The sequence below is a fragment of the Sciurus carolinensis genome, chromosome 1 (genome assembly GCF_902686445.1).
Source record: "Sciurus carolinensis chromosome 1, mSciCar1.2, whole genome shotgun sequence".
Classification (NCBI taxonomy): Eukaryota; Metazoa; Chordata; class Mammalia; order Rodentia; family Sciuridae; genus Sciurus; species Sciurus carolinensis.
This window is the reverse complement of record NC_062213.1, coordinates 165,218,046-165,290,134: the sequence shown is the minus strand read 5'-3', so window position 1 is coordinate 165,290,134 and position 72,089 is coordinate 165,218,046. Positions and strand designations below refer to the sequence as shown.

The window sequence follows — 72,089 nt, the reverse complement described above, 5'->3', positions numbered from 1 at the left end:
TTTGAGGAGCTGGACGCAGGATGAAGACCAACAGAGGCAGGTGAGGCAGGAGTGCCGGGTTGGTGAGGGGGTGGAGGAGGGTATCTTTTAGGTAAACATCTTTGCGCTGAGCTTGGGCAGCAAGGAAGGAACAGAAAGGGGGTTGCTAACTCAGGAGTAATGGGGGAATCAAAGGCAAAGGGTGTATGGGTAGGCCCATATCCCCACTCCCCTGGGTCAAAATGCCCTGCAGGGGCAGTACTGCTGTGCCACTTGGCCTTGAATAAGTAATCTCACCTTTCTGGGCTGTGATTCCCCCTCCCCTTACTCCTATAAGATTATATAACCACTGTGGTACTCTCCAGTTCCAACCATGTATGGCTGCAAACCAGCATATCCCAGCCTCTCAGGCCTCTGGGTGAAGCACTTTCTGTACCTTCTATGCTGGAGCTGCCGAACCAGTGTGAATCATTTTCTGCTCTGAAGGAATCAACCGTGGAGAACAAGATGTGAGATCTCAGTTCATAAACGCCAGGTGCCAAGCCACAGATTCAACTGACCTGGCCAAAAGTTCACATTCATATTACTTTGCCTCAGGGGTCTCAGTAAACATTAACCAACACCTCAGATGACCCTGGACAAGCTTCAAAAACAATCTATCACTTGCTTTACTCAACTGCCAAATGGTTACATGCACAGAGTAGCCATGAATTGGAACCAGAATGGACGTGGGAATAAAGGTACCAACAGAAATGTTTATTCCTGGAAAGGCCATAGCCCCAGGCTGAGTTTCCCAGAAACAGAACCTGAGATCGGGAGTCCTGTTCTTGGGATTTATTGGGAGAATAAATCAGGAGAAGGGAGAGAGTCAGGCAGAATAAGGCAGGGGAGAAGAGCTGAGCAGGAGTCCAGGGGAAGATCTGGAGCACAAACTGTGCAGTTAGTCTCACCTGGACTAAGGCAGTGAGTCTTTCATGGTCAGATTAAAATCGGTCCTTGGCCAAGGTCTGTGGGCAAGTGAAATAGGGGTCAAAGTGGTGAGAGTGGACTTGTTTGACTCAGGGCAACTTTGTGCAGAAGAGGGCAGCAGGATTTTACCAGTAATACTCACTGGTGGTGGGTGGAAAGAAGGCACCCACAGGATGTGCTGTAGCTATCTCACAAATAGTCAGCAGAAGTTGTATCTCTACACTTGTAGTTAAAAGGAAATGACATATAGATAGAAATGAAACAAAAGGTAATTTTGGTCCTATCATCCATACAGATTTAAAAGCAGTTTGAAAGTCATACTTTAATGCACATTTATTAAAGTATGGTTCCTGTGGGTCAGGAGTCCAGGCATGTCTGTCTGTCTCTTTCTTCCTTCTTTTCTTTCTTTTTTTCCTGTCAGTACTGGAGATTGAACCCAGGGCTTTTCACATGATAGGCAGGCCCTCTACCACTGAACTTCATCCCCAACCCTCTGAAATCATTATTTAATCAACTCATAAACATTATTCACCATCCCAGTGATCAACAATAGAACTGCTTCCATCCCTTTCTACACACAGTTAATTTCACACATCAACCAAGAATTAATATCCTTAGTATATAAAGAGTTCCCACAAATCAATAAAAAACAAGTTCCATATGGTTACATAGATGGAAGAAATACAAATATCTATCAGGAATTTGGAAAAGAAAACCATTATGTCTTACTGAAAAAGAAATGCAAAAGAAGGAATATACACATTTTTGCCTATTAAATTATAAATACTTTAAAATTAGAGCACATAAAGCTAAAAAGCGTCAGGAGAAATGGGTGCTCTCTAAATATCCAGTGGCAATATTGATTGGTCTAAATATTCTTGAAAAATCATTTTTTAGTATGTTCATGAAATTCAAAAATGTTTAAACTCTCTGATTTCTACTTTTGCTCTCAAGACTCTGTCCTAAGAAAATAGTTTGACTGTCTGATTATCATTATATAATGGAACTGAGAAGTTGCCATGTGCTAGGCTTTGTGCTGAGTGTATTTACAGGCATTACTGTACTTCATTAACCCACCCAGTTGCTTATGAGCTGGGTACTTTCATGAAGTCTCTTGCAGGAAAAGAAACTGAGGCTTAAGAAAGTTGTAAAAGTTATGTATATTGTGAAAAAGTGGGGAAGTCTGGATTATCTGACTCAAGTTTGTGGGTCCTAAATAAATTTACTTATTCTATGGGATCATTAATAAATGGGTCCAAGAAGAGGTGAAAGCTATTTTTTTTTTTTTTTTACAAAATAATTAAATGAGGCTAACTGTTCTTTGCTCCATTGATCAGAGAACCCCAGCAGTGTTTGGATTTCTAATTAAGTCAGGTGGATTTAATTAGGAGTCCTAGGATTTTCATGTAGTCCTTCAGAACATTTTGTGTTAAGTTCCACATAAAAATATAAAACAGTACCTGCTCGTCTGTGCAAACGCTGAGTTTGACACCTTTTTTTTTTGTCATTTCATTCACAAATGAAATGACAGGATTTATATCAATAATCCATTACCAAAGTAATCAATTGCATATACTTGTTTACTTGTCTATCTCTTCTCCAAAACTATAAGCTATACCGTAGCAGGGATTGTGCCTGTATAATTTATTAAAATAACCTTAGACAGTGAGGATGGATCATGGGCGGGCACTAGGTCATGTCCGCCAAATTCTCACATGTGGAAAAGAAGACATGCCACAAGAATGGTCATACGAGTGGCATCATTGGTATTTATAAAGTATTTGAAAGGACGTCTGAATTGTTTCTAGTGTTTGATCATTACTAAAAAATTTGTGTATAGGTTTTTACCTGAACATAGATTTTCATTTGCCTGGAATAAATGCCCAGAAATGATATTGCTGGTTTGTATGGTAGTTGCATGTTGATTTTTTAAAAAGAAACCGTCAAACTGTTTCCCAGAGTGGATGTACTATTTTATAGTCTGATCAGCAACGTGTAAGTGATCCTCAATAGCACTTGCTGTTATCCCTGTTCTTTTTATTTTAGTCATTCTGATAGATGTGTATCTGTATTCTATTGTGATTTGCATTTGCATCTCCCTAGTAGCTAACAATGTTAAACATCTTCTAAGCTTATTTACCACCTGTATTCTTCTTTGGTGAATTGTATCTGCATGCCAGTTTCTCATTTTCTAAATGGATTGTTTTTTTAAACTTTTGGAGTTTTGAGTGGTGGTTATTAGCCTACCTCTTTGCCTGACATGTGGTTTGTAAATGTTTTTGTTCTCTTGACAGAGTTTTTCACATGGCAGACTTTTAAAATATTGGCGACATCCCTCTTATCCATTTTTTTAAATGGATGCTGAAGGTTTTCTCCTATTTTTCCCTGCAAAAGTGCTATAGTTTTACATTAAAGTCCACAATCCATTTTGAGTCAATTTATGTTTAAGATGTGAGTCTTAGGTTGAAGTTCATTTTTACCCCTCTAGATATTCAATTATTCCAGTGCCATTCTTCCTCCACTGAATGGCTTGTGCATTTTGGCATATGTGGGTGAGTCCATTCCCAAGTTCTTTAATTCTGTTTCACTGATCTGTTTATCTGCCCCTCCACCCATACTACAGTCTTGATTATTGTACCTTTAGAATAGATCCGGCTGGCACAATGGTACACACTTCTAATCCCAGTGACTTGGGAGGCTGAAGCAGGAGAAAAGCAGGAGAACTGCAAGTTTCAGGCCAGCCTGGGCAATTTACCTAGTCCCTGTCTCAAAATAAAAAAAAATAGAAAGGGTTAAGTGTAGTTCAGTGTTAGAGCACCCCTGGATTCAATCCCCAGTACCAAAATAATAATAATAATAATAATAATAATAATAATAATGATAATAAGTCTTAAAAGATGTAGTATGATTCTTCCCATTTTATTTTTCCTCAAAATTGTTTTAGCTATTCTTGGTCCTTTGCTTTTCCACATGAATTTTACCCTCTAGGGGCTGGGGCGTGTAGCTCAGTGATAGAGTGCATGCTTAGCATGCATGAGGCCATGGCAAATCTATACATCAATGTGGAGAGAACTGACATCTTTATTCTGTTGAGTCTTAATCTACGAATACTGTACATCTCTCATTAATTTAGATCTTTGATTTCTTCTATTAGCATTTTTTAGTTTTTAGCATACAAATGTTATCCATGTTTTGTTAGATTTACACCTAAGCATCTCATTTTTTGAATGATTGTAAATAATATTTTATTTTAAATTTGTTTATATAAATATAATTGATTGTTGTGTGCTTATCTTATGTCTTAGTGCTTTTCTGAATTCTCTTATTCCAGGATTTTTTTGTCTTTTTTTTGCATATTTGCTGAGATATTTTACATAGAAAATTATGCCATCTGGAAATAGGAACAGTCTTACTTCTTCCTTTTCTATCCACACAACTTTTATTTCCTTTTCTTGCCTTTTTTTTATAGTTGCAAAAATTTGCAGCACTGTGTTGATTAAAAGTAGTAGGAGTGTACATTCTTGTTTTGATTCTGATTTTAGGGAGAAAGCTTTATCTTTCACCATTAAACATAATGTTAACTGTAGGGGTTTTGTAGGTTCTCTATCACATCAAGAAGTTTCCCTTTGTTCATATTTTTCTGAGAGTTTTTGTTATGAATGAGTAATGAGTTTTGTCAAAAGATTTTTTTCATGATTTGATATAATCATGTGACTTTTCCAATATAAGCTGTTTACATGTTAAGTTTTTGAATACTGAACCAACCCTGTATCTGTGGAATAATTCTCATTTGGTCATGGTATATTATTTTTTTAAAAGTTTGATGAATCCTATTTACTAATATTTTGTTAAATATTTTTACACTTATACTCATGCAGGATATTGTACTGTGAATTTCATTGTTTTCTTTTTTGTATTCTTTGTGTGGTTTTGGTATCAGGGTAATATTAGCTTCATAAACCAACTGGGAGGTATTTCTTACTCCTTTATTTTTTGAGCTAGATTGTAGAACTAGTGTTAATTCTAGAACTAGTGATAATTCTTCTTTAGAAATTTAATACCATTGTACAATGAAAACATCTGAGCCTGGAGATTTCTTTCTGGAGAGTTTTAAAATGATGAATCCAATTTCATTCATAGTTATAGGGCTGGTCAAATGATCATTTTATATGGTGAAAGTGAGAGAATTTGTACTTTTCTTTTTTCTAGCTTTTGATTTTATTTATTACTATTTGTTGGTGCATATTGATTATGCAGAAAGGGGGGTTTCATTGTGGCATATTTGTGCACATATGAAAACATAATTGAATTAATTTCACTCCCAATACCTCCCCCACCCTTCCCTTTTCCCTTCCTGTGACCCCTTTTCCCTGCTGATTTCTTTCTAATTTCATAGAGTCCCTTTTTCATTTGTTTGCTTTTTCCTGCTAGTTTCCACTTAAGAGAGAAAACATGGCATTTTTCTCACCATGTTTGACTTATTTCACTCAAATTACAGTCTGCAGTTCCATTTTCCTGTAGACGATGTAGTTTTATTCTTCTGGATGACTGAATAAAACTCTGTTGTGTATATACACCACTTTTTCTTTATTCATCTGTCCACTGACCCTTAGGCTGATTCCATAACGTGGCAATTGTGAATACTATGTTTACTGTGCAGCAATCAACATGGTATATATGTGTCTCTAAAACAGGCTGAATTTGATTTTTTTGGATAGATACCAAGGAGTGGATCATCTGGTAGATCTATTTTTAACCTTTCGGAGAACCGCTACACTGATTTCTATAGTGACTGTACTGCTTTACATTCATGTGAATAGTGTAGAAGTGTTCTTTTTGCCCCTCATCCTTGCAAGCATTTATTGTTATTTGTATTTTTGGTGCTTGCCATTCTAACTAGAGAGAGATGGAATCAATCTCAGTGTAGTTTTGATTTGCATTTCCACGATGTCTAAAAATGCTGAACTTTTTTTCATTTAATCGTTGACCATTTGTACTTCTTTTGAGATGTATCTGTTTAGTTCATTTGACCATTTGTTGATTAGGTTATTTTAAAAATGTCCTGAATGGGACCTCTATCATCCAGGAAATTAAAAAAAATATCAGTAAATGGGATGATATCAGATTAAAAAGCTTCTGCCCAGCAAAGGAAAAAATAGAGTGAACAGAAAACCAAAAGAATGGGGAAATCTTTGCCAGCTACTCCTTTAACAGGCTTGTACTTTTCAAGGAATTAAACCATTTAGTCTAAGTTGTTAAATTTACGTGTGTACTCCACACTTAGATTTCTTATTATTGCTTTAACAACCATAGAATCTGCAGTGATATCTTCTGTTTCATTCCTGGTATTTGATAATTTATGTCTTCTCATGTTTTCTTTCTTAGCATTGCTAAAGTTTTGTCATTTTATTCATCTTTTCAAAGAAACAGCCCTTCATTTCATTAATATGCTCTATTTTCGGTTTTGAACGCATCGATTTCTGCCCTTATATTATTGACTTAGTATTTTTCTCCATGTATTATTATTTCCTTTGTTCATTTGCTTTGGCTTAATTTTTCTCTTCTTTTTATAGATTTTTGAGGTGGTAGCTAAGATTATTGATTCAAAACTTTCCTTTTTTCTAAATAGTCATTTAATGTCATACATTTTCATCTCAGTACTGCTATCTATGGGTCCCACAAATTCTTATTTATTTTCATTTTTTCAGCTTAATATATTTTAAAAATTTCCTTTAAGACTTCTCTTTGACCCATAGTTTAGAGGTGTGCTGTTCAGTTTGTAAGTGTTTGGGCATTTTTCTTATTAACTCTCTGTTGTTGATTTCTGGTTTGATTCTATTATGGTTAGAGAGAACACTATGATTTCTAAGCCTTTTAAATTGGTTTGTTTTTTGAATGACCTAGGATGTGGTCTGTCTCAGTATGTGTTCCATGGGCCCTTGAAAAGAATGTGTATTCTGTTGCTGTTTGGTGTATTCTCCTTATGTTGAGTGAATCGTCTTGGTTGATGGTGGCGGTATTAAGTTCTGTATTTTTTTTTTTTTTATAAATTTATTTAAGGACATCCAAGATGGTGGACTGGAGGGAAGTTGCATTCCTTGTCACTCCGTGACTTGGGATTCAAGCAGAGGAAATACTATTTCTCTGCGAGGCAGTTATTGCTGCACATTAATCCTCTGCAGATTACCCCCCATTAGTCTGCCGCAATTCCATGCTGTCTGCCAGCATATCACCTGCCTTTTTAGTGCAGATCGCTTGCTGACCGCTGCCTATCATCTGCCATTTGCCTGTTTGCCTGCCTCTTGCCTGTCCATCATCTGCCTTTCACCTACCCATTGCCCACCACCCAATGTCCACCTGCTGATCATCTGCCGTTAGTCCACAGACCACCATCAGGTTGCCTCCTGCCTGCTGTTGCCTGGAAGTCCATTGGCATAGTTCCCGCAGGTTTGGTTACACATGGTTGCTGCCATCTTGAGACACTGGCCAGGGCCTGCAGTTTGCTGCTGCCACCACTACCACTTTGGTCTGGGGACACAGGCCAGAGCCTAGAGATACAGTGGGGTTGCACCTGAGGTCTTTCTTCTCGGTGTGACAGTGGCTGCCATCTGGCTGCCTCTCTGTGGGGTCACTCCTTTGTGTGAGCGCATCCCTGATGGTCTCTCTGCAAGTTGAAAGGGCACTGAGATCTTGGGACTGCAGCAGGGCAGGGCATAGGGAAGCTGAAGCCCAGGTCCATTAGATTGCAGCTGGGTTTGCCTGGGCCAGTCTGGATCGGGCAAGCCTGTGGAAAGTCGGAGACTAGGAGCAGTTCCTTGGGCGAGCAGAGGTTGGAGAAACTGGAGAAAACTGGGCTTCCTCCAGCTCAGTGAGTCGTGAAGTGTGCAGGGTTGGAAGGAGCCAGCTACAATGGGTGGGAAGGCTGGAAGAGGGTGTGAGGACTTCTTGCTATCAGCCTGCCCACCCAACTGTTCCGGCACCCTCTGGACTGCAGCTAGCATCAAACTTCAGACAATCCCACCTATTGGCAGAGAAGGGAAGCTGAGAAAATTTGTGAAAGCCAACAGAAGCAATCATTCAATTTTCCATTGCGACTTTTTTTAGGCCCCCTCTCTCACACCTTTACCATCTTTGAATCCAAATATTTTTCACGTATCAATTTATTGAGGAATGGGATGTCTGAATAGTATATTATAGTTTTGTTGTATATTCTTATATTTTACTTTTAAAAAAATTTGTATATATTTTTTCTCTCACCTATCTGTCTCCCTGGATTCTCTTTCTCACTTCTCTCATACTAATAGCCAACCTCTATTAATTTCTCCCTGTGGCGGGTGAGACCTGGGGCCCAGGGTTACACCACATGCATCCAAAGATGGCGACTGGCAGAGAGCCAAATGGCGTGCTGAATGCGCCTTGAGAAGAACAGGAAGCCTTTACCATTGGCTGTATGATAATAGTTCAGCCGCCTAGTGCGTGGACAGATATATCTTACATGTATGCTTGAGCTCATGATCGCTTGACCTTTAATAGGATTGGATGGACATATCTGGTTACAATTGCATATGCATGAGACTGCTTATATATTGAGGGTGTTATCCGAATAAAGGGGAAGCTGCTTCATGAACTTCTGAAGAGTACGTGTCGTTTGTCCCACTGGTCGGCAGCAAGCGACACTCCCTTGCTCTTACTATAAACTTTTACCTCTATCTTCTCTCCTTCTCCCTCATAAACTCCACATCTTACACTACTTCTGTTCCCTCATTGTCCATCATTTGAAAAGGTAAACGTTTATAGCAAACTTATTGTTTATATTGTAGATAATAACTGAACACTTCATTTCTGTCTAATATGACAAAACTATAAATGCCTTAATATGAGCCACTTGGTTTAAGGTGGTATATTGTTTGCATTGGGTGGTGTTAATATTGGTCTCCCCCTTAAAGGTGAGGTACTGGAAGTTTTCAGGGACACTATAAAACTACAGGGTAGAATCTGTACTGCCTCAGATCCATACCACTAGATGAGAAGATGCACAAACAAGATGAAAAAACAAGGGAACAAAGTGCCTCAAACAAACCAAGATGTTCCAACAATAGAATCCATAGGCAACACAGTAGAAGAAATGTCAGAGAAGGAGTTTAGGAAACACATAGATTGATCTTTGAAATAAGGTATGGTTTTAGAAAATATAGGAAGTGAAAGATCACTTCAATAAAGAGACAGAGATTATAAAAAAGAATCAAGCAGAAATCCTCCAAATGAAGGAAACGATAAACCAAATTAAATTAAAAATTCAATGGCAAGTATCACCAACAGAGTAGACTGCTTGGAAGACAGAACCTCAGACAATGAAAACAAAATATATACTCTTGAAAATAAAGTTGACCACCCAGAGAAAATGGTAAGAAACCATGAACAGAACTTCCAAGAAATATGGGATAACATGAAAAGACCAAATTTAAGATTTATTGGAATTGACAAAGGTGTGGAGATACAAACCAAAGGAATGCACAATCTTTTCAATAACATACTATCAGAACACATTCCAAATCTAAAGAATGAAATGGAAAAGCGACTACAAGAGGTTTACAGGACCCCAAAAGTACAAAACTATAGCAGATCCACACCAAGGCACATTATAATGAGAATGAATAACATACAGAATAAGGATAGAATTTTAAAGGCTGTGAGAGAAAAAAGAAATCAAACTACATATAGGGGGAAACTGATTTGAATTTCAGTTGATTTCTCAACCCAGACCCTCAACACCAGGGGTCCTGGAAAAACATATATCAAGCACTGAAAGAAAATGGAAGCCAACTGAGAATTTTACATTCAACAAAATTAAACTTCAGATTTGAAGATGAAATAAAAACTTTCCATGGAAGTTAAAAAAATTCATAACTAGAAAACCTGAACATTCAGAACATTCTCAGAAAAATATTCCATGAAGAGGAAATAAAAAAATCCAAAAAACAAAAAACAAGGAAAACCAGCAAAGGGAGGAACTACGCTAAAGGAAAGGTTAAGGAGAAACTAAGTTGAGTTAAAAACCCAAAATAGGCAATACAAATCATATATCAATAATATCCCTGAATACTAATGGCCTAAACTCATCTATCAAAAGACAAAGACTGGCAGATTGGATTTAAAAATAGACCCAACAATAGGCTGTCTTCAAGAGATTCACCTCCTAGGAAAAGACATCCACAGACTGAAGGTGAAAGGTTGGGAAAAAACATAGACTCAAAAGGACTGCATAAACAAGCAGGGATTTCCATCCTCATATCAGAAAAAGTGGACTTCAAACCAAAGTTAGTCAGAAGGGATAAAGAAGGACATTTCATACTGCTTAAGGGAATCTTACACCAATAAGACATAACAATCGTAAATATGTATGCCCCAAACAATGAAGCATCTACGTACATCAAACAAACCCTTCTCAATTTCAAGAAACAAAGACGACAGCACAATAATACTGTGTGACTTTAACACACCTCTCTCACCACTGGATAGATCTTCCAAACAAAAAGTAAACAAAGAAACTATAGAATTAAATGATACGATCAATGATTTAGACTTAACTGACATATAGAGTATTTCCTCCATCATTGAGCAAATACACTTTCTTCTCAGCAGCACATGGATCCTTCCCAAAAATAGACCATATGTTATGCCACAAAGCAACTCTCAGCAAATACAAAAAAATAGAAATCCTTCCCTGCATTCTATTAGATCATAATTAATGAAACTAGAAATCAATGATAAAATAAAAAATAAAGCTAATCCAACACCTGGAGACTAAATAGCATGCTATTGAATGATAAAAGAAGAAATCAAGGAGGAAATTAAAAAATACTTAGAGGTAAATGAGAACACCGATACCACATACCAAAATCTCTTGGACACTATGAAGGCAATGCTAAGAGGAAAAGTTCATTGCATTGAGCTTATACATTAAAAGAAAAAGTCAACAAATAAGTGACCTAACATTACATCTCAAAGCCCTAGAAAAAGAAGGACAAATCAACACCAAAAGCAGTGGAAGACAGGAAATAATTAAAATCACAGTGAAATCAATGAAATTGAAACAAAAGAAACAATTCAAAAAATTGACAAAACAAGAAATTGGTTCTTTGAAAAAAAAATTGATAAACCCTTATCTACACTAGCAAAGAGAGAGAGAGTTCAAATTACTAAAATTCGTGATGAAAAAGGAAATATGATAGATACTACTGAAATACAGAAGATAATTAGAAACTATTTTGAAAATTTATGCTCAAAATAGAAAATATTGAAGACATTGACAAATTTCCAGAGACAAACTGATGCAGGAGGACATACATAATTTAAGCAGATCAATTTCAAGCAAAGAAATAGAAGATGCAATCAAAAACCTACCAACCAAGAAAAGCCCAGGACCAGACAGATTCTCAGCTGAGTTCTACAAGACCTTCAAAGAAGAACTAATAAATACTAATATTCCTCAAATTATTCCATGAAATAGAAAAGGAGGGAAACCTTTCAAACTCATTCTATGAAGCTAGTGTCACACTTATACCAAAACTAGACAAAGACACATCAAGGAAAGAAAACTTCACACAATATCCCTTGTGAACATAGATGCAAAAATTCTCAATAAAATTCTGACAAATCACATACAAAAATATGTTAAAAGAATAGTGCACCACAATCAAGTGAGGTTCATCCCTGGAATGCAAGATTGGTTCAATATATGGAAATAAATAAATGCAATTTATCATATCAATAAACTTAAAGACAATCATATGATTATCTCAATAGACACAAAATATTTGACAAAATATTGCACCTCTTTATGTTCAAAATACTAGAAAAACTAGGAATGGTAGGAACATACCTCAAAATTGTAAAAGGTATTTATGCTAAGCCCATGGCCAACATCATTCTAAATGGAAAAAAACTGAAAGCATTCCACCTAAAAAACTGGAACAAGCTAGGGAGACCCTCTTCTATTCAACATTGTCCTTGAAATTCTAGCCAGAGAAATCAGACAGATGAAAGAAATTAAAGGGATATTAATAGGAAAATAACTCAAACTATCACTATTTGCCAATGACATGATTCTATATTTAAAGGATTAAAAAAATTCCACCAGAAAACTTCTAGAACTCATAAATAAATTCAGCAAAGCAGAACTTGAAATCAATATCCATAAGTCAAATGCATTTCATAAGTGATGAGTCCACTGTAAGAGAAATTAGGAAAATTATTCCATCCACAGTAATCTCAAAAAAAAAAAACAACACCTTGGGAATCGATCTAATGAAAGAGGTGAAAGACCTCTACAGTGAAAACTACAGAATATTAAAGAAAGAAATTAAAGAAGACCTTAGAAGATGGAAAGAGCTCCTTTGTTCTTGGATAGGCAGAATTAATATTGTCAAAATGGCATGCTACCAAAAGTGTTATACAGATTCAATGCAATTTTTATTAAAATCCCAATGATATTCTTCATGGGACTAGAAAAAGCAATCATGAAATTCCTTTGGAAAAATAAGAGACCCTGAATAGCCAAAGTAATCCTTAGCAAGAACAGTGAAGCAGGAGGCATCACAATACCAGATCTTAAACTATACTACAGAACAATAGTAACAAAAACAGCATGGCATTGGCACCAAAATAGACATGTAGACCAATGGTACAGAATAGAAGACACAGAGACAAACAACATACAGTTATCGCATACTAGACAAAAGTGACAAAAACATACATTGGCAAAAAGATAGCCTATTGAACAAATGGTGCGGGGAAAACTGGAAATCCATATGTATAAAATGAAATTAAACATCTATCTCTTACCTGTAAAAAATCAACTCAAAGTGGATTAAAGACTTAGGCACTAGAACAGAGACCCTGTGTCCCACAGAAGAAAAAGTAGGCTTAAATCTTCATCATATTAGTTTAGGACCTGACTTTCTTAATAAGACTCCTAAAGTGCAAGAAGTAAAATTAAGAATCAATAAATGGGATGGTTTCAAACTAAAAAGCTTCTTCTCAGCAAAGGAAACAATCAATAATGTGAAGAGAGAGCCTACAGAATGGTAGAAAATCTTTACCATATGCACCTTAGATAGAGCACTAATCTCCAGGGTTTATAAAGAACTCAAAAAACTTAACAAAACACAAATAACTCAGTCAATAAGTGGGCTAAGGAACTGAACAGACACTTCAATGAAGAAGAAATACAATCAATCAACAAATGTATGAAAAAATGTTCATCATCTCTTGCAATTAGAGAAATGCAAATCAAAACTACTCTTAAGATTTCATCTCATTCCAATCAGAATGGCGATTATGAAGAATACAAGCAATAAAAACTGTTGGCGAGGATGTGGGGAGAAAGGTACACTCATACATTGCTGGTGGGACTGCAGATTGGTACAACCACTATGGAAAGCAGTATGGAGATTCCTCAGAAAACTTGTAATGGACCCACCATTTGACCCAGTTATCCCACTCCTCGGCCTATACCCAAAGGACTTAAAATCAGCATACTACAGTGATGCAGCCACATCAATGTTCATAGCAGCTCAATTCACAATAGCTAAACTATGGAACCAAACTAGATGCCCTTCAACAGATGAATGGATAAATAAAATGTGGTACACATATAGAATGGAATATTACTCAGCCTTAAAGAAGAATGAAATTGGGCTGGGGGTGTCTGCGCAGACAAATAGAGTTGGGGGTGACAGCCCGAGACCTTGCTGTCAAGCTTGGAACCTGAAAGATGGTTGAGATTGACCCCAAAACAGTGCAGGACCTCACTTCAGTGCTGCAGACACTCCTGCAGCAGATGCAAGATAAATTTCAGACCATGTTTGACCAGTTCATTGGAAGAATTGATGATATGAGTAGTTACACTGATGATCTGGAGAAAAACATCACAGACCTCATGACACATGCTGGGTGGAAGAATTGGAAGGTGAAAACAAGATACCTGCCACACAAAAGAGTTGAAGGTTTCTAAGTACCCTGAAATCTGGAACACCATTTTTCCAAACCAAGAGAAGACTGAATGACTTTTTGCAACTAGCTATTGTTGACAGATCTTATTTTATAGTGAATTCTTATCACCTACTATATAGTGAGTTTTTAGAGTGATTTTTCTCCCCAGTCTCTTGTTACTTTTCTTGTAGTGGGCTAGCTTGGACACGGGGTAAGTGGCGCGGAATCAAGACTCAGACTCCAGGAGTTGGGTGGAAGTAGGCATGTGGCAAGCAGCCTGCAAACTCGTTTATTGTGGAAGTACACAAGACTTTTATAGTTCTCTTGACCAATCATCATTTGCCATGGTTATACCTTTGAAAATCATCATTTGTCACGGTTACACCTTTGTCCTATCTGAATTGACATCCTTTTCTTACGTCTCTCAAGCCCTGCCCTTTGGTTCCCTTGGTACACTGACATCAATTTGGGGAAGTTGTGTACTTTCCTAGATGGCCAAAGCGGAATGCTCCTTCCGGCAGGTTTCCCTGTCAGGCCTGTATGTGCGAAGGTTTTCCTTACACACTTGAGATGTTCACTGCTGCCAGTCAAGAACTAGGATTTCTCCCAACAGTCTCTCAAACATGGTATCTTCACATCTTGGAACTTGGTCAGTTGTACTCTTAATTATTAAACACTAAAATTTTGGTGGTTCCTGCATAAAATTGCCAAATTTTTTAGTGGAAAACAAAAAACAAAAAACAAAAGAATGCAATTATGGCATTTGAAGGTAAATTAATGGAACTAGAGAATATCATGCTAAGTGAAATAAGCCAATCCCCCCAAAACCAAAGGCCAAATGTTTTCTTGATAAGTTGGTGATGATCCATAGTGGTGGGTGGGTAGGGAAGAATGAAGGAACATTGGATTATGCAGAGGGAAGTGAGAGTAGGGTTTGGACGGTAGGGATGGGAAGAACGGTAGGATGAAATAGACATTATTACCCTTTATACGTGTATGATTACTCTACTGGTGTGATTCAGCACCATATACAGCCAGAGGAATGAAAAGTTGTGCTCTATTTGTGTACAATGTGTTAACATGCATTCTATTGTCATGTATAACCAATTAGAACAAATTTAAAAAATTTAAAAAAATCAAATGCAAAAAAAGAAATTTACTAGGTTATAAATGCATTATTACAAAACACCAATCAAACCAAAGAGCTGGAGTAACAGAATTAAATCTAAAAACTACAATTGTATGTAATCTACAGGGGACTCTAAATCTAAGGACACAAGTAGATTGAAAGCAAAATGACAAGAAGAATGTTACATATAAATGTCAGCAAAAGAAAGCTGGGGTCTTTCCCAGGCGGCTGCGGAGGGGCAGGTCCTGGTGCTGGATGACCGAGACCATCTCCTGGGCCGACTCGCAGCCATTGTGGCCAAACAGGTATTGCTGGACCACAAGGTGGTGGTTGTGCACTGTGAGGGCATCAACATTTCTGGAAATTTCTACAGAAACAAGTTGAAGTACCTGGCTTTCCTCCGCAAGCGAATGAACACCAACCCATGGTGGGGCCCATACCACTTCCGGGCCCCTAGTCGCATCTTCTGGCGGACTGTGCGAGGCATGCTGCCCCACAAGACAAGCAAGGCCAGGCTGCCCTGCACCGCCTCAAGGTGTTTGATGGGATTCCTCCACCCTACGACAAGAAAAAGCGGATGCTGGTTCCTGCTGCCCTGAAGGTTGTGCGGCTGAAACCTACACGAAAGTTTGCCTACCTGGGGCGCCTGGCTCATGAGGTTGACTGGAAGTACCAGGCAGTGACAGCCACCCCAAGGAGAAAAGGAAGGAGAAGGCCAAGGTCCATTACTGGAAGAAAAAACAGCTTATGAGGCTATGGAAACAGGCAGAAAAGAACATGGAAAAGAAAATTAACAAGTTCACAGAGGTCCTCAGGACACATGGACTCCTGGTCTGAGCCCAGTAAAGACTGTTTATGCCTCATGTTTGGCCTGGCCTGCCCTTCCTCCATCACCACCTGGGATATGGGGGACCCAGGACAGCTCTCCAGGTACCACAGGCAGCCTGGGACCGGGAAAGCTGAGGCAGAGGAGGGTCCAGCCTTAGTCTCTGCTCCTGTTTCAGAAGGTCTTTCTGTGAGGTTTCTCAGAGTTGTATGGTCAGAACTTATGACCTGCTCATACATGAATTTTAGGTAATTGATAGAACCACCAGTTACTTGCAGTATTTAAAAAAAAAAATGAGCTGGAACACTAAGGAGCATCCATCCTTCCCATGTGGCCATCCTATACTCTGTAGCTGACAGAATAGAAGAACACAGCTGCTGAAGTGAGCCAAGTTTTAGAGGTGCAGAGACTGGAAGATGTGACCAAGGGGTACAGCATTGTCCCTGCTCTTCCTTCTGTTTTGTGATCAAAATCAAATAAATTATTTTTGATGAAAAAAAAAAAAAGAAAGAAAGCTGGGGTGGCAAAATTACGCAACGTAAAGCATTTTAAACCAAAAGTTATGTGAGTTAAAATATATTTTAAATTTAAAGAAAACTTTGAAAAGAGGAAAAAGAATATTACATAAAGATAAAGATACTGCAGTAAGAGTAGATACACTTGCAACTCACATTGTACTTCCAAAATTTAAAAAGTTAAGATGGAGCAAATTGAATAAAGAATAGAAAGCAACACTTTAATACTAAGAGACACCAATCCCCACTTACTATAAAGAAAATTAGAGTCACACAGAATGGCAATCTCAAAAGGGAAGACTTTGAAAAATATTTTAAACCAATTAGATTTCTATAGTCAATGATATGAATAGCAAAGGGAAAATTATGCTAGATAGACCAACTTGTAGAGAATGAACAAAGGTTAATATATACATGCATATATATATATATAAATATTAAAATTATTTAATAAACATCATAGAATAAAATTAGAAATTGAAAGTGGAAGGGAAGTTCAAAAATCCACAAATATATGGCAATTGATTGGACACTCTTGAACATGGTCTTTTTCAAGAATTGAAAGATAAAACTAAAAGATGTTTGGATTTTTTTGTTTCAATTTCATTAATTTCATTTCTGATTTTAATTATTTCCTGTCTTCTACTGCTTTTAGTCTTAGTTTGTTCTTTTTCTAGGGCTCTGAGATGTAATGTTAGGTTATTTATTTGGTGAGTTTTTATCCTTTTAATGAATAAGCTCAATGCAATCAACTTTCTTCTTAGAACTGCCTTCACAGTGTCCCAGAGATTTTGGTATGTTGTATGGCTCTTCTCATTTACCTGTAAGTATTTTTTAAATTTTATCCCTGATTTCTTCTGCTATCCATTGGTCGTTCAATAGCATATTATTTAGTCTTCATGTCTTAAAGTAGCTTCTGTTTCTTAATTTTATCATTGATTTCTAATTTCATTCCTTTATGATCTGATAGGATGCAAGATATTATGTCTACTTTTTTCTTTGTATTTACTTAGAGTTGCTTTGTGGCCTAAGACATGGTTTATTTTAGAGAAGAATCTGTATGCTTCTGAGAAGAAAGTGTGTTCAGTCATTTATGAATGAAATAGTCTCTATATGTCTGTTAAGTCTAAATTACTAATTGTATTTTTTTTTTTTTTAGTTCTGTTAGCTTCTTTATTTAGTTTTTGTTTGGAGGACACATCCAATGGTGAGAGAGATGTGTTAAAGTCACTCAGTATTATTGTGCTGTGGTCTATTTGATTCTTGAAATTGTGAAGGGTTTGTTTGATGTACATAGATGTGCCATCGCTTAAGGCATAAATATTTACAATTGTTATGTCTTGTTGATGTATAAGTCCCTTAAGCAGTATGAAATGTTCTTCTTTGTCCTTTCTGATTAACTTTGCCTTGAAGTCCACTTTATTGATAAGAGGATAGATACCATTGCTTGTTTACAAGATTCACATTACAAGATGTGAATGATATGGTTTTTCCCATCCTTTTACCTTTAGTCTGTAGAATGTCTTTACCTATGAGGTGAGTCTTTTGAAGATAGCATATTGTTGAGTTTTGTTTTTAAATCCAATCTGCCAGTCTATGTCTTTCAGTTGATGAGTTCAGGTCATTTACAGTCAATGTTATTACTGAGAAATGACTTTTATTTCCTGTCATTTTGGTTTATTTATGGTTTTTAATTTGAATTAGGTTCTCCTTTGATTGACTATTTTTCTAGTGTAGTTCCTACCTTTGCTCTTTTTTAGTTTTATTTTTCATTTCTTCATGAAATATTTTACTGAGTATGTTTTGTAGTGCTTTTTAGTTGTGAATTCTTTTAACTTTTATTTTTCATGGAAGGTTTTTATTTCATTGCCAATTCTGAAGCTTTATTTTGTGGGTATAGTATTCTTGGATGGCAACCATTTTCTTTCAGAGCTTGATATATAATATTCCAAGACCTTCTAGCTTTGGGTGTCTGGGTTGAGAAATCAGCTGAGATTCAGTTTGGTTTCCCTCTATGTGTGATCTGTTGTTTATCTCTGGTGGCCTTTAAAATAATTCTATCTTTATTTTTTGTGTTAGGCATTTTCATAATAATGAGTCTTGGTGTGGGTCTGCTGTAATTTTGTGTATTTGGAGTCCTGTAAGCCTCCTCTATCTGATTCTTCATTTCATTTTTTAGGTTTGGGAATTTTTCTGATATTTCATTGAAAAGATTGTGCATTCCTTTAGTTTGTATATTTGGACCTTCATTTATCCCAATAAACCTTAAATTTGGTCTTTTCAGATTATCCCATATTTCAAGGAAGTTCTGTTCATGGGCTCTTAACATCTTTTCTTCATGGTCAACTTTATTTTCAAGATTATATGTTTGGTTTTCATCATCTAAAACTGTCTTCCAAGTGGTCTAGTCTGTTGGTGATGATTTCCATGGAATTCCTTCAATAATTTTGAGGATTTCTACTTGATTTTTTTCAGAATCTCTACCTCTTTATTGAAGTGATCATTCACTTCTTGTATTTTCTTGCTGATGTCACTCCTTACATCATCCTTTACCTTGTAAATTATTTAACTATGTACATTCTTTGACATTTCTTCCACTGTGATGTCAACAGATTCTGTTATTGAAGAACCTTGGTTTGCTTGGGCAATTTATTCCCTCGCTTTTTCATGTTGTTTTTGTGTCTACCCATCTAACAGTGTGAATCTGGCAGTAACATTTCTATCCTGACTTAGACTTAGAGTGTCCCTGAAGATTTCCAGTACCTCTCTGTTTAGAGGGAGACAAATAATAACAACCAATGCAAACAATATACAGCATTAAACCAAATAGTTCCTGCTATGACATCTACAATATTGTCATAATAAACCGAAATGATATAATCAGTTATTGCCTACAATAAAAACAGTAAACTTGCAAAAGTGTTTACAATTTTGAATGGTGGACAAGGGAGAGAACAGAAGTGATGTAAGATGTGATGATTATGAGGGAGGAGGAGAGAAGATAGAAGTAAAAAATTAAAGGAAGAGTGAAAAAGACAAAAATAGAAATTGGATGTTAGTGGAAGAAAAGAGAGAAAGAGAAGGGAAACAAGTGAAAGAGAAAATATTTAAAGTAAAAATTTTAAAAATAAAAAATAAAAAAATAAAAATAAAAGAATACAGTACAAAACTGAAATATACTAATTGAGCATCCTAGTCCTCAAAAAACTGATTCATGAAAAATAACTGGTTTAAAAAAATGTTAGAAATTAGAAAAAAACAAATATGAATATGTATAAATGTCCAGGAGCCATTAAGTTCACGATTAAACAGAGAAAAGAAAAAAGGAAAAACAAAAAAAATCTCCAAAAAAAGTTAAAGAATTGTTTCCATTGGAGTTCAGAAGATTCTCATCAGTGTTAGGTGAGATGGTCTGGAATATAATGCTTGCTCTACCCTCAGGGTGGGGTTGCTAGAGTGAGAGAGTTAATCCTGTAGACAGGACTCTGGGAGGCCGAGTTTAGGTTTAAGTAGGCTCCAGGCTCTTTGCTGAATGCCGGTTCATCTGGAGGTTTCAATTCAGTGCACCTCCAGGGCCCAGCAATTACCAGTTCATGCTGGAAGACTGCACCCCAGGGGTCTCTCCTGGTTTCCATTCACATGGTGGAGGAGTCAATTCTTTGTCCACTGTGTCACCAGTGGACTGCATGTTTCCTGGTCTCAGGTTCGATCTCCAAACTCAATCTCTCCTACCCCCACCCTTTTGAATGTCCAGCCAGATATACTTCTCCCAGCCAGTCCTGAAAGCAGCAGGATTGGAGTGGGAGAGGGATAGTTGGGTAGGTTTCTGTGACCAGTTGTCCCATCTCAACCTGTCTCTGTATTTGATTTTCTCCTGGTCACTTAGGCATACCCTATGTTGTACAGTGGGGGTTTGCCAGGTCTGTATTTTGGGCTAGACTGGGGTTTACCATAAATCAGCTCCTTTAGCTGCCAGTTTCTGAGCTGCAGCTGCAAAATGTTTCCTTCCTCTATCCTCTGCACACTGCCAGGAGAGCTGCAGTTTCTTTCTTAGACAGGATATTGTGCAGTGTGAATTTTAGTTGAGTTGGGCAGTGTCTTTGATCTCTAAACTCTCTGTACTCAGACATGCCTCAGTCTCCTAAACATATGGGTTTCTTTAATTCCCTTATCCTTCTTCTGTGCTTATGGAGGGATTGCTCTGGCTAATGCCTCTGGCCATAGCAGTGGCTGTGGAGCTGGGAATTTCTTCCTTTTTTATTACATCCAACCTCCTGAGTCCCTGATCTGCTTTGAGTGTCCAGTATTAAATTTCAGTTAAGTTCTCCCCCACTTTTTTTTTTTTTTTCATTCACCCACCTTGCTAAGAAGCTGCCTTTTGCTTTCTTGGTTTCGTGCCATGGAGCAGCCAGGAAAGTCACCTCCTGTCTTCTGCCATCTTGACAACCACAGTTGAGTTCTATATACTTGCTGATTTTCTGACTAGTTGTTCTTTCAAGAGTTGAGAGAAATGGTTTAAATCTCTAAGTAAAATTGCTGCTAGGGGCTGGGAGTGTAGCTCAGTGGTACAGTGCTTGCCTAGCATATGTGAGGCCCAGGGTTCCACCCCCAATCCTGTTTAAAAAAGAGTTAAAGAAGATTTGTTTCTTTTTTTGTTTCTATGAATTTTTCCCATTTTTACAACTTTGTTGTTTGGTACATACAGATTTAGGGCAGCTACTTTGTTTTGATTAATGTTTACATGATACTTACATCTTTCCCTATCCTTTTACTTCCCATCTGTCTATATCATTAAACTCGAAGTTAGTTTGTTGCAGACAGCATGGAGTATGGAGTTAGCCTTTGGGGGTTTTTAGTTGTTTTTTTTTTTTTTTTTTTTTTTTTTTAAAGCAGTGCTGGGGGATTGAACCCAGTGCCTCACTCATGCAAGTCAAATGTTCTACCACTGAGCCACACCCTCAGGCATGGTTCATCTTTTTAAATTCATTGTCAATTTCTGTCTTAGACAATTTGCATTTAATATTATTGATATAGTAAATTTGACATTTTTTATTTTCTGTGTGTGCTTTTTTCTTTTTTTGCTTTTCTGTTTCTTTTCTCTTCCTCAATATGACTTACTTAAACTTAGTTTTAGACTTCTACCTTGATTTATTAAAAGTGCTTAAAATTATACAACTTGAGTATCTTTAATATAAAAATTCAAAATCTGAAATGTTCCAAAATTCAAAACTTTTTGAGTGCTGACATGACATTACAAGTAGAGAATTTCTTAATACCTCACCTCATGTGAGAGGCTAGAGTCACAGTGCAGGTGCCCTAAAGATACTGTACAAAATCACCTCAGGCTGTGTATATAACATGAGAAATAAAACATGAGTGAATTTTGTGTTTAGACATGTGTCCCATACCCAAGATATCTCATTGCGTAAGATCCAAAATATGAAACACTTTCTGGTCCCAAGCATTTTGGGTAAGAACATTCAACTTGTATCACCTTTTATAGTTTTTTATGGTTGCCATAGGTATTGTGTTATATGTACATAACTTGTTACAGTCTACTGGTGTCCTCATTCCATCAATAATCTTTTTGTGCCTTTACCTTACTCATTTATAATATAATTGCCTTTTTAAATATTTCCTCTACCTACACCTAAAACCACATCAGACAGTGTTATAATGTTTGTCTCACCCCTCAAACAATTTAAGGAAATGCCAGAGGTGAAGGAAAGTATGTTGCATTTACCCATATTTTTGTTTATTGTGTTCTTTTTTCCTTCCTAGTGTTCTAAGATTTCTTATTTCCCTCCCCCCCCCCCTTTTTTTTTTTAAAAAAGAATCTGTTCAGAGAACTTCATTAGTTATTCTTTTAGGAGAGATATGCTGGAGAGAATTTCTCTTATTTTTCTTTCATCCGAGAATATCTTGATTCCCAAAGGATATTTTCACTGAATATACAATGGGATTTGATAGTTCTTTTCTTTCAGCACTTGAAAAATGTTATGCCATTTTCTCCTGACTTTCATGGTATCTGATGAGAAATCTGCTGTCATTTGAATTGCTCTTCCTCTGTGGCAAGGTATCCTAACCACTTTCTGTTGCTTTTAAGATTTTTGCCTTTAGTTTTCACAAGTTTGACTACAGTGTGTCTTGTGTATTTATTTGGTTTTGTCCTGATTGGGTTTTTGCTCAGCTTTCTGAATCTTCAGGCTTTTTACCAAATCTAAGAGTTTTTCATCTATTAGTTCTTTTTGGTCCTGACCCTATTCTCCTTTTCCTCCAGAACTCTGGTGACATGATTAATGAGTTGCTTATTATAGTCCCAAATGCCCCTGCTATGAACAGAATGTTTGTGTTTCCCCCAATTCATATTTAGTACTTACCCCCAAGGTGATGGTATGAGGATGTACAACATTTGGGAAGAAATTGGATCATGAGGGCTTTTCCCCTGTAAAAGGGTTCCAGGAGAACCACCTTGTCCCTTCTTCCACATGAGAACGCAGTGGGAAGGGCTGCTCTATGAACCAAGAGGTGGACCCCCAAATCTGCTGGCACCTTGATCTTAGATTCCCAGCCTCCAGAAACTAAACTGAGTAAGACAGTCCCTAAGGCCCTATTCTTTCTTCCTTTCTTTTGAGTGCACACTTTTCCATTGTTCAGATTGTGTAATTTCTATTGTTCTCTCTCTGCTTATACTTTACTGATCTCTTCTGTGCCCTTCATTCTACTGTTGCCAGTCCACTGATTGATTTTTAAATTAAGTTTTGGTTAGTGCACATTTTTAAAAGTAGACTTTAGTTTTTAGAGCTGTTTTAGGTTCACAGCAAGACTAAGTAAAAAATGCAGAGTTAATATGTACTTCCCACATACCCTGATCCTCCGCCACCGTTGGCATCCTGCTTCGGAATGGGTGCATCTGATAAAACCAATGGACATACCCTGACACTTCACCACCAACCAAAGTCCATTATTTTAGGGTTCATCTTGATGTGAGTGCTCTATCTTTCAGATCACATCTCCACAGTTCCTTTGCATATCTTGCATATCTTTCCTTGGCAAGTCTTTCTACTTGCTGAGACTATTTTTCATTTGTTTCAAGTGTGACTTTGATTGTTGAAGCACTTTCATCATGTTTGTCTTTAACAGATTATTCTAACATACTGGCTTCTTGGTGTTGGCATCTATTGATTGTCTTTTTCCATTTGATCTGTGATCTTCCAGGTTGTTGGTAAAGTGAGTGATTTTCAGTTGAAACCTGGACATTTGGGGTATTACAAGATTCTGGATTCTTTTGTTTCAACTGGTTTCCTCTGATACTGCTTTGGCTGCCTTGTTACTGCCAGAAGGGTGGCAGAAGTGGAGGTTCCCCAACTGGCCTCTGTTGTCACTTGGGCAGGGCTCCTTTATTTTTGGACAGAGGTGGGAATTCTGGCTCTCCCTAGGCAGGGACTCCTTTACTACCTCTGTGACTGGGAAAGGCAGGAGTGACTGCTTAGTGCTCCCCACGTGGGTCACTGATACTTCAAGGGGAGGTGATAGACTCCTGGGCCTTCACCAAAACCGTTCCAGAGGAAGTGGAAGTCCAAGCTCCTCATGGTGTCTCTTGGTAATGTGATGTTGGGGTGCTTGCTATCACCTAACAGGGATGAAATTCCCAGATCCTGACTTGGCCTGCTTGGCACTATCCTGGTAGGAGTTTAAGATGTCTCATTACAGTCTGGTGAAAGGTGGAAATGTAGGCTCCTCATTCCACCTTTAGCGTGGGAGTAGGCCCATGGTTTTTCCTGTGGCCTTTGTCTGGAGTGGAGTGGCTTTTGCTCAAAAGTGTTCTGTCTTTCTATGTTGTTCCCTTCCTGGTTCTTTGGTTGGAGAGAGGGGCTTTTGATGGGGCTTTTTTGATCTGTACCCATTTGAGATTTCTAGGTCAAAGTCTTCTTTAACTCCACATCTGGGGCATATGAGGCAAAAAGGAAACCCAGCGAACTCGCCATTGTGTTGTTCTTTGAGTTCTGTGGTTCCCAGTTGGTCTACCTTCTTCATTATACATTTGTCCATACCCAGTGTGGTAACACCAAGATTGAATCCTGATGTATACTGCGGGCTTTGGTGGTACTAGTGTATCTATGGTGTTTCTTCTTTTGCAACAAAGCTAGCTCTCTGGTGAGATATCCTGAGTTTGGGGTGGGGACAGGCTGTGTGTGTGTGTGTTTTGACGGGGGCATGTATGGGAATTCTGTACTTTCATTTTTGCTTTGAACCTAAAAACGGTTCTAAAACATAGTCTATTAATTTGAACAACGGTGGCAACTGAGTCTGTGTGACAGTAATGGGGCTCTTGTACCAGGGCCCATGACTCACCCTGCCCACATCCACCCCTGGGTCTTCCTTCTGTGAGGCACTGGCCTCTTGCCCAAGCCTAGAGCTTCCAGGGGAGTATTCAAGTTTGATCTGCTATCCCTGTTTCCTCCCTCTTCCCCATGACTTTGTGGGTCTTGAACTTGGAACAGATGGACTTGAGTGACAACCGCCCTAAACCCCATTTTCCTCATATATATAAAAGGGGAGTGCCACAAGACTGTCATGTATGGTACCAGGGATGGCGCCCCAGGTGGGGCAGTTTGTTTTCTCTTCCCTTCCCCCTCTCTGGAGGCCACTAGCAGGGAGGGAGTCTCTGGGAGGATTATTCCTTTCAAGGCCTCCTTCAAGAAAGGAACGGGGGTGAGGGGAAGGCAGAGGAGCAGGAGGGCCAAGCACCTTCCCATTACTGACACACTTTCCAAGAACTGTTCCCGGGCTTCCAGGCTCCTCGTGGGGATGGGGCGGGAGCAGGCAGCACGTGGGAGTGTGTGGGAGGATGTTGTTTTTCAACTAACAAGAGCGCCTCCATTTCCGATTCTCACAGGCGACCTGAATGCCCGTCACATCAGACAGGGAGAGCTGCCCAGATCTGACACTAAGCCCTTGTGGAAGCGGCTGGCAGGCCCCTGGGGTGCGGTGGTGGAATGAATTTAGTGCCTGTGAATGGGGTGGGATTGGCAGTCCTGGACACAAACTCGCTCTTTGTTCCTTTGGCGCCTCCCAGATGAGGGCAGTGCCAACTCTCTTCACTCCATCCTGGCCACGTTCTCTGGTCCAACTCAGCTGTGAAGAGAGGTACAGAAGCTCCTGAGGTTTAAACCCTAGGAGGAATCAGTTAATCTGTGCCTCAGAGACCCACACAAGCCGGCAGGCTGCACGGTGGATGGAGTCTTAGAGCTGAGAGTTGCCAAGTTAGCGACTGAGAAACTATGCATCATGACCCAGTGACGCGCGCATGAGTGCACACGCGCACATTCGTTCTCTCACACATAACTTGAACATTTAAAATGGAACCATAGAGACTAGACAGTATCAGAGTGCAGTAAAGATAAGTAATTGTTTTGTGAAATTTTGTTTCTTTTTTGTGCACATGTTGGGTCATGCATGATATAAAGTGAGTTGTATTGAGAGACACTTGTCCAGGTCACTCATTTCTACAACTCTGTATTAAATTGTCAATTTGGAGATTAGTGGAACATGTTGGCATGTTAAAGGCCCTGATGATTCCTGCAGTAAAGAAATTTGTTGAACTTTGCTGATCAGGTGTATGACTTGCCTATACTCTCTCCTCCCTTTTCCTGAAATGCTTGTGCCACTGTCTCATGGAACTAGTATTTTACAGAATATGGTCTGGAAGGAATGTGGAACCCCTCTAGAATTTCCTCAAGGTTTTAGCCACAGGTTAAATGGACCTGTTTCAACAAGTTTAGAGCTACTAAATCTGTTAGGTAGTTGATTGCCATGACGATTTCCTTTGAGCTGGGTGGGCATGCCTATAATCCCAGTGGCTCAGAAGGCTGAGGTAGGAGGATAGAAAGTTCAAAGCCAGCCTCAGCAACTTATTGAGGCCCTAAGCAACTCAGCTAGACCCTGTCTCTAAATAAAACATAAAAAAGGTCTGGGGATGTGACTCAGTGGTTGAGTGTTCCTGGGTTTAATCTCCAGTACCCCCCCAAAAAAATTCTTTGAAAAAGTTCTAAAACACATATGAAATCTACAAGTTTAGTTCAGCCCTCTCATGTTATGACTGAGGATGCTGAGGCCCAAGAAAGAGCAATGACTAGGCCAAGTTTCCCAGTGAGGAAACATAAAGCTGAGACCCAGTTTTATTGAGTTCTTCATGTAACCCCTAATTCTGCCTTCAGGGTCAGCCAAACACCCTGGTGCAGGGAGCTGAGGGGCAGGTAATAAGAAATATATATAAAACTTCTTTGAAATGGAAGACATTGTATAGTAAATATAAGGAAGATAATTTTTTTCCTAAGTCTCAGAAAGGAATTCTTGAGTCCTAACCAGGAAGTTACAACTTATTGTATTGTAACTTAATGAAAACTTTTTCCCATTGTCTAATTCTAAGGAAAGGTGCTCATTATTATATTTTAAAAAATACTAAGATTTTAGAATGTTCGGAAATACGCTAAAACCTATTACTGTTTTCCTAGCAGTGGCTTTTCTGAGATTGTGCTTAAATCAGGAAAAAAAAGTCTCTTCCTTACTCATAGAGGTTTAAAGTGAAGTTGTTTTACATGCAATAGTGTCTGCATAGGGCATTGCTCACTCAGCTCTTTTTGGTTGACAAATGCTCCCTGGTGATTGCTGTACTTCAGGATTCACCCTCTGTTCTTTGTCACCCTGACCTGTGCTGAGGCTGGCTTTGAACTTTCCATTCTCCTACCTTAGCCTCCTGAGCCATTGGGATTACAGGCATGCCCACCACACCCAGCTCAAAGGAAATCCTCATGGCAATCAACTACCTAACAGATTTAGTAGCTCTAAACTTGTTGAAATAGCTCCTTCCAGGGATTCTCTCAATGGCTGCCTTGCATTTTGGCTTTTGTAACTCGGAAGACTGGGAAGAGTGAGTTTGGGGTATTTAATCCCTTCTCTGCCTCCCTCCACTGAGGTCACAGCTCCTGCCAGGTGGTTCTTCTCACCCAGCCTGCCTTGTTTCTGGGTTCCCATGACCACTCCCTTCTCTGGGTTCAGCCTGGGGGGTCCCCACAGGCACTGATCCTTGTGAATTCTCTACATCCTGACCATCCTTTTGTAATTCCTGTATTAATTTTCCCCAAACTGCCCAATTTGAGCAGGACATCTGTTTGCTGGGGTCTTAACTTACATACTGTTTCATAGACATTTTCTCACAATAATGGATATTTTATTACCTCTTTATTCCATTTAGTGTCACGAGGCCTGTTAAAATACAGAAGACTCATATTAATCTCTTTCGCGTGCCATGTGTTGAGAGGTAGCAATGGATACGACAGGACTTCTTCACACTTGAGTGCTTTAAAAACGACTGAGGCCTGAGCCCCACCTGAAAATTCTCACTCAATGGGCCTGGTGGGCCCCAGCATGTCCATCGCCAGGGACTCCACACAGGAACCACCCATGTGGGGCAGGAGGTCTGGCTCAGCTGTTTGTCTCTGTGAGATTGTGAATGAGTTTTTCTTCTTGGGCATTGGTGCCTTTTCTGTGGCACTCCCTCAACTGTGTGTGCGTGTGTGTGTGCGTGTGTGTGTGTGTGTGTGTGTGCATGTGTGATGGTGCTTCACTTCTCTCATCTTATGTATTTTTCCCATCTCTTACTTTGATCTCAACAGCTGAAGACAGGAGAGAACGTGGGTTCTGACTGCAAACATCACTGCCCTCTTGTGGACACAGGCCCAGCTGTGCTGGTGGCCGACGTGTTCTTTCTTGTCACCTAACATCAGGCCTGAATGGGTCCCAAGGGGCACTTTAGCCAGAGGAAATTCTGTGCTCAACCACTCCCAGAGGGGAGCCTCTCCTTTTCCCTAATGGCTGGTATGAACACTTTCCTATGTTTCCAGTGCATTCTTGAGTCGGTTAATTTGTTTAGAATGAGCTCTCCATGAGGAGGGGTTGGAGTGGGCTAATAGCTTTGCAGAATAATGATGGTTAACAATAAGAAGGAGCATTTGGAAAAAAGTCAAAAAGATCACAAATGAGCCCTGGGAGACAGGGCTGCAGGGCAGAGCTGTGTGCCCAGCTGAGCTGCTGAGAATGGGTCTCTGGCCCCCCACCAGATGATCCCTCCTGCATGGCTTCTGACCTGCCACCTCCTTCAAATTTCCTCCTCTGGCTTCAGCTTCCTTTTGTCCCATCTTCTGAGCCTTCTCCTCTCAGTTTTCCCCTCACGATACCCTGCTGGCCCTCATTTCCACCACGTACCTGCCCCTCTCCTTCTTTCAGCAGACTCTCACTGGCTTCTTTACAGCAAAGATGGCAGAAACTTGCTAGCTGTTTCCATCAATTTATGGGAAGTAGTGTGCCTTCATGATTAGCACACTCTCTGCATATCACCATGGTTAGCAATGATGTTAGGGGAAGGGCGTTGTGTATTAGTTATCAGTACATTTTACATTATATCATTTGCATTCTTTTTGTTGGGAAAGACACAAGAAATAATAGGCTAACCAAGTTTCTAAAAATTGGATGCAATTTTGACCATTTAAATTTGCATGAAACAAATTTTTTTTTCCATGTTCAGGTAATTTTTATCTTATTCATGATCTCCCCTGCCATTCCTGTGCTGCCATTGTGTGGGTTTATATGAGTCCATTCTCTCACTCAATATTTTTTTTTCTTGAGCACTTATTCTGTACCAGGTTCTGTTCCAGGTTCTGTAGTGACATCATGGGATGGGATCATCCCCCTGTGAAACTCAGGTTCTGATGGGAGGTGAATGAATATGGAGTCTGAGGGGTGGATCTTAATCTGCTTCAACCATCTGTTCTCTAGCTTTGGAAATGGGAACAAGCCACTAGTCCCTTTTCTTTCACCATCTCCAACATGTAACTTCTTTCTGATTAATTTCTGAGACTATTTTGCTATTTTTTTTAAACAATTGCTGAATTTAATCAACCATTCAAGATATAGTAACTTTTATAGTAGTTGGAGTCACAGTAAGAAGACAAAGGGATGCCACTTTCCAGGGTTCAGCTAGTGTCCATGGGCCCCTGGCTCTTATACAAAGGTATGAGTGTAACCCATGCTTCATTGAGACAGTACAGCATGGTGGGCCTCAGCTTGGGCTCTGGAGACCTAAGGTCTGGGTTCAAATTCTGGTTTTGCCACCTGTGTGTCTGTGTGGGTTAGAGCAAATCACTTAACCTCTCCAGGGCTCATTCTCAGCCTGCTCCAAATCCTACCTCCTATGGACTGAGGAATGTGATAATAATCACCTAAGAGGCTTGGAGTAATCTTTAAATGAGATCAGTACACGTGTGTGTGTGTGTGTGGGGGGGGTATATGTGCCTAGTACCTTGCCTAGTGCTTGGTATAAAGCTCATATGTAGAAGCTGTTCTTACCAAACATAACTTAGCATTTTCTAATTTTCATGTCGTGGACTTCCAGATTAATTACACTGTCATCAGAGAACATATCCACAGTGCATCATTTAACGTGTGCTGAGACGGAGGAAGTACAGGCTGATACTGGTGCACACAGCAGGAGCCCCTGAGGGGTTAGGTAACCTGCCTGGAAGAATGGCTTGTAAGCATGATTCTAAAGGGCAAGTTGGACACAACTGGTAGAAAAGGTGGTAACGGTGCATGTGTTTGCCCAAGTGGCCATCCACATTGTGGGGGAGGCCTGTGAGTGGACAGGACAGGTTCAGTGTAATTTAGGACATCCTGTGATGGAGGGAAGCTTGGGAACTTTGGGAGCACAGAAAAGTTTAATGGATCTGCTCCCTGAAGCTCTGGATGTGTAACGTTGAATGGTTTGCCTCAATGGTTAATCTCTTGGAAACAGACATGGGTTTGAATCCTTTTTGGCCTCTTAATAATAGTTTGGGCTACCCACTAAACTTCCCTAAGTCTCAGTTTCTTTGTCTGTGCAGTGGGGTTAAAAATCCTGGCCATATAGGGGGTTATCTGAGACAATGCAGTCACACAATTATCAAAAGGTAAGTGTCAGGGCTCTATTAATGGGAGCAGTTCTATCTCTGGGTGTGGGTTCTTCAAATGACACAGTGGTCACCTGGCCCACAAAAGTGACTGAGGAAATGCTGCTCTTGCTGCAGAACAGTCTGGAGGCAGCTGGTGGAGAGGAAGGAGGACAAGGACATCCAGCATTGCTTACCAGAAGAGGCCCTGAGCACAGCACCGGTGCTGAGGCACCGTCCAGTAAGCTGGCAAATGCCAAAAAGCTGCATGCGCAGAGCACCTGTCCCAGAAGATTGGGACCCTCCTCCCAACTCTCCATAGGCTATCCAAGAAACTTGGCCTTCCTGGATTTCAGTTTTCCTATATGAAAAATGCAGTGGTAGTTTGTGTGGCAGATTGGATCCCCAATGCCCGCTCACCACCAACGAAGGACTTGCTTGAGAAGAATGCAGAAGTTATGTCCAGATTCTGTATGAAAGAACCTCCAGATCACTCAGTGCGTGCAGGTCATGCATTTTCCCATCCTTGTGTCCCCACATGGCCCCCAACTCTTGCTGTGAGTGCTTTATATGAATTACATTAACTGTCTTAACCCTATAAGGCAGGGGTTATCATTATTCCCCTACTGCACAGATGAAAAATCTGGCAGTGTCCTTCATCATGGCCAATGTCCCTTCCAGCTCGCATAGTCATCTAGACTGGAAGCTCTTTGAGAGGAGGAACCTTATCAAATTTATTTTTGAATCCCCAGGGCCTAAAGGCTTCCAGACTATTTTTTTTTTTTATTGCTTTGTTGAACTCAGTGTTTCTAGTTAAGCACAGAATCATGCGGGAAGGTTAAAAGCAGTGCTCAGGCCTGGGCCAGCCTCAGATCAAGTGCTCACGCACTGTGTTCCCAGGCCCCTGGCCTAAGGTTCAGAACTGCAGGGCTGAATACTCAGATTCTTCACTGAGCTCCAGCACTTCTTCACTCTTCTTGCTTCTCGGCTCTGGGTGGTGCTGTTGGCTAGTTTAAGAAGTAGTATTTCTCCCACCCGGGTTTGGAAGTTGTTTTCTAATTTGTCCTGGGTATTCCTTCCCAAGAACTTGGTGGAAAGCTGCTCAGAAGGACATCGGCTCCCTTTTGAATTTCGTCACTGGTGTTTAAGCAGGCAGATAGATGCAGCTTCCAGTGAGTCTGCAGTTTCTTTCTTTTTTGGTCTTCCTCCAGGAGCAGTTTGTCTTTATTCTGGAGGAAGATGTTGACAAGGAATCACGTGAGGTGTGGCAGGTCGAATAATGGGTCCCTGAAGATGACCATGTCCTGACCCCAACCTGCACGTTCCCCCTTACACTGCAGCAGGGGTCAGCCAGGTGTGATTAAGTTATGGCTCTTGAGATAGATTATCCTGGATTATCCTGATGGAAGCCCATGTAATCACAAGGTCTTTAACAACTGGAAGAGGGAAGCAGAAGGTGAGGGAAGAGAAGATGTGCAAATGGAAACAGGAGCAGAGCCAGAGAGACCTGGAAGGGCTGCACGGCTGGCTGAAGGTGGGGGGTGCCCGTCCCCATCTCGATTCTAGAGGGAGGGCAGTCTGTGGAGTCTGGACGTGGGTTCCCCCTAGCACTTTCAGCGTGAGGAGAACCTGTCCAGTGAAACCCATTTTGGACTTCTGACCTCTAGAACAGTAAGATAACACATTTGTTATCTTTATTGTTTCATCACTAAGTTTGTGGTCATTTGTTATAGTGGCCATGGGCAACCAACCCATGAGCAGTGTGTGAAACCATGTCAGCCAGGGGCAGCTATTCCTCACCCCTCCTCCCTTGTCTTCTTCCCAAGACTCACATTCTCAGTCTCCCCTGTACACAGGGATGACCATATGGCCCAAAGAGTCATAAGGAAGTCACCAGAGAAAAGATTCTCCTTATTGAAAAGAGGAGACAAATAATCAGTGGGAGCTCTTTCCCTGCTCTGAACACTCCCCCATCCCAACTACTAACTTACTTTGGACAAACACTTGAAGAATGTGATGTGAGGAGCTGGAGCAGCTGTCTTGCGACCATGAGGTAAAAGTCTATGCATCACACCCTCAAGCATCCTTATGACTTGAAAGCATCATTGAGTCAGCCCAATGCATCCTAGTAGCCATACATCACCTTCTGAAATATGTCCCCAATTATGCAATTTCTTTCATGGAATTGTATTAAATCAACCAATGTTTACCAAATGTCCCAGGCTTGAGGCTGAGATGAAGATATAGATTAAGCAGGCCTGCTCTGGAGGAATTCAGTCTATATTCCTGTACCCAACTTTACAGTGGTGCTGTGAGAATTAATGGGACAAAAAATAAATTTAAGGGACTTAGCATGATGCTTCATAAATATCACTCTACTACAGTTTTCAGAGGACTTTCAGTGTACAAAGCTCTTTCATATGCTTTTCATTTTCATCTTCATCTTCATAAACATTCTGAAAAGTAACAAGAATAAAATTGTTACCCTGAGTTTACAAATGAGGAAGCAGGAACTCAGACTCTGAGTTACTCTCTTTTGTGGCACTAAAAACCCACAGCGGGCAGCAACTAGGCCTGAAGTTCCACACTTTCTGCTCTGGTGTTCCCCCTTCTTCTCTAGGGCATAGATCAAAGAATGTTAAGGCAGGTAAAAATCCTCAGAAATCTTCTGGCTCAGAGGTGGCACATAGGTTTTGTTTACTCCTTGTTCAGGGTCTGACCTACTGGCAGTAAGTGCCTGAAGCACTGAATTGTGTCCTAATGCTGGGAAAGGGTACTGTGATTGATTAGTAATGTCTGCATGGGCTCTGAATGGGTGCATCTTTCATGGTAGCCTGTCTAGTGTGTACTAGCTATATTTCAACTAGTCCAGCTCTCTAATTTAACCAATTAAGAGACTGAAACTCAGAGGGAAATTGACTTATTTGGTGTTACACAATTGGCTGGAGGCATAAGTAGTTTCATGATTTTTCTCATGTATCCCAGGATATAAAATCAGACAAATATTTAAATTTTCTTTTTCTTACCTTGGCAGGATTTCTATCATTTAAATAGACATCACTGAGGCAGACCAGAACAGTGGACTACAGCTTCTAATACCACCTATGATGCTGTTTGGTATTAAATAAATTGGGTAGTGTTTTTGGGCTTACATGTTAATCTGCTTCTCTTAGAATCTTTCCCTGTCTCAAAGATACTGGACAGTTCGAGCCTTGTGAAGCTCTGTAACTACACGTTGCCAAAGAAAAGTCAGCCAGGAAGGTTAAGAGAAACACCTCAACATACAGAGACCTTGACAGGCTGCTTGGGTTACTAGATGGGGTCTCAGTGTTTCAAGGCTGTGAACCTGAAAGTGAAGGATTGGCTGTGAACCTGAAAGTGAAGGATTGGATCTGATTTTGAAAGAGATGAAACAAAGAGGCAATCCTTTCACCCATCTGGTTATAGAACCCTGGCTTGCTTTGCCCATGTGACGGGGCTTTCGAAAGAATCCCATTTCTCATGGGCATTTAGCCCTTTGTGGATGAGGCTGGGTTGCTCCCAGGTTCTCAAATAATCCTAAGCTTTGTTGCCTTTGGATTCAGGGAGAGAGCAGTGACCTAGGCTATCACAGAGATCTCAGAGAATTCTATTTGGTGCTTCAGGCCAACTGTAGCCTCCTGAGACCCTGAGATGTATGAACAGTTTATAAATTATAAAGCACCTTGAAAATGAGAAGAAGTAGAAAGTTGTCTTAGCAACAACATGAGTTATTTTTGCAGTTTTTCAGAATAGGACCTGGTAGGGGAGAGGGAATATGGAGTCCATGGAAATTCTGCTTATCAGTGACATGAACTCTTCTGGCTCATTGAATCAGTATATTAGGTTTTCTAGCGGAAACATTATAGGCCACAAAAGCTGAACCAGACCATAAAAAAAAAAAAAAAAAAAATTTATAGCTTAGAATAACCATTGCCCTAAAACTTAATAGTTTGCTTTTTCCCTAACACTCCATGGCATTTCAGAGTTTACAAAGTCCTTTCACTTATATCATCCTGTTGACATTCCACAAGTGGAAAGTGGGTATTTCTCTCTCTTTTAAAGAAGAGGAAACAGAAGTCCAGAGAGGCTGATGAACTGGCGAGTGGTTTGGTGGTGGTCACCAGAGAGGCTGGAATTTGCACCACTGTCTTTGGGTGCTGAATCTTGTAATATTTGTACCCTGCTTTGGTGACCTTCAGAGTGAATGTGGTTACCTGGAGTCCTGAGGGAGCAGTGAAAGGTAGGTGAGGGCAGGAAAGTGAGGAGATAAGAATGGCTGAAGCAGCTGGAGAGGTGGACCTGGGATGCGCTTGTACTGGTGGAAGACTGGTCAGGCAGGATTCCAGGGCAAAGGACAGAGCTCACGTAGGAAGCCGGTTTGGTAGAAACTATCCAAAGAACCCAGGGTCTTCCTCTGGGTCAGGCAAGGTATTGAGGCTTTATCTACCTACTCTTATTTAATTTGTGGCAAATGCTATTTTTGTCAGGATGTGGAACCTAAATCAGCTCAGGGAGGTTAAACAGCTTGCCTGGAGTCACACAGCTTGGTAAGGGATGGAATCCAGATTGGAAGTCTCGTCTGTCAGAAATCTGTACATCTGACCACCATGTGGCACCAGGATTGTGAGTCCATCAGTGTGGCACTGAGAAATAAACTGATAAAAATTGGTTGGGGCCAGTTGGAAGCTTTGGGCATTGCCAGATTGAGGAGATTTAGGCATTATTTCCGGGGTAGTGGGGAACAAGAGCAGAGGTGTTCCCTTCCTTTCCGACTGAAAAGGAAGTAGTCTGAGCTCGAGCGGACCCATGTGTAAGTGCTGCACTCCAATCTGCATGGACGGCCCTGCTACTGCATCCTCCTGGGACAGGCTGAGTGCCACCACCCCCCGCCACACCCTCCCAATTTCTTTTAAATGTAAAATGAGTCATTTAAGGGCCTCTTTTGGCCTCATCAGTTCTGGAGCTAGTCTTACTGAGAGCTTGCCAGGGTTCTGCTAGGATACCCGGGATGGCCTTTGGCCTGGCTGACTGGCCAGCAGCCTCCATCAGGCTGTTCCCTGGGGAATGCGCTCTTCGGCATCCTGACTGACTAAATAAACTCTGTGGATGTGAAAGCTCCCCAGGGCCTCTCTGGAGGAAAGCACATTCCTGAAACAAAAGCTGGGCTGATGTTCACCATCCCAGGCTCCTTGGTGGAGCTCACCTGGGAGCAACTTCCCAGCTGCCTGTGTAGGTGAGCATCGTGGTTGCTGCAGGGCTTGCTGTGACTCCTCGATGGCTTCTCACGTCCGAGCAGGGTTGCTCTGCGGGATCCAGGCCTTTAGCTCAGGAGCGACATGACAGAATGTGTTGTGAAGGAACTGGAGTGGACAGATTGCTCTTCCGTGTGGAGGCGGCTTCATTTCTGAGGCCCTTCTACCCCTGTCACCAGGCAAACACCCTCAAAGCCTAAGAAACAACATTTTTGCTCACCACTCTTGTGTTTCAGACAAGATACCTGACCTTGGCTGCTTCTGTGGAAACAGGATGCAGGATGGAGCCAGGCAGAACCAGTTTCAGCCCTGGAGGACACTCACCATGTTGGCTGCCATTCACCCCCAGACGATTGCCATCCTAGGGTAACGCATTAACCCAGTACAGTTCCGGCCTGCTAGCACTATCTTGGCCTGGCAGCTTCCAGCCCAGATAGGAAAGACCCATATAAGAATTTTAAAAAGGTGGTCCCCCAAGTCGGGGATGGACCCAACACCTTCCTCAAAAAAGTCATGAAAAATCCCCCTATTCATTAGCTAAAATCCTGCCATTTTCTCTTCTCAAAAGAATCATCCTTTTCTTTTTTAGATGGGAGGCTCATTTGTGACTTTTTTTCTTCTCGTCTTCTCCTTAGTTTCTGGCCAAGAATAAACCTTCCTGCACTGCTCAATCAACTCTCAGTTTTGTTACTGATTCTATAATTCTGAGAGGGACAAAGATCCCAATTTAGGGACAGAAATTGGTAACACCTCCCTCAGGTGTAGTACAGCAATTCTGTATGTTGCTTTGTACTTCATAATGATCATAGGCCTACGTGTGTGTGCTGAATTCTCATGTAGCAGTCCCGGGAAATAAGGGTTATTATCTGAAATTTGTAGGTCAGAACACTGAGCCTCAGAGGATGTTTCTTGGTAGGTTGGAATATTCCCCCTAAAGATGTCTAATCAAGTAAAATTGGATTTTAAGGACTCCCAAGTCAGGCTCAAGAGGGGAGGCAATCTTTAGAACCATCTGATGGTGAGCTGGAGGGTATAGCTCAGTGGTAGACTGCTAGTCTAGCATGTGGGAGGCCCTGGGTTCAGTCCCCAGTATTGCAAAATAATTTAGAAATTAGAAAATGCCCCCTGGAAGCATCTGATGGTATGTTGCTAAGTGGAGGGGTTGTCTACTGGATGCCTTACGTCCTTCCATCCATTCTTTTCTCCATCGTGTTCCACCTAAGAGGTTGACCCCATAGACTGCTTCTGTGGGTTTCACTGCCCTCTGGTTTCTGGTCCAGGCGCTGGCAGGAGGGTGAAGTGGGAGGGGAGAGACCCTGAATGGAGGGTATTCTCCCAGCCAGGAGAACAGAGTTGGCCTCCTAGGCAGCTCAGTTGCTGCTAACCCCAGGGCGCTGTACTACCCCTTGTTGGTTTCCTGAAACCCTGCTCCCATCTTTAAGAATAGCCCCTTTATTACAGATGGAGTGTACTCCCTGCTTCCTGCTGGGAACTCTCACAGTTTACCATACAGGTAGTGAACGGACTTGAAAAGGTTGTTTGTCACATGCATTAATAGAGGTATTGAATGTGAATGTCTGGTATTGATCTGTGGGTTGAGTAAGGATGGGCTGGTCATATATGAGACCAGGTCTCTCCTGTCACTGGTTGACAGATTCGAATCTTCTCTTGTTAGCCTCTGTTTCATCCAGTTCCTAATGGGTCAGGAATTTTCCACATTGCAAAATTTCCAGATCATGAAGTGTCCACTTTCAATGCTCTGCATCTGGAGCCAGTGACTCAGGAACAAGTTGGTATCTACTCTGGTGCCAGCACTGCCTGCTTTGTGCCTGGTGTCCAGAGTGGGCAGTGGAAGGAAGTGCCAGCGGTTCTTCCCACAGCCCAGTAGTGGCAGCAGCTGGGCCTCATCAAATTGTGTCTGACTCTGCAAAGATTTAGAGCCTGCGTGATTCTGTAAGAAATGATGATTGTGAACTCTTATAACATGCGTGTGATGATTATCATAGCAAACTGTCCAAACAGGAAAATAAGAAAATGCTTGAAAAGTCCCATGTCTCTGGAAATTTTGCTCTGATTTCACATCAGAATTGGATTGAGCCAATAGACTATATAGCACCTATGTATGCTTTGGTTTGGATGTGTCCCCCAAATTCACATGTTGGAACTTAATCCCCGGTGCAACAGTGTTGAGAGGTGGACTTTTGAGAGGTCATTAGGCAAAGCCCTAATGAGTGGATTAGTGCTGATTATAAAAGAGTTTTACTTGTGTGCACTCTCTTGCACTTCTGCCTTCCGGGATGACACAGGAAGTAGGCCCTGGCCAGATGCAGTTCTTTTGATCTTGGACTTCCTAGTCTCCAGAACTGTAAGAAATAAATCTGTCCTTTGCAAGTTACCCTTATTGGGTATTCTGGTATGGAAATACACAATGGACTAGGATGAGAAAGAGACTGATTTTAAGAAATTGATTCTCATGGTTATAGGGTTTGGCAACTCTGAAATCGAAAGAACTAACTGATATGCTGGAAATTTGGCAAGAGTTCCTGGTATAGCCTTGAGTCCAAAGCCTACATACAGACTGGAAACTCAGAAACTCAATAGGTTCTATGTTGTATAAAGGTATCATTGCTTCTTTTTTAGGAGTGTTTTTGCCCATAAGGCCTTCAACTGATTGTATGAGTTCTGCCCATATTGTAGAGAGCAATGTGCTTTAATTAAAACCTGTTGATTGAAAGTGTCAATCATATACACAAACACCTTCCCAGCAACATGTAGCCTCATGTTTGCCTGAGCAACTGGACAGCATAGCCTAGTCAAGTTGAAACACGAGGTTAACCATAAGGGCCTTGAATGGACTGTATCTCCTAGCCTTATGAGCTTTTCAGTGTATCTCTGTTTGCTCTTTCCAATCAGGGGTAGAGTCTATTTCTGTGCCTTTTGAAACCTAGGCTGGAGTTGTGACTTGCTTTGGTCCCTTGTAGGAATGCTACAGAACTGACATTGTGAGAATTAGGAAACCTTGTAATAGGCTTTGCTTTCACTCAGAGGACACACACGTGCCCTTTAAAGAAGTCCTGAGTATTCACACATGGAGAGAGACCACAGAGCATGGAGCAGAGGTGTGGTCCTCTTGGTGCCCTGTAGAATCCCTGACCCTTAGACTTAGGAATAAAGAAATTGGTGGTTGTTTTAAAAGCGCTAAGATCTGAGCTGGTTTGTTATGCAGCAATAGAAAACTGATATAGTATCATATTCAATTTTAGTTGACACTCAGGGGGTCAGAGTTGGAACCCATGAGTTCACAAATACATTTTTTTCGAATAAATACTTTGTGCATTGTTGCATCATGGGAAAAGATCAGAATTGGATCTAGGTTTGGCTCCTGTGGGTGATCTGTCTGGACATCATTTCCCAAGTTGTTAAAACAAACTTAGACTATCGTAAATATTAAAGGAGATAATGAATGCCAACCTTGTGGATTGTGGTGGGCACCTAGTGAATGAGGGCTCATCATTTATTTTTGTTACCGCAAAGAAAGCAGGGTTTGTGCTTGCAATATGCTCAGAATTTAGTGAGGAAGTATAAGTAGTTATTGGACTGAAAATGATAAATTCTAAATGAACCACACAATAGAGTGCAAGAGAGAGAAAGGGAACTCCTTCCTGGGAGTGGTTTCCTAAAGGAGGCACCACTTGAACCAGGAGCAGAAAAAGAAGAAAGATTCTAGGAAGCCAGCATTCTAGATGACAGGAAGACTCTTAATGACAGCAATTCTTGTCACTTGAGGCTTCATGTATTGCTGAGTTTTATTCTTTGTTTGTCTTTGCAGTCTTTTCCTCTTAAAGAACAATACACATGCAGATCAGAGCCAGGGCAGTAAATTGGGAGGCCACAAGTGGAAGGCAAAGTGCTTCCATATGGTTTCCCAGAGGCTTGGCCTGGGGTGAGGAGAGGGGTCAGGTTCTGTCCTGCATTTCCTCCCAAGTCCCCAGCTCCCAAATACCCTTGCTCTGAGTGTTAACAGGGACACACTATCTTGAATTCCAGAGCTGCTGAGGAGGCTGGGCTCTGGCCAAATGTGCACTTTGCCTTCCTCAATCCTTAGTTGCTTATGTCTTAGATTCTAGACAATTTAGTCAGGAGTGGCAGTGGACTTGGGTCTTGTCCATGGTTGATCAGCCCTTCACCAGTTTGGTAGACTCTTGGCTCCATCATGGACGGAGACCTTGTTTAAATTTCTTCATTTTTTGGTGCCCTGTTTCTTCATCTGGAAAATAGAGATAATTATACCTCCTTTATGGGCTTCGTGAGAATGTGATGACATTTATTGTGGAATGTCAAACTCTGGGTCTGGCATGCCACTGACCCTGGGCCAAAGCCCTCCTTTCCCTCTTCCCCTCCTGCCATCGTGGATAACTTTGCTTTAAGCCACACCCCTGCCCCCTTGCTTTTCTCCATAGTTCTGATTCCTCTCTTATGGAACCCGCCCGCTTCCTGGTTCCCTGGCTGACTCTGTTGAAGGGTACAGGGTGGGCTCATTTTATGTGAGAAGATGGCAGGTTTTGAAGAAGAACCACCTGAGTTCAAATCCTGATTCAGCCATTCACTGTCTGGGAGACCTCAGGACCATTACTTGGACTTGCTGAGCCTCTGTCTTCTTACTTGCAGAATAGCAAGCAATCCATGTACAGCATCTGACTTATTAGATTAAATGGCTTAAATGAATGAGAAGCACCCAACCTGGGGCTTAAAAAGTACTTTTTCCCTTCATCCACGAATATGTAACCCTCATCATGTTCCCATTTGTATTTTGAACAATAACTTTGATTTCTATGTACCCTTAGTCGACAATAACCAAATGTACTGAATTTAGTGATACCTCTGGAGTTTGTGTCTTCTGGTGATGTATCCCCAAGATGGAGCATGTTATTGGGTGAGGTATTGTGTTCGACCTTGTTTGATGCAAGGTCATTTTAGCTAACTGGAACCAGTTTTCCAGGATGGATTCTAGGGGTCATATTGTCCAGGGGCGACCTGGACTGTGACCACTTCCTGCTAAGTTCTTCCCAGGTCCTGGGCTAGAAAGATAAATAAGACAGTTTCTGCTTCTAAGACCAACTCATAGAACTAAAGTGTCTGACTTTACAGTTTGGGTCACAGTGACACCACCCAGTGGTGTCCCTGAGTGCAATCTTCTCTCTATCCCCTCCTTCTCTTATTAACAAGAAGCTCATTTCTTCTCCAGTAACCCATTATGACTGCCTGGAAATGTGTATGTGTGTGTGTGTGTGTGTGTGTGTGTGTTTGTGGTGAGGGCAAGTCCTTTTGTCTCCTGAACCATCACAAGAAGCAGAAGTCATATCATACCTTCTACTGTGGGAGGCTTATTTTGGGTTGGGTTGGTGACTTCCGGGGTGCTTGGAGAGGGGAACTGGTGTAGCAGAGAATGGAATCTGAAGGGGTCTTTGCCTTTATTTTTGTGGCTGCAATTGACCAGGTTTCTTTAAGGGTGGATGATCCCCTTCCCAAGGTTAAACTTGTTAACTAATCACACAGACAAAATCTTGCCTGGCAATAATGAATATAGAAGTTACGGGACACAGGGAAGACTCATTCTGGAGAGGCACTGTGGTGTGGCTCAAGAGTGTGAGGTGGGGGACTCTGGGGCAGAGTTGCCAGGAGAGGTGGGGCTGCCTGGTGGGGCCAAGTCAGGAGAATAGGCCAAAGGAAACGAGGAACCCCAGGGCAAAGGAGTTAAGACCGGAAGTCCTGATAGAGCTGGCTCAGATGACTTGGTTCAAGGCTGGGGAAGTATCCTTGTGGCCTGCAGGAAGGGTAACAGAGCCTTCCAAGTCTCTGAATCACTTAGATTGCTGTACCTACCCCAGTGTGGTAGGGAAGTACCCACAATGCACATGAGGTAGGCCAGGTCAGGGTAGTGAGATGCTGGGTTTGAGATCCACTTAAGAGACAGCTGGCTTGGGTGACTCTGTGTGAGGAGGATTGAGGGTAAGAGAGGAGCTGAGGCTGACACCTAGGTTTTTGACTCAGCTTTGTGTGTACAGTTCTGCCATTCACTCACAGAAGGGTCTCAGGCTGGAGTAGTGTTGGGCAGGAGGTAGGACAGTGAGTCCACTTTGGAGATCTCGATTTTGAAGAGTCTCTTAGATACTCAGTAGAAGAGGAGCAGTAGCAGATTGCAAAAGGGGAATGGATGTTAAGAGTGAGGTGGCAGCTGAAACGCAGTGACTGAGAAGAGAGGCAGGTAAAGGCTGAACCCTGGGTGCACTGACATTATGGGAATGACAAAGAACAGCCTGTGAAGGTCCTTCAGGTTCCCTGGTCCCCAAAGGATAGCTCTTCCTTTCTGCTTGGGTCATAACCATTCATGGCCTGGCTGGTTCCCTCTGCCTCCAGCCTCATCCCCTTAGACTAGTCAGTGTTCAAGGCCCACACGTGCCTCCTGTCTCAGCAACCTGAGCTAGGACAGCTCAACACCGCAAGTCCTGTTCTGAATCAGGCCCCTGCTCTTCTGATGCTCCATATCCAAACTTTGGTTTTCTACTTCCCCTGCCTCAGTCCCAGTCTTGGAACTGGAGATGGTGGCAAGGCCTGTGGTACAGAATTCATCATGGGCCTCACTGTCCTCCCCAGCAGCCCACTGACAGCCTGACTCAGGCATGAGTTCACACTTTGGGAATTTTAATAAATGCTGAGCATCCCTGCCAGCCCAGATTTCTCTGTTTCTGTGCCAATGGCCTTTCTAAGGTGATCTGCGTCCCATTTGTCATTCCTTATGCCAGACTTTCTCTGGCCCTTTAATTAAAGTCCCACTAAAAGAAGGCATTTGGAAGGTGTGGTGAATGCCCCCTGAAGCTAATGGACCAGCATGCCCAAACATTCATGTGGTTTTGTTTACAGAGTCCAACCTCGGCCCAAAACGTGCTTAAATGGGACTCATTTTTTATTTTCTTTGTGAAACTTCTACAGATTGCTCCCCTCCCCAGATTGATCTCAGCCCAAATATCCCCCTATCTTGCCTAAATTGTCACAGTTGATTTGTTGGCAACAGAGACACTAGAGACCATCTGATTTGGTGTTACAGGTTGCAGAATGATCAGAGTCAGTAAAAACCACCCAAATGACTTCTCCCAGCTCTCCTGAAAGCATTACTCTGTATGTGTTCATTTGGGGGAAGCCCCAATGGGTCCTGACGGGCCCTTGAACCTTCCTGATTTTTCTGTCATTCTCTAAGTCTGTTTTTCCTGCAGTGGACAGTTGAACAATTGTACCATTCAGTAGGATAGTGATTCAGTAGCCACCCTGAGTTCAAGATCCATGCTCAGTCATCTACAGGCCTGGTTGATTTATTCAACATGGATTAGTTATAGGGATAGTACATTTTAGCTTTGTGGGTACAGAGGCAAGGAAGCAGAAGGAGTCCACAAGGAAGCAGAAGGAGTCTCCACACTCATGGAGATCCCACTTCACAAGGAAAGCAATGAAACCAACACCTGCAATAGAAGAGGATATAAATTCCATTAATCTCAGGCTGAATGAAGCAAATACACAGGAAGTTAGTTTTAAAGTTGCAAGTGATACTGCCTTTTAATGGTGATGAGTTCTGCTCCTTCTAATGTTGAAGACTGAACACTAGAGAAGCACGCCAAGGCAAGCATATTAAGCAGGTTTTATTTAAAGGTAATAATACAGACTTCTCCGGCAGGAAGAAGGGAGCCATGGCTGATGTTCTAAAGTCCCCTGAAGTGAGGGCACCCTACATCTTTTATAGGTTAAGTTCTCTTTTGTTCTCCAGTTCTCTCCCCTCTTATCTCTCCTTCCTGCCTACGTGACTAGGCCTGGTTTTGCATTAAGTGAGAAGCCATGGGCAGGGGGAGGGCCAAGGTGATTCAGGCAGGTAAGGGCCCAGGGGGCATTAATTAGCAGCTCCTTGCTTGCAGTCCTTGATAAAGGCAGGTAAATTTGGTAATCAATGAGCTCTGGAGATCCTTGACATTCCATTCTTCCAGGGGCAGTCTCCAACTTCCAGAGGCAGATGGCTTCATGGCTTCATTTCCTCAATTTGACCGATCCCCTATTTCTACACTAACTACCTGTCCTTAATTCTGGCTTCACAAGGTGCTAATGCAAATACTGGTCACTTATTGATACTATCGGCTGATTCTTGGAAACTTCTCTGAGAGGGCATGAATGGGAAGGGAGACAAGGCCGAAAGCTCTTGGGAGAAGCTGAAAAGCAAATGGTGAGAAAGAATGGGACAGGAGAACCAGAATCAGGAGTAAAGAAAGTTTGTTTCCTTGGACTCTGCAAAGCTGCTAGTCACTGTGGGGAAGGGAATTTCTGGACCATGAGACATGAAGGAGTTCACCAGGACTGCTGAATCCAACTACCCTCTCTGGCCATTTCCCACCCAGGATTCCACAGTTGAGGGAACTGTGGTCCAGAGAGGGCAAGGGACTTGCCAAGGTCTCATGGCGAGCTGGGACAGACCTCCATTAGGACTCGAGCCTCCCAACTTCTATTTCAGGCTTTTCTCCCTATGCATTTTTTTTCTTGTTCAATAAGAATGAAATGCACAATTTCCTTTCTAACCAAAGACATCCTGTTCTATCTCCAGATATGGCAACATAAATGCAAATTGTTTAGTTTTGGAGGGTCTGGCCATGCATTCTCTCAGGCAAGAAAATGGGCTGCTATGGTCAGCACTGAGTGATGGTCATGGGAGGAAGAGAAGGGGCTCCCAGAAGAACAGAAGTGTGTGCAGGCAGGTCCCGGAAACCCTGGAGGCCCCAGTGTCCTAATCCCAGGTGAGTTGGTCAGGTTTGAGGCATCTCCTGTAGGTTCTGCCCCAAAGCCTCTGAGTCAGGCTAGTCAGGATGTAGGTCCAGCTGTCTAGCCTCGATTGTCTCAGCTCTGTAGGTCGGAAATGAGTCTTGCTGCTCGGAATAAGCCTCAGGTGGCCTGTGTGCCTTAGATGATGTTGAGACCCAATGTTTACTAAGAGTTCCTGTCTGCCAGGCTGTGTTGTGATTGCTGCATGGGTGCTATGCCATGTAATCCTCCGTCTAGTCCTAGCAGGAAGGCATAGTTTTTGAATATCATACAGATGAGGAAACTGAGGCACAGAAGGAGCCTCCTACTGTCGGGAGGAGGTGAGTCAGGATTCAAAGGCAGGCAGCATGATTTCAGAGGCCAGTGTGCTTAACGATTGGGTATGCTGGGCACTGCAGCCCTCTCCCAACTGGGTTCCATACACTTGGACTGCCTCAGTTTCTCTGGTCTGCACCCAAATTCTTTAATGGTGCTTAAGACCTTCTACATCAGTTAGGACTCTATTTTCACGATATGTCAGAAATTCCAATTAGTTTAATCAAAAAAGGGACTGGATTGGCTGCCTCTACTGAAAAGCCTAGAGATTGTACTGAATTAAACCATGGCTGAATCAAGGTGATAGAGTCAGGATATTTGCTGGGGGCTCATGCATGCCAGAGAAGTGCTCTACTACTAAGCTATATCCCCAGCCCAGGATTTCCCTTCTTTCTCTGTCTTGCACCTCTGCTGCTTCGTGTTTTTACTGCAATCTCAGGCAAGTGCTTCCCAAGTGAAGTGGTGCTTCACCACTGTGTGCCGCTCTGATGCCTGAGCCAGGAAACCCCTTCAACCCTTGCCAGCCCCAACATGAATTGCATGTCATATTGCTCCAGAATGGCAGGGGTAAGACCCCTGTTCAGGTTGGTCTCTCCAGACTTTAGATTTTGTCACTTTTAGCTAATCTCTCCCTCTCCTGGTGGCCCAGTCATCTAACCTGGGTGTTCTAGGGAGGACTATGGCAGAGGGGAAAGACCTGTCACCAACTAAAATTCTGGTCTCTATCTCTTTGGGTCCCAGTTCTTTACTGGTAAATGGGGACAATGACCTAAATTTTGCAATGTCTCTGTCAGGATTAGAGAACAGGAATGCACTGTGTCACTCTGGCTCCTGAGAAGTCACTCTGGCTGTATTTGTGGGAACTACCAGTGCCCAAGGCTAAGGGCTCTGGAGACTGGGTTTTAGACTTCAAAAATCTTCCCTAATGGTGATGCTAACTAACATCAGCTGCTCAGCACAATGATCCTGGTTAGCTTCTTAGGATGGGCACTTTAGGGAGCCACTGGCCTCTCTGTCAGTCCCAGCTCATGGATTAGGGCAACATGCATGATCCAGGACAAGGAACATCCAGTGGATCAGTCAGGAAACAGCACACTCCAATTAGAGTAAATTGGAGAAACTGCTTATGGGATGTGGCAGAACCCTGGAGCTAATACCAGAGAGGCTCCTTTTCCATCCCTATTCCTGAAGTGTTGAGGGAAGGGAGAGGTAACTGGAACTGGACAAGAGAGGGCTATGTAGAAACCTGCAGATGAGGGTGCTAGCCAGCCTGGGGTGAGTGGCAGGTGTGAGGGAGCTGCGGGAGTGAACGCCTAACGCTCTCTTGTCCTCTAATCCCCTATCACGCTTCCTATTGGCTAGAGGGCAAGGAAGTCCACTGATGTGCTCCATGCTGCCTGGCCGGCCGTAGGGTAAATCACTCATCTCTGAAAGTCTCTCTCGTGGGGCCTGAAGCCTGACGGTGGGGGGAGGTGGGCGCTGAGCTGGCTTGGGGAGGTGCAGGAAGGTCTGGTTGGGCAGGATGGCCTCAGGCCATTTAGTGCTCTGGAATCCTGGGGTTTGCTACTGCCAATGTGATCTCAAATGGCTGAACTAGGATATGTGACTTCCCAGTCTCCCTTTCCTTCTTTCCAATTGTATTTCTTCTCTTTCATTCTCTGTTAAAATGTAAGCCCCTCAGCGTGACCAATGGCTTTTGGCTCCTAGCTGCCTTTAGGCTCTTGCATTGCCAGCGAGGTCTTTGCTTTCTAAGCTCCAGTTACTCTGGGGTCTCAGCTCCTCAGTTATGCCAAGTGTTTGGTGCTTCCGGTACATGCTGTCCCCCATGCCTGGAATACCTCCCCATCCTTTCCCCGGAGCTAATTCCTGCTCACTCTTCTGACCGCAGAGCAGGGGCTATTTCCTCCCGAAGTCTTCCTGACACCTGAGATTGCAGGTGATAACATGTGGACTGTGGCTATCTTCTCTCCCAGACCCTGAGGCCAGGGACTGTTGCTGTTCAATCACACTGGATTCCCTATGTCTGGGGACAGATTCTGGTGCTCAGTCAGTATTTGGAATTAATGGAAACTCCTCCATTAATTACTTCTCTCTCTCTCATTTTCTCTTTCTAAAATGCTAATGTGATGATACCAGTCACCAGCTTAAGACCCTCCGACTTTTCCAGCTTCTTGGGTAACGGCTTGATTTGCAAGGCTTATTGGGTTCTGCTTCTTGTTTTCTTTCAACCCTATGCCATAAGCACTTTGTGTTCCTCTCATGCTCCTTGCTACCCATTATCAAAAGACAGAACTACAGCAATTTAGTTTGAGGATCTTGGCCTTAGTTTTCAATTCTAGAATTGGGCAACACTTCCTTCTATATTATAGAGTAAGTGTTCTGATAGTGAGTGGAAGAGGTTGCTTTCGTAGACAGAGAAAGATTGGTCGTTTCAAAATTTACTTTCCTTTGAAAGCAGTAACAGGGAGACAGAACAATATGAAAATAACTAATTTTTTAAAACATCAGGTTATTTCAGTTTCCTTCTTTTGTGTAAGGATTAAAGCAGAGTGAACTTCATTATCATGACAGTTGAAATTGGTTTGTTTAGAAAATCTGGATGCTTTATCTCTAATCCTGGCTTCTCAGAAGTTCAGGCAAACAGCAGTTTCAACTTGATGATGTGGAACTTGAGCATGGGAGACTCCATTTTGATTTTTAGCTTGACCTGTCAGGAGCTTAGTCTAAAACATTGACCTCCCGTAGTTTTTATTTAACACAATCTTAATTCTTAGGGATCTTTGGTTGAGTCTAGGAACTAAACTGACACAAGACAACAGGACGAAAGCACACAAATTTCATTAATATTACATGGATGTGAGGATCCTCCCAAGAAAGTGAGGATCTGAAGGTAAAGCCAAAGCAGAAATCTTTTATGCTTTTTAAACAAAGAATGATAAATTTATGAAGAAATGATAGGACAAAGGGATATGGGATGGGACAGGAAATTCTAGGACCTCATTAGGAGTTGGGGTGTCAAGTTGGGGGAAGAGAGGGCTGCTTCAGTTGTTTATTGGTGCAGATAAATTGCATCCATAATTCCCTGTCTCTGGTGCTTATGGGTTATTTCTGTCCCTGCTACTGGAAAGGCATCCTTCTCAAAGGAATTTTTATGGCTTGCTACATGGAGGCAGAGGCAGGTCAGAGAGTTCTTTCTGCAATCACGGTTTCTGAAATGTTTTCAGCTTGAAATGCTCAGTATGCCAGTTCGTCATGTTTGGGATGGGTTGTCTGTAGCTCCTGCACTGCCCGGGAGTTCCCACAGGTAGTCTGCTGTTCGCCCTCTCCAGAGTCCTTGCTTAGGCTGGTTGCTCTGCCTCATCTGCCCTTCCTGGTCTTCCTTACCTGGTTAGATTCTTTACCCCTACTTGTTCTTCTACCCTTTCCCCTGCTATGGGGCCTTCCTTCTTGTGCTGCATTAATTCCACTCTCATGCTTCAGGGCTCTTACAGATGCCACCACCAGGAGAACGGGACCAATGGGATTCCTTCCTCAGTGGGATTACGTGGGAACACCAAAGATAGTCATGACAAACACGTTGAGCTTACCTCTCCCATTCAGGGCGTGGGAAGCATTTTGTGTGTTGACTCTGATAGGCACAAAGGCCCTATGAGGTGGGGAGGTGGCTGGTGCTCTTACCACCGCTTTCTAGAGGAGAAACGTGCGGGCTGCATTGCCCAGGAAGCCAGCTCTGAGGGCAGGTGGGCTGCAGGCTAATTAGGGGAAGTGGACTGGAGACTGGCACCTGGGAATGGAGGGAAGAGGCAAGAGGGGGGCTATCGCGTCCCACCGCGTCCCTTTCTGGCCGCAGAAAGACACGACATACGTCTGAAGCTTCAGAAGTTTATTGTGCACGGTCTTCCTTCCTTTCCTTCCTTTCTGTCCCTCTTTTACTCTCTCCCTCTTACTTAGCCGTTCCTCTCCTTCTCTCACTCTGCTCTCGCCTGCTTCGGCCGCTTCTGCGCTCTCCTGCTTTCATCCGCTTCTGCGACCGCCTTCCACCTCTCTCTTGCACTCTCTTCTGCATAACCCCCTCCCCCAGGAAGACGCCAAGCTTATATACACTTCAACCAATCAGGGGAGAGTACACGAGGTAAACGCGCGGACAGCTGCAGGCATAGAACAGTTACGCGAGGGAGGCATGCTCTAATCAATTAGCCACTCATCAGAATTTGCTGGTTGTTTACTGTATAGCTAGCCGCTTTTGGCCCAGCGCCAGGCGCCATCTTGACTATGCCCGAGGCTCCGGAAACCCCGACAGGGGGCAGGGAGATGTTGGGCTGTAATGTGGCCTCGGCCAAGACCTCAGCTGACCCCACAGGGTACTCTGGAGCTCAGCTGGTCCTTCAGTTGATCCAGGCTGGGACCAGGAAATCTGTGCTGATCAGATGAGTATCAACTTCAGTGAGGCCATTATTTTGAGCTATGGGCACATCCCAGAGAGAAGGTAGTGTGATCTGTCTAGCAGCAACACTCCTACCTACCAGAGCCAGTACGTTTTTCAATCCTGAAGGGGTCTTTGGGGGCACATCAGCATCTACCACAGGAACCTAGGCATGGAGAGGTCAAGTAACTGCCCCAAAGTCACACAGCTTTAAGTGTGTGTGTGTGTGTGTGTGTGTGTGGTGGGGGGGGGTATCAGGATTAGAACTCATGTTTTATGGTCTCCTAGGCAATCTTTCCATGTGTTTATTATTATTTCCTGATTTATTTTTTTACTTTTGTGATACCAGGGATGAAATCCTGGGTCCCATTCATACTAAGGAAGTGTTCTATAACTGAGCTACACCTCCAGACCCCTTGTACATGTTTATTCTAGAATAATGTCTGACAATAATAGGTAATCAGTAAATGTTAGCTTCTCTAATTATTTTACTGATAGGAAAACTAGATATTAGCAAAATTAGATTGCATCCCCACAGGGAGTAGAGATGAGATTTTAACCCAATTTCATCACAGAATTAATTACTATAAGTTTCATTAGAGAAGGAACTTCTTTCTTAACAGGGCCTAGAATGCCTGGCACATTGTAGGTGCTCAGTAATAGTGGTGAAGTTAATTATTCACTTCACCAAAACATTTATGGAGCTTTGAATCTGGTTCCCCAGCCCACTGTTCCCTCCTGAGTTGGCCAACCTGAGTGTTTTCTGGCCCATATTAGAGAGTATCTAGTCTAAGCACTTTTTTCTTTTTCAAACGTGAAAACTGAGTTTCAGCAAGGACTTGCCCGGGGTCACAGAGCCTCTCTGGCTGCAGGACTCTCACTTAGGTCTCTGGACTCGTGGACCAGTGTTTATTCTGAGTCAGTGTGTCTGCCAGCTGCATGGAGGTCTTATTTAAATGCAGGTGCTGACGCAGAAGGTCTCTGCGGGGCCCAAGGTTCTGCATTTCCAATGAGCTCCAGGTGGTGCTGATGCAATGCCGCTGGTTCAGGGACCACCTTTGAGGAGCGAGGGCACTGGGGATCAAAGTTTTGAGAGTAGGCAATCCCTGAAAACCAAAGCAGGTTGGTGCCATGATTTGGTGTTGAATGACTGGGGCCTGTTCCTCTTCCTGCCACACATAATCCAGGTGCTGCCAAGAGGCAGCTGGTGCCGGGTTGTTCCCAGGCCAACCCCTCCACTAAATAAATCATACTGTGAACTGGCTCAGATGGCCCTGTGTAGGGAGCCTGCAGCAGCTGGCCGGGTGGCTCCCACCAAGGGCTCCCACAACATCTGCTTCCAGGCTGGGCTTGACTCTGCTCTAGTGGGCCAGACTCAGGCCCTGGTTTGAGGCCAGGATCTGCTACTTATTCACTGAGAGAAGCCTCAATTTCCTCACCTGCAAAATGGGATGACAGTCTTGTCTCCTCATAGGTTGTTATTAGGCTTCAATGACACGTAGAGCCCTCAGCTGGTGCTTAACAAACGCTTGATGAGGGTTTTTACGGGAGCTGGGTCTGCTGAGGGATTGCTGGCAACGCGGGAGGAGTGTAGTGTAGCTGCACTTAGGGCTGGCAGGCCGGACGCAGGCTCAGGGTGGAGGGGTCCCCACACCCGAACCTCTGCTGGAGAGCTCAGCTGGAATCTGAGCATCACCCTCGCCTCTGCGCTTTCCCCCTCCCCCATATCCAACAATCACCAGTTCCCTGTCTTTGTGTGATGGGCTGACAGATCTGACTCCATGAGAATGTTATAGGCCAGACTCTAAGGAAAATGACTAAACAGACTCCATTTTGCTGAGACTCCATGTTATGTAGGAAATAAGCTTCTCCCATGGGAACACCCCGCCTCTGTGCCCATCATCAGTTACTTGGTGTGACATGTTTAATAATATACAATGGCAACTCCTATGTAGTAAAAAATTGCTCTCTTTTGATTCCTGTTGCTCCTAAACAATGTACCATGTGAACAGTGATTGTGTGGATGTTAGTAACCATTCTTTAGTTTGTACCTAGGTAAGGGTCAGTTTGATCCACTTCCCCCTCTGTCGATGATCTCATGATGTTAGTTTGTAATTTTCAATCATAGCAAAAGACACTTATGATTGATGTGATTTTTGGTATAAGAACCCCTACGACCCCTGTGGTCAGGGCTGTTCTCCCAATAGCCATTTTTTTGGGGCATTGTGTGAAACAGTCTGTTGGCTGGCTTAATAAAGACTCTCAAATTTGGACTTCTCAGTGGTGATCGGTCTGTTCTTAAGTTGCGCCCCATAACATTTGTACCCTCTGTGTAGCTTCTGAGTGTCTTCTGGTATTTTGTGAGTATTTCTTCATCACCACTGCCTCTGCAGATGGACCATGCCTGGTGATTTACCGGTATTTTACTAAACGTTCCTGGACCCTGTGAGAACTGTGAGGGAGAGGCCTCGCTTTACCCACTGTGCAGGTTCTTGGTGGTCAGGAGCTCATTCAGGGTGAAACCTGGTCTGTGGATAACAGAGACGGCGCTTTCTCCACCCCACTGGACACACTGGTCCTGCCGTAAAATGAGGGCTTTGACTAGGCCATCTCCACACTACATTTTTCTTTCCATTTGTATACATTTTTTCCTTGTCTGGCTGATGCCGGATGCTGCCCTTTGTCCAGCCATCGAGTCGTTTCCCTTCCCTCTGGTTCCACAATCCAGAGCCTCCAGCATCACTGGTGGGGGGAAGGGCAAGGACTGGCTGCTTGCCCAGGGTCCCCTGAGACAAGCACATCTTCGGATCAAAAGTGACTCAGATTCTTGCCGAAGCCCTGAATTTCCTCGGGAGAAGTTACAGATGATGAACCTTTCGCTGATGGCTGCTGTTGAGCTCCTTAAAATCCTCCTCTCCTTTCCCCTCCCCTGTCTCATTGTCGCTGGTCCCAGTCACTGTCACTTGGATTTCTTCATAAGCTCCTTGAATTGGCATTTTCTCACCTCCAGTCTCTCGTCCATGCTGCGTCTAGATCTTGTTTCACACAGGGACATCCAACTCTTACTCCCCGCATAAAACCCCACGGAGGCTTGCTTCTATCTTTGGAATAAAGTCCGAGCTCACCCCCCGACCTCGAGGGCCTTTAGAACGGCACTGCCTGCCCCCCACTCCGGCCTTTTCCCCTTCTCTGGTCACTGCAGCCACACTGGAGGTCTCTGTGCTTCGTCCTAGGACACTTCCTGGCAGGCAGACCTTCCTGCACATCCCCTCTGGGAGCTCTTCTGTGACCCCCAGGGCCGGGCCTTCCTCTCTGCTCCAGCCCTCCCTGGACCCCCTGCCTCTCCTGCTCTAAAGGGCCGCAGGCTTTTCTTATTGGCACATTGACGAGGTTGGTCTTGGTGAGATACAAGCATGAGATAGTTGTCTTTTTTCCTTTAATCATTACCTTCCTGTGTGCTTGATGGAAAATGCTTTTATGGCAGATTTGAATATTTTCTGGTCAGTTAGTCCTTTAAAATTTGAGTCTTATTTTCAATTTAGAGTTCATTTTTCTCCCTGGTCCCAGCCAGGCTTTGGCCTGAGGGAAGAGGCTGGAGAGGGGAGGTGTCTGCCCTGTTCTCTGGCCTCCACTCTACCCTTCCTGCACCTGGATCTTTCAGGGCCGTGGAAGCCATGGGGTGGGATGGGGCAGGAGCACCAATTATGTGCCAGACACTGTATTTTAAATGAATGAATGAAAGACATGAGCTTCGGAATGATTCCTAGCTTTGGAATTCAGGACTCCTCAGGACCTTGGGTGAGTCATTTTTCTTCTCTAAACCTTAGTTTCTCTAATGCGGGGTTAATCATCTCTGGCCCTTTGGGGTAAAGAGTAAATTTAAAATAAGAGGACAACTGTGAACTCCTCAGCAGAGCAGTGAGCGCATAATCCTGAGTGTCAAGTCCTCTTGCCCACGTGACTACAGAGCTGTGTCCACAACTGTGCATGGACATGGGAGTCAGATTAACTATAGTCATTTCATTTCCTTAAGATTCCCACCATGGTGTCTGCTAATGCCTCTGATGTGACATCGTGTAAATCAAAGTCTCTAAAAGATTAAGACCAGAAAACGGAGATGCAGGGAGCCCAGCTCCTCTTTTGCAGGTCATGCAGCCGGCCTGTGTGAGGAGGGAGTCCTTCCAATCCCCATGTACGTGGACGTGGGGAGCAAGCTGTCTGCAGTTAGACGGAGCCTACCCCTTTCGAACTGCTTGTCTGATGTTCAAGTGGCCTTTCAAAGTGTCTCATTTGGGGAGTGTGTCTCCAGGTCTGGGTTGGGAGTAGGGACTAGTTTGGGGAAATGGATCATTTGAGGGTTTTAGATCATGGGCAGTTGGCGATGGATGAGGCCGGTAATGTCATTAAACTGCAAGGGACAGGCAGAAGGTGGGGAAAGCGCTTCTGGGGGAAGCAGAAAGGTGTGTGCGTGTGTATATGTGTGACTGAGCTTGCGTATGTGTTTGTGCACATATTTGTGAGCACGCGCGTGTGTTTGTAGTGTGGCGTCCTGGTGATGACTGCCTCACCTCTTCTATAATTTCCTTTCAATCAAATTCCACTCAACACTCTCTCCCCGAGTCCCCACTGTGTGCCGGGCTCTGTACCAGGCAACAGAGGTGCACATGTTAGACAGGACTCTGTCCTTGACCTCAGGGAGCTCAGAATGCCGCCGAGGACAGAGACACTCCGAATTTAGTTTTTGAAGAGCATAAGGTGTGCTTTTCTAGGCTGTGAAAGAGAAGTGGGAGCAATTTTTGTCTTGTGGTAAGGAGGCCATCAGCTTGTAGAGCTTGAAGGGAGGTCAGTGGAACCCAGACCACCCCGATATTGTGTGAGTGGAAAGTAGGGGCCTAGAGAGGGGAAGGAAGCTGCCCATGGCCTCACTGTTGTTTATTGGTAAAGACAGGAACGCCGAACACTTTGCAGACTCCCCTCTCCTTTTTCTGGCTGATCTTAACCTCTTTTCCCATTTATATGACATTTCTTTAAAGAAAATTTTCCCTCGCCCCCCACCCCCAAATCCCCACCCCCCTCAACCCTAGGGCAAGGCCTTGGTTTTCAACTCACTCAATTTTTAACTTCCTGTTTGGTAACACACATCATGCCTCTAATGACTTATTTAATCTCCTTCTCTCCCCCATTAGTTTGTGCGCCCCAGGGGAATAGGAGCTACACTTGTCTTGCTCTATCCAGTATAGTAGCTGCTCAATAACTAACATTTACTGAGTTCCAATGTGCCAGGCCCTCTTCTCTTTCCTACTGCCTAGAAAGGTACCTGGCATTGAGTAGGTAATGGTATCAGTTTGCTAGAACTTCTATATCCAAGACCACAGACTGGGCAACTTCAACAAAGGAAACCTATTTCTCCTGGTTCTGGAGACTGGAAGTCCAAGGTCAAGATGTTGTTGAGGCTGGTTCCCTGAGGCCACTTTCCTCTGATCACAGATGGCTGAAATCCCTGGAGCTTCACATGCCTGTGTCCAAATACCCACTTTCAGAGGGAAATGGGGAGGGGAAGGGGAAACACTGGGGAATGATATTGGCTACATTGTATTATTATGTTATGTGCATGTATGAATATGTAACCACAAATCCCACCATTATGTACAACTACAATACACCAATAAAACAGCAACAACAAAATTCCCCCTTTCATAAGGATGCCAGTCATACTAGCCCACCTTAATGGTCTTGTAATTTAATTACCTCTATAAAGACACCTCCTCCAAATACAGTCACCGAAGCACTGGGAGTTAGGACTTCAACATACACATTGTGGGGTACATGATTCAGCCCACCACAGTGATGAACAGAGAATTACTGAGGAACCCAATGGGGTGTGGGAAGACGTGGTGATTCAAAGTGCAGGCTCTGGAGTTAGGCCGAAGGGAGTACTGGTTCTGCCTCTTAACAACTGTGGGAACTTTTCCAAATCATTTGGAGCTGGTTTTTACTTCAAAGAGTCAGACAGTAAATATCTGGGGGCTCTTGGGGTCTTACCATCTCTGTTGCAACTGCTCACCTTGCTGTGGTAGAAAAGCAGCCACTGACAATATACAAATGAAGAGCGCGGATGGGTTCCAATGAGACCATTTCCACCAACAGGCTGGGGCTGGTTTGTTGATTCTTGATCCTCCCAATCCCAGTTTCTGCATCCACAAATGGAGACGATAGATAATCCTTTCTTTCATGGATTTTTGCCAGGAGTAAATATGATGGATAACAAACCTCAGTTATACTTGGCTTTCCTCTTCATTTGTACCTGGTCTGGTGCTATTATTACTGCTGCCTGTTACTTTGTTATAATGTGATAAGGGAATCACTCTGGTACAAAAGTCTTGGATTAGGAATCAGGAGATTCGGATCTATAGAGCTGTGTTTGTCACTATCTGTGTGACCAGGGACCAGTGATTTATTTCCCTTACAAAGTTAGTGCCTTCATCTGTAAGACAAGGAATAAAACATCAGGCTCCAGGGCAGGAAAACAGGTGGAAGATGCTGGGCAGATGCAAGGCCCAGTCTCCTGAGTCCCTGAACCCCATAGGGAAGGACAAGGAAGTCACCCTATTGTTGATGTGATCTGAACAGGGGAAGGCGTTCATCCAGGCTCTTGGAGGGCTCCCAATGATTAGGTTATGCCCTGTTGCCTGCCTAACTCCCACCTTTTTTTTGGGTACCGGGGATTGAACTCAGGGGCACTTGACCACTGAGCCACATCCCCAGCCCTATTTTGTATTTTATTTAGAGACAGGGTCTCACTGAGTTGCTTAGCGCCTTGCTGTTGCTGAGGCTGGCTTTGAACTCACGATCATGTCTCAGTCTCCCAGCTGCTGGGATTATAGGTGTGTGCCACTGCGCCCAGCTTCTGTTCCCTCTTTTATCTGTCATCTTGAGCCCTCTTCCTGAGCCCCTGTCCTCTGCAGGTTCTCCAACCCATGACTGTCATGGAATCCAGATTGGATTCCTACAGGAACTGGAGAGGAGACTCGCCTAGGAACAGTCAACAGAGACTGTTCTCAGTGCTTTCCGCTGAACAGTGTCCAGGCTGTGAGCAAGATTTTCTTTTGGGGCACTGGTTCAGTGCTTGGATGGGGGAAAAGGGACAATGCAAAGATTCCGTGTAGCAGTCTGCTCACAGCACTGGCTCTGAGAGCGGAGGGTAGAGCTAGTGTCAAGCAGACATCCTTTTTAGACATTATAGACATTTTTTTTTTTTTTTTTTTTTTGGACAGGGTACCTATGTTGCCCAGGCTGGCCATGAACTCCTTGGCTCAAGTGATTCTCCTGCCTCAGCTTCTCAAGTAGCTGGGACTGAAGGTGTGCACCACTGTGCCTGGCTCAGACTTCCTTTTTATTGCCATAATTTTCCAAGTGCTTTGCAGTGGTGTCCCCTGAAGGACTGACCACTTTACCTGGAGCTGGGAGGACTCTGGAGACAGGGAGGAGGAGGACATGAATTGGGACAGCTAACACACCGTCTCTCTAGCACCTCCTGTGTGCCCTGCTAAGTGGGTTGAATACATGATTTCTTTTAATAATGAGATAGGCATTACCCTTCACAATTTATAGATGGGGAAACTAAATCTCAGGGAGGGTAAGCTCCTTTGACAGGCCTCATGATGGGGAATGCAGTGAAGGAGGACGTAAACCCAGGGTATTGGAGTGGAATTGGAGTGGCATTGCTCTGTCTTCTAGATGGGAAACGACACTCCATCCTTCCTGATGCTCAGGTTGGAACCACTGGCTAGTCTTAGGTTCCAGGAGTCCCTTCTTCCCAGCCAGAGGTGGAAGACAAAAGTGCAACAGTTATCTTTTGTTTTAGGTGTATATATATCCCTTCACTGACCCCCAGGTAGGGGACGCTCTTCCCATTGGGACTGCAGATGTGAGGGAGCCATTACTGCTGCATCTGACTTTGGGTTCAGTGCCTCTCATATTCGCCATCTGCATATCCTTCATTTCCAGGATGCAGAAGCTCCCATTTATTGAGTTGCTACTGTATGCCAGGCACTGGGTTAAGTGATTTTCACATCTCGTTGAATCCTCACCTAATTCCCAGATAGGGTTGATGTGCCCATGTTGTAGATAAGTAAACAGACTTACACAATTTGAAAAACCAACCACATAGCTGGTAAGTTACAGAGCTGGCTGTTGCCTCTAGGTCTGTCCAAGTTCAAAGTCCAAGTTCTGAGATATTGCTTTATTTATTTTATCAAATTTGATTATAATGTGTGTTTATTTAGTTTTATTTTTTTCCACATTTTTTTATCAGTGCATTATAATTATACATAACAGTGGAATTTGTTGTTACATAATCTCTTCATGCACAGGACATGACAATATAATTTGGTTAATATCCCTTCCCACTATGAGACACTGCTTTATTGTCCCATTATCACACTATGATATATACTTCTGCATTTATGGATCAGAAGAGAAGAGACCTCCTTGAGTGCAGGGTCTGAAGTAGTGAAGGAACACTGAATTTAGAGTCAGAGAACGGATTTGAACCTTGACTTTGACATTTACCAGCAACATAACTTTGGCACTTTATTCTTCAAAGGCTCAGTTTTCTTGTTCTTAAAGTGGGTGTGATCACAGCTGGCACAATGACATGGTTATGATAATATAACATGGTAATTATGGTAATGTGGATATGATCATGTTTGAATGGATGGACGATTCAAGCTGAGACTTCTGCATGCGAGACTGTGACATCCTGGTGCCTCCCTTGAACCTGCAGTTCAACCTGGAGAGAACCATGGGCTTTCCCATTCTAACACTGGCTGACGCGACTGTGAGGGGTACCTGCCTGGTACTGTGGCAGGTGGCAAGAGGTCAAATAATCTCCCACAAGAAACCCAACCCCATTATGTTTCATTTGACACTTTCATACTTTCTTCTTCCCTTTCTTCTCTTTGAATAAAATAAACTGTGCACATCAAAATCTCACTCAGCATTCTATAAAGGGTCAAATGCCTCCCTGAAACCCCTTGCTGTCTTGAAATTATCAAGAAAAATCTTCCTGTGTCCCTAGGGAGAGGAGCTAATTTGAACTTCTCAAGATACCAATTCAAGAAAGTGTGTCTCTTGATCCCACCCTGCTGGACACATTTCCTGTGAGTGCAAGGACAATTCCATGTGACAGTTAGGATGGAAACTTTGAATCTCTAGAAATCCATCCTGAGATTTCTTGCTCTCTCTTCAACCAGCCCCTATTGCCATCCCTACTGCAGGACACAAAATAGGCCAGAGGCCAGACACCCTCAGACTGTGGAATGGTGTCTAATGTTTGCCAGGGGAGGTCATAAGGGAAGAGTGTGGGTTTTGGAGTGAGGCTGGGGACAACTTGCTTTGCATCTCAGTTCTTCACTTTCTGACCAGTGACCTTAGGTACTCCCAAGTTTCTTTATTTGGAGATAGTGCTTCCTAATTTTCAGATCAGATTATCAAATGACATGCTGTCTTTAAATTATCCAGCTCAGTATTGATACTTACTCACTGCTGTTTGTCAGATACCTATCATGGGTTCATTAGGGGAGTGTGACCAGGCTAGCTGAGCTCTTGGCAGTTGGCACCCAGGAGGTGCTTGTGGGGCAAGGCAGTTGTGGAGGAGGAAATTTTGTTCACAGGAATTGGGGATGAAAGGAGGGTGAAACAGTGTGGCAGGGAGAAGTTGATTAAAATCACGCTGCTATTTCTATTCACAGTCTAAATCCAAGGTGAGGGCTTGGTCCAGTGTAGTGGCTGAATACATGTTTCTCACAAAGTCCTTTGTGAGATTTGGATTCTGAGCATGACTGCTTTGGGGCTCAGCGAGCAAAGTGAGGTAGAGGTTTGGGGCACAAGTCCCTTTCCCCAGTCCTGTGTGGAATATGTGCATATGCACCCAGGGCTGTGGTGGGGAGTGGGGGTGTCTGGGTTCTGGTGCATGAAGCTCTGGGAAGGAAGTGCCATTCTTACTGGTGGGGAAAGCAGTAGGGAGGAGCCTCCACTGGAAGCTTGCAAGTGGTAGCAGCATTGAGGATAACACAGCACCTGGCGTTTGTGAGACATCAGAGAAACCCAGGGAGAATCTGAGGAAGACTGAATCCTTTTGACAGCAGGTGAGGGCTGTTGACTTAATAACGTGACCTCATTTGTACCCACAGCCTGCTGAAGCCTATGAATATTCTAGTTGAGGGACCCAGGGGATATAATAATATCAGTCTTGATTCCAGAAATTATTGGGGTGGGAGGTGGCATGCAATCACCTGAGGTAGGCTTGGGGCAAACCAGCATCAGGCAGGGGGTGTACTGCCAGGAGGATGGCAGGCTAGGCTTTGCCCTCTGGTCAAGCTGGGGTGGAGGGAGCAGGGAGCAGGGCATGAAGACTAACTCCAGGCCCTCTAGCAGGGGTACGAATGCCCAGGGCTCCTGATGATAAGCTCACAATCAGGGAAGGCTTGTTCTTCAAGCAGAGAGGAGGCAGGACTTGGGCCACGTCAGACTGTGGAGTGGTGTCTAATGTTTGAAGAGAAGCATGACAGCGTGGCTAGCAGCTCTGTGGCCTAGTGGTTAAGTGAATGGACTGGAGCCTGACTACCACCCTTAAATCACAGCTCTACCACCTCCTAAGAAAACAGGGCACTTAGAGTCATGCTCAGTAGGCATAAGCGGAGAGTCTGCTTTTATTGTGTACCTATGGGCCAATGGCATTTGAGGTGGGTAGAGTCTGATTCTGCTGTTGGGCCTTCACTGCATCTGCCTGTGAGTGATGGAGGCAGAAGAGGGTCAGGAAATCAGACTATGGGTAACAAAGTCTGGTCTTCCAGGAGCCTCCTACTAAACAAATAACAAGACATTACAAATATTCTTAATTGAGGAAGGAATATATGCACACTAAGTGTTCAAACAGTGTGAAAAGGTATAGGCTAAAACTCCCCATTTCCATTGGAATTTTCTCTAGTTCTTTTCTGAATAGTTCCTTGAAATCATCTGTGCATGTGTATGTACAGCAGTGTGCCCTGATCCTTAGGGACATGTTCCAAGGGCTCCAGTGGGTACCTGAAACCGTGGTTACTATCAAACCAGATATAGACTATGTTTTCCATATACATACATATCTATAATAAAGTTTAACTAATAAATTAGGCAAGTAAAAGATTAATAGCAAGAACTAATAATTAAATAGAGTAATTATAAGCATAAACATAATAAAAGTTATGTGAATAAGTCTCTGTCAAAATACTGTATTGTATCTTATCGTACCTCATCCTTTAACATTTTCAGAACTTTGTTGACTGCAGAAAATGAAACTGTGGATATGGGAGGGAATACTACACAGGTGTGTGTATGCATGTGTGTGTGATACATGCATACTGTCATGCACCTCAAATTAATTCTATTTAATTTACTTATGATTTATTTATTATTTATGATTTACTGAGCACAGCATTCGCACTTTGACATGTGCTATCTCATTTAGTCCTGTAACAACCTGTGTAGTATCTGTTACTTTGATTGTTCTACAGGTCAAAGGAAAGGGAGGCCTAGGAAGAAGCTACACAATCTGTCCATGGTCACAAATCTGAAGATGAGAGGAGCTGGGAATCAAATGAAGTCTGACTGACTGCAAAGTGGAGACACTCCTTACTTCATGCTGCCTCTTAAGCTCCTACTGGGCAAATGCTTTCTGTGAATTCAGCTTCAGAAAATCTATTGTAGGCTTTTGTGTCAGCCAGTTTTGCATTACTGTAACAAAATACCTGAGACAAAGAGCTTAAAAAGAGGAAAGATTTATTTTGGCTCACAGTTTGGGGATTTAAGTCCTTGGTCAGTTGGTCTGTTGCTTTTGGGCTTGTGGTGAGGCAGCACATCATGATGGAGAGTACTTGGTATAAGAAGCCTTTACCGCATGATTGAAAGCTCAAGAGAAGAAGGAGGAGCAGGGTCTCAATATCCCCTTTAAGAGCAAGCATACTCCTGATGACCTGAAGAACTTCTCCTAGGTCTTATCTTTTAAAAGTTCCACCACTTCCTAATACTTCCATGGGCTGGGTGCCAAACCTTTTTTGCCTGGGCCTTTGAGCAACATTTATCTAAACCCTAGCATCTCTCAATGCTGAAAGATTAGAGACTCAAAAAAGATCCAGGACAGTTTATTTATTAGAGCTCATGCTCATCCACGTCTCCAGTGTCCACTTACTTCACAGCTCCTACAGAAGCTGTACTGGTTTCCATCGAACATGACTGGACTTGCTCCTAGGACCAACTGATGAAGTAAACTAACTGTGTATATTTTAAGAGTGTGTATTAGGTGTGCAAATGTATGTGTGCTAGATGTGGGTGTATATTTGGTGTATATATGTGTGTGTGTGTGTGTGTGTGTGTGTGTGTGTGTAGGGAATGTGTTGGACACTTGATTCAGAAAGGCCTGAGAAGCAGCCATGTTGTAGGTTTGCTGTTGGCAAAGGTCAGTGGAGCAGTGGAGTCAGTGGAAGGAACCTTCAATTGCTTTGCTCCATTGTTGTGAGGACAGGAATGGATAGTACAATTCATGTGTCTCCAACTTGGGGGTGGTCATAACACTGATTGTATAGTCACACTTGTCAGGGCCTTAAGAAGTCCCAGAACAGCTAAGGTGTCCTAAGTTATGGATGCACAGTAAATTAGAGTATGCAGTTGCTTTTGAAATTTAAAGAGAGCATGAACATGTTATGGGAGAAATATATATTGTAGTGATTAAGAACATAGTCTCTGGAAGCAGATGGTCTATGTCCAAGTTCTGGCTCTGATACTTGCTGGCTGTGTTACATCAGGTAAGTTAATTGACCTCTTTGTACCTTAGTTTTCTTACCTGCAGAATGAGGTAAAAGTAGTACCAACCTCAAAGAAATGCTATAAGGACTGAAGAAATAATACATGTATTATGGTTTCGATATTGGGTGTCCTCCAAAAGCTCATGTGTGAGAGAATGCAATAAAGTGTACAGGTGAGGTGATTGGATTATAAGAGCCTTAACCCAGTCAGTGCATTAATCCACTGATAAGGATTAACTGGGTGATAACTGCAGGCAGGTAGTGTGTGACTGGAGGAGGTGGGCCATTGGGGCATACTTTTGAGGTATATATTTTGTGAACTGAGATTAGTCTCTGTCTGCTTCCTGTATATCTTCTGCCATATCCTTCCACCAATATGTTCTGCCTCACTTTGGGCCCCTAAGAGTGGATTCTGCTACCTATAGATTAAGATGTCTGAAATTGCAGACCCCAAAATAAACGTTTCCTCTTCTAATTTTTTTTGTCAGGTCTTTTGGTTACAGCATAAAAACAACAACAACAACAACAACAACAACAACAAAAAAAAAACTGTACTAAAACAACATATAAAAGGCTTAAAATAACATCTGTTTTAAATAATCAATAAATGTTATCTAGTACTGTTATGTGGGACAGAATAGAAAAATCACATTCATTTAAAAGATAGAACAAGATACTTCAGTGAATTTTTGTTCTTACTGAAGTTAGCCTTGGAGTTTAAGAGGCAGCTGGTGCTTTTACAACCAGCTGGGTTTGCATGTTCATTCTTCATAGCAAAAGCACTTTTCTGGAAAATTTGGCACACACAGTTTGTGTAAAATACATTCTACCTGTCATTGTCAACATAGCTATTATCCTAAGGAATGTAGGTTCCTCTGAGAGGTTGCTCACTTATCTGGCATTGTTAGCAGGAGATACTTGGAGATACTTGCATCTTTTTGTTCAGAAGAGTCTTTTGGGGTTGTTTGTAAGGTTTAGGAGAAAATTTGAATTAGACCTTTTAAAAATTTTTTTTTTTTTTAAGATTTGGGAGTTAACAAATGAGGTCTGTCTATTCTCCCTGTTGATTGCCCATTTACTCATCATGTAGCTATTAAAGGCTTTTGGTGATTTCTAAAGTCAAATCCACTCTTGGAGGAGAAAGATTAATGACTAAGAGTTTCCAAAAATTAGTGGGCAATAAATATATGAAAATAATTTAATCTCATTAAAACCTCCCAAGTGTAAATTAAAAGAAATAGACTAGATTTCCTGCTTTTAATCAATCAATGTGGAGAAACTGATAATACTTGGTGCTGACAAGGGGATGGTGAGATGGGCATTGGCACAGGATTGAGTAGCATCTGATCTTGTTAACAGATCCAGATCTGGCTGCTCACCGCTCGAAAGCCAATACTTGGGAGAAGAGAGCTGGTGGGAAGGAAATTAGGTTTACTCAAGGTTCAGCCCTGAGAGGAGGGAGGGGCCAGCATCCTCGAAGTTCCATCACAGGGAACTCAGGTAATGAAAGTCTTTCACAGGGAGACAAAAGAGGCTTGGCAGACAATGGGCAGGAAGGCTACTGCTGAATGAGGTTCTCCTCATCCAGGGGGTGTGATTCCTCCACTTTTTCCCCTCTAACTGGAGCATGTCAGTTGACCGTGGCCTTGCAGACTTGGTTCCTGTAGTTAAACCTCAGGGAAATTTACATTCTTTGTGTTAGTTGATGCACAAAACTGTAGAATGAAAGGTGTTACATATTATGATGTTATCTGAAGGTCACCAGATGTTCTGGGTTCTGTAAATCTAAAGAAAAAATATTTATCAGTTAACAATTTAATAATTTAGAATGCTGGGCAAAGAGAGAAGTAACTCTGCAAAGGACATCCCCCAAAGGAGTGGCCACTGTTATCATATCCTAAAGTAAAAACGGCATATAATCAATATCATCCTTGAAATGACCATTAAATGCAGCACACATGTTTTTTGTTTTCTATTTACCCATACTATTTTGTTTTAAAGCCTTTTTATTTTGAAAATTTCCATTACACAGAGAAATAAATTGGGTGTGGAAAAATCTCTCTGGAGCCTTCACTCAACCTTGGTCACCATCAGCATTTGCCATATCTGGATCATTTATCAACCTGCCTCCTGCCTTTTATTTTCTTCAAATATTTTAAAGCAAATTATAGACATTATGCCATTATGTCATAAATACTTAAATGTACATTAAAAAGTGAAGGTGAATGGCATAATGCCATTATTGTATGTAACAAAATTTATTGATGTCATCTAATACCAAGTTTCCTTTATCCGCTAAACAGTGTCTTTTAATAGTTGGTTGTTGAAATTAGGATTCCCCAAAGACCCACATCATTCACACTAATTCTTATGCTTAACATAGATAGCGTTGAGATGCTCTAAGCCAAATTAGAGGAAGAAAGGCAAGGACAATTATTATTATAGTCAATCTTAATGGCTTAATGGAGGGAATGTTTTGATACAATTAATGTGTTTTCCTATTTTGCTTCCCTTCTTTCTTGACCTCTGCTCTAGGTGACTTGAGGTATCCATCATACTGGAGGAAGACCAGGATTTGTAATAGAAGGAATGCAAAAGCAAAACAAAACAAAACAAAAAACTTCTATTGGCATACAACATAGAATTATTCAGAAGAAAAAAACTTTGCAAACCAGATGTTGTCTTCAAAGATTTCTAAATTTCTTTAGAACTTCACAAAGCAGCCTGATTGAATCAAGGTATTACAATCTCTTGATGTGTAGATAAAATACCCTTGTTTTACATTAAGGCATCTCTAAGAAGTAGAGTGGAAGACGCAGGGCATCATGCAGGGGACTGACCTTCTGGGGTCCCACGAAATGGGGGAAATATGGTAGCTAGGATGGGAGCAAGAGAGGGACAGGAAGTTGGGTGGATGGAGAAAGAAGCAAGGAGGAGTGGGGAAATCAACTTAGACTAAATGATCTTTGGCGCAGCAAGTAGGGAGCATCTTGGATAGTGGAGGTGCCACCAAGGGTAGAAGGGACTCTTGTTTTTTTATCTCATTTGAGACTCTGCTGAATAGAGTGCCGTTCTGGGGTATGACACATTCACATGGTGCGACCAGGCAGAGATAACTCAAGGGTTAGCTTTCTTGAGCTAAACTTATTTTCAGTGAGGTGCGATGAACCCTGAAAATAGCAGGGATTTGACTGGAAAGCATTACCAGTGGGAGTCACCATGGTTGGGCAGGGTCAAGGTACCTTGTAAGCAAGGGCTGCATGGTAAACCACTTGGGGCAGGCCAAGCAGGAAACAGCAAGTAGGATGGAGTCTAGACCAACAGAGGAGACTAAAGGCCCAGATAGAGCTATTGTGAGGGCACCCAGCCAGGCAGCCAGTGGGAGAAAGCCCGGACTATGTTACTATCACACAGACCTTGACTGTGAATCCTGTTAGGGCAGCAGCGGCCGGACGGCTCAGGGATCCCCACACAACCTTGCCTGGAACAGCCAGAGGAATGTTACTCTTCACCTGCTACAAAGTCACTGAAGCCCCACCTCTTCTCTTAGAACCAGATGTCATCTTGGAGAGGAGCCAGGAAGGGAGCCAGAAGACCGATGTGTCTGAGAGACTAAACCTTTATTTCCCCTTTGAGAGTAAACATTGTTTGAAGGGACCATTTAAATTATGGTGTTATGCTAAGGTTCAAACCTGATTAGCCATTGAGGGAATCAGATTGCATTTTTGAATATTTTCAAAAATCAAATCCATTCTCAGAGGACACAGATCAGCCAGTATTGAAAGACTTCAAAAAATATACTAGTATATGACACCCACCCAAATGTATCCACCCAAATGTAAATGAATGCAACTGTTCCATACTTTCTTCTTTTGAGATTTGTAAGCATTGGAAAAATATAGAAAATTACTGGTTATTAGGAAAAAAGTTATAGGCAAAACAAAGGGAATGTGTGCTTGATTGATCTGTGGCCACCCTGGTGGCCAGTCCACTTTCTTCAATTTTGGTGGGGCCAGGAAGCACAGTTAGCAAGAAGGTTGCAGAATGCATAAGTATCAGGTGGAGGAGAGGAGGGGGACCATGCATTTCCCTCCCTGCTCCCTGGCCAAGGAGATACCTTGCTGCCTACAGGTCCTGAGCCGCAGGCAGCGGAGGTCGGACTCTGATTATTCCATGGGACTTACAATGATCCACTCGAAACATTTTAAAAAAAAAGAGTATATGGAATATTTCCCTTAAATTGTGTAAATATGAGCTCATGAGCACTGTCCTAGTTTTCATCTAGAGACATTGGAGGAATTTTCCCTATTGAAAATATTTCAAAGGTTGACAGGTGATATAAATAAAAGAACACACCCTGTGAGTGTGACTTGTTCACCATACCAGTTACACACAGGGCGATTCCTATGGAATAATATTAACCGAAAAGGCAATACATCGATTTATGAAATAAGACTCAACTATGTGAAAACATTAAGAGAGAGGATGTGGGGAAGAGAGGAGGGCATGGTAGAGATAGTAAAAGGTTCACATTGCTTTTCCTGGAAAGGAAGGCTGAAGGACAATCTTGTCCTCTGACCTCCCCACCATCCTTCATTCACACCCATCCTGTGGTCTGGTGGCTTCCGTCTCAGAACCATAACCATGGATAATGGATAATGGACCATAACCAGGATAATGGTTTACTCTGATAGTAAACTACTCGAGTAAGAAAACCATATCTTTATTTAACTTTCTTTCCCCAGGGTCCAGAATAGGGCCTAGAACACAGTCAGTATAGAATAAAGTTAAACATTAATGAAAGAAAAGACATGTTATTAAAACAAAAAGTGAATGAAGGAAGCTGAGGTCAAATGCTTTAAGTTCCTTGAAGTGTGGTACTCTCTCTTCCCTCCTTCCTGAATGTTATGCTCACCTTTCCAAATTGCCCCCAGCCCTGCATTACTTATTGGTGTGCTCATATTAATTACTTATACATGATTTGAGGATAAGACCCATAGAATGATAATAATATTAGCTATTATTATTGGGCACCTACTATATGCAGGGCAGTGCTGCACACACTCTAAAGCACAGCCAGGTCTTGTTATATGGCAGATTCTGATTCAGTAGGTGTTATGGGTTAGATATGAGATGTCCCTAAAAACTCATGTGTGAGACAATGCAAGAGGGTTCAGAGGAGAAATGATTGGGTCATATGTCTTAACCCAATCAGTGAATTAATCACCTGAAGGGATTAATTGAGTGGTAACTGAAGGTGGGTAGGGTGTGGCTGGAGGAGGTGGGTCCTTGGGGGAATGGCTTTGGGGTATATATTTTGTATTTAGTGAGGGAAGTTTCTCTCTGCTGTCTGACCACCATGTGAGCTGCTTCCCTTTGCCACACTCTTCCTCCATGATGTTCTGCCTCACCTTGAGCCCTGAGAAATGGAGCCTGCTCTTTATGGACTGAGACCTCTGAAACTGTGAGCCCTCAAATAAACTTTTCCACCTTTAAAATTATTCTCGTCAGGTTTTTCTATTTTGTTTTAAGTCATAACAGTGAGAAAGCAGACTAAAACAGTAGGCCTGCATGGACCAGAGTTGCTGCATTTCTAAAAGTTGATGTCTATGCTGTGGTCCCAGGACACATTTGGAGCAGCAAATACAAAGGGCTTTAACTTATTTAATTCTTTAACCAGTCTGGGGAGGCAAGGTCTGTCATTCTTTGCAGTTTGCAATAAGAAAACTGAGGGTCAGAGCAGGTGAATGAAGATCATGTACTTATTAGTGGAATTGACATTTGGACTCTCTGCTGCCCAAGTTCAAAGCGTGAGACCTTTCCAAAGGGTCACAGCTTGCTCAGAGGTTTCTTTTAGGAGCTATCTTTTCTCTGATGAACCCTGGAAGGGGAGAGAAAATTATTTGTGTTTCTAAAAATAAGCCTGGGCTGTGCTTTGGCTCTGGAGGAAGGCAAGGTCTGGGAAGGATTACCATCCACTTGAGAGAGAGACGCATCCTTTTCCGGAGCATGCTGCCCTGCTCCTCTTGCAGCCCAGGCCTGTGAGTGAAGGGCTCTTGGATCCAGCTGCAGGAGGGCCTGGCCAATCCCATGCTGCTCAGTGGGACAGCACCGGAATGGAGGCTTAGTCTTAATGGGAAAGACCTGTTTTCAGGGGCAAGTGAAGACAATAACTCACATTTCAAGCACTTGCACGTTCGTTAACTCATCTTGTATTTTATTTATTTTTTAGTTCCAGAGATTGAACCCAGGGATGCTTAACCACTGAGCAATACCCCCAGTCCTTTTTATATTTTATTTTGAGACAGGGTCTTGCTAAATTGCTAAGTGCCTTGCTAAGTTGCTGAGGCTGGCTTTGAACTTGCAATCCTCCTGCCTCAGTCTCCCGAGCTGCTGTGATTACAGATGTGCGCCACCCCGCCTGTCTTGTTAGCTCATCTTGACAACCTTCCTGCAAACAAACTTGAAAATTGAGGTTCAGGCTGGTTCTCAAACCTGGTCTTCTGATTCTTCCAAGTCCTATGTGACACTACACTGAGTTCTTTGGGTGCTCATGAAACGGGGGTTTGGGGAAGATCCAAACATGTTACTCTTGGATGGAAGGAAATCCACAAGAAATTTTCCTGGGATCATGTAGCCACATATGAGCTAACGGTTTTGAGAGATCCCTGGACTCTTTAAAGTATTTATACAGTGTGTATAATAATTAAGTATACATATATTTATATAGTGTGGATCATTATTATTCATGGATTTCCTATTTGTAAATTTGCCTACTCATGAAAATTTATTTGTAACCCCCAAATCAGTATTCACGGTACATTAGTGTGTGTGTGTGTGTGTGTGTGTGTGTGTGTGTGTGTATGTATTGCTGAGGATCAAACCCAGGGTCTTTTGCATACCTAGCACACACTCTACCACTGAGCTGTATCCCAGCCGCCATGATGTTTTTCAATCCCTTGTGGACATGTCACCTGATACATGCTTTCCTAGGAGGTTGAAGAAGATGAGGTAACAGTGGCTGCTCCTTTGGGGATTGTCTTGAGAGAGTTACTTGGACTTCTCCTCCCTAATCCTTTGGCAAGGGTTATGGCAAGGGTTATGCCCTCTTGCCAGGCATTCTCAGTTCTAGAGAGAAGCCTCACCTAAATGATTAAGATGTGAACTGCTAAATAATCTTTCCTTCGAGTTACAGAGCCTTGAACATCTGGTGACCTTTGTAATGCCCCTCCTTCGTCTTTACTTCTGTGCATCAACTAACACAAAATCTCTAAATTGCTGTGAGGTTTAACTGGCAGAAATATAAGATGTCTGTTTTGAGAAAATACAGGAAGTAGCCACAGGAGGTCCCTTGTGATGTTTCAGCCAGAGGGGGGAAATGGGCCCTGCACTCAGCATGTCGAGTTTTAGCTCTGCTGCTTATTTCCCTCCTTATAAAAGCCGCTTTCTTTCCTGAGCCCCCAGGAAGGAGCTTTGAGGCTGACAGCCCCTCCATCTTCTTCAGGGCTGATTCTTGAATACACCTGATTCCTTCCTACCAACTTTTGCCTCCTGAATATTGACCTTCAAGTGGTGAGCAGCCTGTACCTTCCTCTCTGGTGGCAGCAATGTTCTGCCTTCTTGTTCCAGCTCTCGGACTGGAGACAGTGTCCTCATGATCTGTCTAGTGCCACATGGTTCACACTTTGGTGCTTTTTGTTGATGATCCGATGGTTTAAAATTGCTCTTAAGAACAGTGCCAGAAAAATACAAGGAGACCGTGATGTGCCTTCTGGAAAACCAACCAACCAACCCCTGCCCTGCCCTGCCCTTGCGAGCCGGCTTTGATGAGGTACAAGTTGTACTGCTATCAGATGTGAGTTTGGTGTTAGTGAATCAACAATATATATCAAACAAGGCATCTTCCAATAGAAACACATAAATCAGGCTAGTCGCTGATCAGTTGATGAACATGCTGTGACTGGAGGCTCAATGGAATCTAACCTGCATGTCTCCCGTGGGCAATGGTTCAGGAGTCACAAATTTAGTGTTCATGGTGACTTAATAGGACACAATTGCTGCAGATGAAAAGAGTCTGGTGCCTATCTTTCAGGGACACATTGACTGTCGATTCCTTTCTCTTGTAATTCTATTCATTAGCCTTTCTTGGACGGGCCTTGCTTGTGAGCCCTAGGACCACGGTCAGGGTCAGAGGCAGTGGGGAAGGCCATGTTGGCTAGTGCACAAGGGTGCACTCTTCTGATGAAGCCTTGAGCAAGCCACGGCACCCCTGTGTTTTCCACATCTACGGAGGTGTGCCTCTGCTGCCCATGTCTGTAACGGTGGTGATATGATTCCTAACTAATGGTTTGTGGTGAGGGTTAGATAAATTAATGGGAACTAAGTACTTAGAAAACAGCCTGGCAAACAGAGCCAGGTCTGGGGTGAGGTGCCTGGGATGCAAAATTTATGGGGACACTTGTGCTGTGCTTGCTTGCTTTCTTTTAAAGTCAGTGTCCTAGGTATCTTATTTCACCCGGTTCCAGCCCTGCTGGCAAATGAATATCAGTTCTGCTATTGTTAATGGGAAGTCCTTTCTTCTGACCCTCTGGAGAGATCCTGGGGCCACTGTCAGCAACCTGAGTCTGCCTGAGTCTCTCTGGGCATGGCATATATGTGCCCTCTCTGGGCTTCTCTTCTTTCATCTTTTGAGGGGAGATGCCACCATCCCCAGCATCCTTGACTAGGCATCCACCCATGAGGGCGGTGTGAGGATCACCTGGGGTAACTGGAGGGCAAGCTTATGTAAACTGTAAAGTGCAGGAAAAATAGGAGTTGGGATTACTCATTTGTAATGCCCCTTTCTGGCTTTGTTACCCATTAACTCTCTCAACTCGATCTGAACCTGCCTGTGGCTTCAGTCTGCATCACCTCTCAGGGAAATGAGTTCCATATGGCTGACCCCTGTGGTAGGAAGGAGAACATTATTTTTATTTATCTAAAAAATTCATTTAAAAATCCAATATCCTGGGCTTGGGCTATTACCTGTGGGATCATTTACATCTTTGGAGGTACTAGCATAATTTTATAGGAAAATTATTTGTGTTATCTATTATCTCATGAACCAGGTAATGTGCTAAGTGCTTCAGATAAGCCCTTTGTCATCCTATGTCAACTATGCCAAACAGATGTGTTATCCACATTTCTCAAGTACAGAAATGGAGGTCAGAGAGACTTAGTGATTTGCTTGGAGTTATAGTTAGTCAGTCGTGGGCCAGGACTTGAGTCCAAAGTGAGGGTCAGGGGAGGTGGTGGAAGCAGGTGGCTCCACCACAGGGGTTGGGGAGTCACACAGTAGTGTACCACCTCTGTTTTTTACCTGCTGGGTGACCTTGGGCAAGTGACTTAGAATTCTCTAACTCCTCAGTTTTTTCACCTTCAAAAGTAATCATAAAAACATTTACCTGGTGAGTTGTTGTGAGATAAAAGTGAATTAATGTCTATCTAGATTTACCACAGCCCCTGGCTCAGAGTGAGTCCTCATCAATATTAGCTATTATTTTAGGATGAGGGAAGCAACTAAAGGCAGGGGTCTTGACATGGGGATAACTACCTGGTGTGGTGGGGAGCAGGAACAGTTGGTTCTCTCACCAGTACTCCCTGCCTCCCCCTCCCCTGTGCCTGAGAAAGGGCCTGCTGTGGCTGGCTTCCCCTTCCCATAGTCCCATCCCTCTGAGTCTCTTGTGGTCAGCTCTGCTCAAGCCCCCGGCCTGGTGGACTACATTTTCTCTGCCACCTGAGGACATGACTTGGTACTCAGCAAACAGCAGCATCTGTTGCCTTTGTGATTTTGGCTACAGCACGCTTTATACTGTGGCATGACAGGGAGAGGCCTTTGGGGCTGGTTGGGTGAGTGGGGAGCACAAACAGTGGCTTTGTGCAGCCAGGTCCTGAGTGGGGTGACTGCTTCCCAAGTAGGGTCAGGTGGACGTGTCAGGGACAAAGCCA

The 72,089-nt window shown here is 42.8% G+C and overlaps 1 long non-coding RNA gene and 1 pseudogene across 2 annotated transcripts; both read left to right on the top strand.

Annotated features, from left to right (window-relative positions):
• Nucleotides 1-13,723: 13,723 nt before the first annotated feature.
• LOC124962435 (60S ribosomal protein L13a-like) lies at nucleotides 13,724-15,907 on the top strand (annotated as a pseudogene).
• A 36,945-nt stretch (nucleotides 15,908-52,852) lies between these two features.
• On the top strand, nucleotides 52,853-67,304 carry LOC124990817 (uncharacterized). Of its 2 annotated transcripts, XR_007109814.1 has the most exons (4): nucleotides 52,853-53,058; nucleotides 60,816-62,102; nucleotides 64,638-64,840; nucleotides 65,540-67,304. It is a non-coding gene; the product is annotated as an uncharacterized LOC124990817 (long non-coding RNA). The 2 variants fall into 2 exon arrangements; XR_007109812.1 differs by having other exon boundaries at nucleotides 64,638-67,304.
• The last annotated feature ends 4,785 nt before the right edge of the window (nucleotides 67,305-72,089 follow it).